This window comes from Castor canadensis, chromosome 1 (genome assembly GCF_047511655.1).
Source record: "Castor canadensis chromosome 1, mCasCan1.hap1v2, whole genome shotgun sequence".
NCBI lineage: Eukaryota > Metazoa > Chordata > Mammalia > Rodentia > Castoridae > Castor > Castor canadensis.
In genome coordinates this window covers 120,047,706-120,119,794 of record NC_133386.1, presented here as the reverse complement: position 1 = coordinate 120,119,794, position 72,089 = coordinate 120,047,706, and the positions used below count along the sequence as shown (strand labels likewise).

The 72,089-nt window shown below is 37.8% G+C and overlaps 1 protein-coding gene across 1 annotated transcript; it reads right to left on the bottom strand.

Annotated features, from left to right (window-relative positions):
* Positions 1-13,505: 13,505 nt before the first annotated feature.
* Positions 13,506-69,088, bottom strand: Rab38 (RAB38, member RAS oncogene family). The gene is made up of 3 exons (XM_020187128.2): positions 68,772-69,088; positions 50,164-50,444; positions 13,506-15,221 (listed from the first exon to the last, which is right to left on the bottom strand). Exons 1-3 carry the CDS (start codon positions 68,971-68,973, stop codon positions 15,069-15,071), a joined length of 636 nt encoding a protein of 211 aa, XP_020042717.1. The 5' UTR covers positions 68,974-69,088; the 3' UTR covers positions 13,506-15,068.
* Positions 69,089-72,089: the final 3,001 nt, after the last annotated feature.

The window sequence follows — 72,089 nt, the reverse complement described above, 5'->3', positions numbered from 1 at the left end:
TTGATATACAAAATGTGATGACATGTCTATTACACTTTGCTCTATTTTACAATGTCATTTATTCTCAAAACTATTTGTGTGCTTTGTTTTTATTCTACAGGTCACTATTTAATACACCCTTATTTATTTTTGCAATCTTGACCATTTAATATATGTTAGCATAAAGCACCTATTCTTCTGTCAAGAATATTTTTATATACTTTCTTACTAACAGAATATTTGAAGAAAAGATTTCAATAATAAAATTAAAAGTTGCCCACTTATGTGGGAGCTACTATGTTACTATTATGGTCAAGAAAATGGGCCTTGTGAACAGTGGACACAGATTAACTGGATGCAAGTCTAACTCCACTCTTGATGGCTACTTGGGTGTGCTAGTTAAGAGCATTTTATTTGTAAGTTGTAGAAAATAAACTCAACCTGCCCTGAACAAAGAAACCAAAGAGGAATGTATTGCTTCTTGCAACAAGGAAGGAACTGATTCACACTTAGTTGGACCAAGAGATTCAAACGGGGTCTTCCTTCTCCGCCCTCCTCTTTCCTACCACTTAACTTTTCATCTCTTTATTCATTGGTTATAAGATTGCTGCATAAGGTAAGAAAATTAAAGCCAAAGTTTCAAGCCTTATATGAAGGTCCTTGATCATCCACTTTGAGTTGATTTTGGTATAGGGAAAGACAGAGATCTAGTTTCAGTCTTCTGCATGTGGATATCCAGTTTTCCCAGTAGCATTTGTTAAAGAGGCTGTCTTTTCTCCATCACGTGTTTTGGACTCCTTTGAAAAGGTTAGCTGGTTATAGATACTTGGGTTTATGTCTGGATTCTCTATTCTGATTGATTGGTCTTCCTGTCTGTTTTTGTGCAAATACCATGCTGCTTGTATTGTTATAGCTCTGTAGTATAGTTTGAGGTCAGGTATTGTGATGCCTCCAGCATTGGACTTTTGATCAGAACTGCTTTGGCTATTCAAGGTCCTTTGTGTTTCCATATGTAGTTCACAATTGCTTTTTCTAGTTCTGTGCAGAATGTCATTGGAACTCTGATAGGGATTGCACTGAACATGTAGATTGCTTGTGGTAGTATGGCCATTTTCACAATGTTGATTCTACCCATCCATGAGCATGAAAGGTCTTTCCATCTTCTGAAGTCTTCTTCTGTTTCTCTCTTCAGTGGTTTATAGTTTTCATTAAAAGGGTCTTTGGTTTCTTTTATTAAATTTATTCTGAGGACTTTGTTGTTTTTGAGATAAATGGGATTGTTTCCCTGATTTCTTTCTCAGTCTGTGCATTGTTGGTCTATAGCAAATCTACTGATTTCTGTATGTTAATGTTGTATTCTGCTACTTTGCTGAAAGAGTTTATGATTTCTGCTAGTTTTTTGGTAGAGTTTTTGGGTTCTCTTAGGTATAGGATCATGTCATCTGCAAATAAGAATAGTTTGACTTCTTTCTTCCCTATTTGAATCCTTTTTATTTCTTGCTCTTGTTTTATTGCTCTGTCTAGGAATTCCAAAACTATATTGAATAGGAGTAGAGAAAGCAGACAGCCCTGTCTCATTCCTGACTTTGTTTTTACTATTATTCGTTTATTCACATGTGCATACATTGTTTGGGTCATTTCTCCTCCCTGCCCCCCTCCCTTATTCTCTCCCCCCTCCCCCCTCAGTTCCAGGCAGGTATCATTCTGCCCTTATCACTGATTTTGTTGAAGAAAAGACATAAGCATAATAAGGAAGACAAAGCATTTTTGCTAGTTGAGTTAAGGATAGCTATCCAGAAATATTCCTAGCATTGCTTTGTGTACACATGTTATGACCCATGTTGATTAATCTCTAACTGATCTTTACACTGGTTACTGATCCCCTTCTCATGATAACCTCTGTTGCTTTAAGGTTTCTGTATTAGTTCCTCTGGAGTGGGGACATCAAACACTTTCATGTTTTGGGTTTTAAACCTATTACTATATCGTCCAAATGTACTCTCCCCTTCTCATGTGATCTCAGTCCAACCACACTGCTGCATTTACCCTAGATCTAAAATCTGCATATGAGGGAGAACATATGATTTTTGGTCTTCTGAGCTTGGCTGACCTCGCTCAGAATGATGTTCTCCAGTTCCATCCATTTACCTGCAAATTACAAGATTTCATTCTTCTTCATGGGTGAGTAAAATTCCATTGTGTACATGTACCACATTTCCTTGATCCATTCATCAATAGTGGGGCATCTTGGTTGTTTCCATAACTTGGCTATTGTGAACAGTGCTGCAATAAACATGGGTGTGCAGGAGCCTCTGGAGTAACCTGTGTCTCATTCCTTTGGGTATATCCCTAGGAGTGAGATTTTTAAGAAGACTTCATATTGTTTTCCAGAGGGTTGCATTTGCTTGTATTTCTACCAGCAGTGTACAAGAGTTCCTTTTCCTCCACATCCTCACCAACATCTGTTGTTGGTGGTTTTTGATGATGGCTGTTCTAACAGGGGTGAGGTGGAATCTTAGTGTGCTTTTGATTTGCATTTCCTTTATGTCTAGAGATGGTGAACATTTTTTCATGTGCTTTTTTGCCATTTGAATTTCTTCTTTTGAGAAAGTTCTGTTTAGTTCAGTTGCCCATTTTTTAATTGGTTCATTGATTTTATGAGAGTTTAGTTTCTTAAGTTCCCTGTATATTGGATGCAATATTCTGTGTACATCAGCTAGGTCCATTTGATCTATGATGTGATTTAGTTCTAGGATTTATTGATTTTTTTTTTGTTTGGATGACCTATCTATTGGTGATATCAGAGTATTAAGGTCTCTCAGTATCACTGTGTTGGAGTTTATATATGTTTTTAGGTCCTTCAGAGTATGTTTGATGAAATTGGGTGCATTGATGTTGGGTGCATATAGGTTGATAATTGTTATTTCCTTTTGGTGTATTTCCCCTTTTATTAGTATGGAGTGTCCTTCTTTATCTCATTTGATCAATGTAGGTTTGAAGTCTACTTTGTCCGAGGTAAGTATTTCTACCTCTACCTGTTTTCGGGGACCATTGTCTTGGTAAATCTTCTTACAGCCTTTCACTCTCAGCCAGTGCTTATTTCTGTTGATGAGGTGGGTCTCATGTAGGAAGCAGACTGTTGGATATTCCTTTTTAATCCAGTTTGCCAGTTGTTGTCTTTTGATGGGGGAATTTAGTCCATTAACATTCAGTGTCAGTATTGATAAATACATGGTGATCCCTGTCATGTAGTTGTCTTTGTTGATTAAGGATTTGATTGTGTGCAGCTGATTCAATGTTACTCTTTACTTTCTTGCCTTTTCTTCTCCTGTGGTTTGGTATAGCCTGCCCTTTCCTGGTTTTGTTTGCTTTCATTTTCTGTGTGCAGAATTCCTTGGAGAATTTTTTGAAGTGGTGGCTTGATGGTCATATATTGTTTTAGTTTCTGCGTATCATGGAAGACTTTTATGATAGTTTTGCTGGGTAAAGTATCCTAATATTTAAGTTATTTTCATTCAGTGCTTGGAATACCTCACTTCATGCTCTTGCTTTTATTGTTTCTGTTGAGAAGTCTGCTGTGATTTTGATGGGTTTACCTTTGTATGTTATTTGTTTTTTCTCTCTTACAGACTTCAATATTCTTTCTCTAATCTCTGTACTTATTGTTTTAATGATAATATGTCGTGGGGTAGTTCTATTTTGGTCAGGTCTGTTCAGTGTTCTGGAGGCCTCCCATACCTGAAAGGGCATAGTTTTCTCTAGATTTGGGAAATTTTCTGTTATTATTTTGTTGACTATATTATGCATTCTTTTTGCTTGCACCTCTTCTCCTTCTTCAATGCCCATGATTCTCAATTTTGGTCTTTTGATGGAGTCAGTGAGTTCTTGCATTCTCTTTTCACAGGTCTTCAGTTTTTTAACTAATAGTTCTTCAGTTTTTCCTTTAATTGCCATTTCATCTTCCAGTTCTGAGATTCTGTCTTCTATTTGTTCTATTCTGCTGGAATGGCCTTCCATTTTATTTTGTGTTTCTGTTTCATTCTTTTTTCTGAGGTTTTCCATATTGTGGGTTACTTCCTCTTTAATATTGTCAATTTTTGCTCTTAATTCATTCATTTCTGTGTTTATGGTGATCTCTGTTTCAGTTTTGTGTTCATTTAGGGCTCCTATGATTTCATTTATTTGTTCTGTGTTTTCTCATATTCTTTAGTTTCATTGTCTTGGAATTTCTTGAGTGCCTCCTATACATTTTGGTTGACCATGTCTAGTAGCATCTCTATGAAATTCTTATTAGTCACTCATAGAATTTCTTCTTTCAGAGTGTTCTTGTGGGCTTCGTTGGGTTCCTTAGTATAGTTTATCTTTGTTTTGTTAGAGTTTGGATCTGGGTATCCGTTTTCCTAATTTTGCTCTAAATCCTGTACTACTTTATTTTTGGAGGGAGAATGGTTTCCATCCCTTTTTCTTCTTTCCATATTTCCACTAGGTACTGTTTCTGTCCCTGGACTATGTGTAATTTAGTATTAGCTGGTTTGCAATATTAATACTCAGCCAAGTGTGTCTCCAGCTTCTCAGCAGGGTCTCTGGTTCAGGAGCTCATGAGGTTTGCAGCTCTGTCTCCCTCGCCATCTTGGATCTCCTCATTCTTGACTTTAAGGGGACCAGTTTCAGTTGTTCTCCATTTAGCATAATGCTGGCTCTAAGTTTGTCATATATAACCTTTATTGTGTTGAGGAACATTCCTATTATTTCTAGTTTCCTCAGAGCTTTTATCCATGAAAGGGTGCTGGATTTGTCAAGGGCTTTTTCTGCATCTATTGAGAGAATCATGTGGTTTTTGTCCTTGCATCTGTTTATGTACTGTTGAAACTTTGAAACAACCCCAAGAAGCAGTAGGAAATACACTGGAACAGATAGGTATATGGAATGACTTCCTAAACAGAACACCAAAGGCTTAGCATCTAATAGAAACAGTGAACAAATGGGACTGCATCAAACTTAAGAGCTTCTGCACAGCAAAGGAAACAGTCAACAGACTCAAGAGACAGCCCACAGAATGGGAGAAAATCTTTACCAACTACTTACCCAACAAGGGTCTAATATCCAGAATCTACAGGGAACTCAAAAAACTCAGACCCCAAAGAATCAACACCCCATGAAGAAATAGATGCATGAATTAAACTGGGAATTCTCAAAGGAAGAGGTACAAATGGCCAGTAAATACATGAAAAAGCATTCAACTTCCCAGTTATGAAAGAGATGCAAATCAAAACAACACTTAGATTTCATCTCACCCCAGTTAGAATGGCCAGAATCAAGGGTAATAACAACAACAAACTCCTGTGAGGATGTGGTAAAACAGGAACTCTTATACATTGCTGGTGGAAATGCAAATTAGTACAACCATTAGGAAAAACAGCATGGAGATTCTTCAAAAAACTAGAGATAGAATTGCCATATGATCCAGTGATACCACTCTTGAATATCCACCCAGAAGAATGTAAAACAGGATACAGTGGAGATATCTGTACACTGATGTTCATTGCAGCACTAGGTACAATAGCTAAGCTCTGGAAGCAACTCAGATGCCCTACAACTGATGAATGGATCATGAAATTATGGTATATATACACAATGAGAATTACTCAGCCACAAGGAATAATGACATGGGGTTTGAAGGTAAATGGATGCAACATCACGTTAAGTGAAGTTAGTCAGGATCAGAAACAGAAAAGATGCATGTTTTCTCTCATACATAGAAGGTATATCCAAAGATAAACATATGCACAAAAACAAACATGATCACATAAAAACTCAGTTGTAGAACATGTTTGTAACAAGCTAACTACCCTATTGAACTATGGGAAAGAGAGAAAGGAAAAGATAATGATAGAGCAACAGTAATATTTCATACCACAAGATGTGAAGGTAGAGGATATAAGAATATGTGTTGAAAGATGTTGAAAAACAAGGGGTGGAAGGTAAAGGGGTAAGGGATAGTATGCTAAAGGATTGAACAGACCAAAGTAAAGCACACCCACAGTGGGCATACATTGAGGCGCCCCTTTGAATGTCAACTCAAATATTAATTATAAAAACCAGGACTGTAAAATAGGCACAGTTTAAGTGGGGGTGGGAGGAGGGTCATAATGGGAGGGGGAGGGTGAAGTAAGATGACAGTATATGGTAGATGGAGCTCATATACCTATAAGAAACAGAACTAGAAAACCTCTTACAATTGCTGTAAGTGGGGTGAGGAGCAGACTGAGCAGGAGGGACGATGGGGGCAATGTAACTAATGAACAACATAAGTGTAATTGGAATTGTCACTATGAACCCTCCCCATCGTGAATATATCCTAATAAAAACTTGTATAACAAAGGAAGAAAATTAAGACTGTTCTCTATAGACTCTTAGGATTTTCTGGGGAAAGGCACAGAAGACTGCATGATAGAGTTTGGTTCACAAGTACATTTCTATATCTGACACATCAGCCAGGAGCAAAAAAAGTATTCAGGTTGACCAGGGAGGCAGACATACTGACGGCAAGTACTACCAGAGTCATATGGTACACGTGGACATGTTCTTTCTACAAGCCTGTTTTCTCATCTATAAAATCAGAAAACCTTCTCCCAGTGGGGGATATTTAATGATTAAATTATGTTATATTTGGAGAAGATGAAATTATGTTTGGGAAAGCCACAATATAGGATCTAGTAACAAATAATAGCTACTAACACTTATGTAAGGACAAAAATGAAGAATGCCATATAATAGAAACAGAAACAGTCTTCTTTTGGGGGCGGAGGTCCTCAATTGTATCTTTTGGCTATCTTATTAAGTCACTCTCTCTTCCTCCCAGGAAATTCCACACTTAAAGAGCAGGGAACCATGACTTTTATTCATGTTTCCCTGACAACTATCATAGAAAAAAGCTAACATATTAAGCTCTATGTATTCTGTTACAGACCTTGACACAGGACCTATTTAATGCAAATACAGAAACTTGCTGGGAGCTGCGACTTGATAGCTATTTGATTAAGGAGTTCAATGAATACAAATTGATTGATGTTACACATCTTGCATAAGCTAACTTCTTAAGAGTTCAGTTCAAGATGAAACCAGAAAACATTGTATTCTATGACAACTAACAGCAATTCTTTGGTATTTGACATATAAAACCACTTTCATAAGGTTCTTTAAGTTCTTTTGAAAGTAATTTTGTTCTAATGGGCAGCATAATCTAGGCCTTCTGAAATTTTAAATTCCGGAGTCTTATGTTTAACATTACAGTTTCAGAGCGTACATTGCATTTAGGAATATACTGCCTGTGCCTGCAGATTAATATTCTGAAACACCAATCAAATTGAAGAAAGTAAGTTGATTTGTTGAAACGGAAAATTTTAGACTTACCAGTGCAGTGAAATTGTTGTGGACACACTTCCCAGAGGCATTTGATTCTCATGTTTGAGACTTTTGCTTTAGTCCATCAGCATTTCTGACCTTTTTTATTGGAATTTTTCATGATCTTTTTCCTCCACATTTGGAAATTTCTATTGTTTGAGGAGCCCAGAAAGCAAAAGATTTCTTTGGAAAGAAACAGCTCAGATACAACTGAATTTAAACCCATGCTTAATGCTAGTTCCAACATCAGAAAGTAAGTCATGAATTCAGAAATGATGACTAATGAAGCAGATGACAGTGGTGGCAATGGGGACCTCTTAAAGAGTCCTTCCTGTGGAGTAACACCAGGACAATATTCCCTAGTGAGGCTAAGTTAATGCACTAGGGAAATCAATCATTTCATACTGCTTTTTCCTCTGACTGCATTTGTTTCCTGTCACAGCTTTACAATTTATTTGCATACCACATATTCCATCTATTTAAAGTACACCACTCAGTGGATTTTAGTATATTCACAAGGTTGTGTGACTACCTCTATAATTAATTTTACAATATTTTTATTATCCCCCCCAAAGAAAATTGGTACTTTCAACTGTCACCTACCAACCCTCCCATACCTAAACAATCACTAATTTGTATCACTGGATTAGTCCTAGGGCTCCACTTTTGACACCTCCAAAAATATATGCCATTTTTATTTTATTTATATATTTATTTTGGCAGTACTGGGGTTTGAACTCAAGGCCTTGCAAGGCAGTGCTCTACCACTTGAGCTACATCCTCAGTCCACCATCTTTGTTAAATAGTTTTACTTGTACTGCTCCAACTTAATTAATTAGGTAAACAGAATAATATAATAACTACATTTATTGATTACTTGACATGTTTTAGACACTATGCTGAGTATTCTACAGGTATTATCTCTCATTGTTCTAAGGAGGAATGCATACTTGGTATGACTACCAGGTGGTAACTATATTATCATTTCCCAGGCTGAGGGCTGGTGGAGTGGCTCAAGTGGTAGAGCTCCTGCCTAGCAAGTGTAAGGCCCTAAGTTTAAATCCCAGTAGCAAAAAAAAAAAAAAACAAAAAAAATTCCCAAGCTGAGCATTGTGCTCTCTGCTGTCCTCTTCAGAAATTTAAGAAGAGATGTCATGCTTAGGAGCATGGTCATTGGAATTAGGTTTCCCAGGTTTGAATACTTGCATTATCCATTGGTAGCTATCTGAGCTTTTTCAAGTTGTGACTCTCTATAGTGAGTCTGTTGAGCTGTGCTATTGTGCTCATCCTTAAGGATGGGTAGGATTTGCAGTCCAAAAAAGTATAATAAAAAGGAAGGAAGGAAGATCCCTAACAGCAGGAAGAGCTACCTAAACAAAATTTCTTAGTGTGGCTAGATCCTAGTGCTCTAGAAAGAGAATGGAAGGAACATACACAAGCATGATGAAAGTAGTAGCTGCTGCATTTAGAAAGTATGTTTTCAGAAGAAATATCTTGAGTTGGAGATTTGACATCTCTCTTAAAACAGGACAAATTGCTTACATGTTTGAGCCTCTTACCTAACTATAATATATTAAGATTTAGAGCCATTTCTTAATCATTTGTATCTGTACAACAGTGCCAGCTCCAGTGTTGGGAACATTGTAGTTGTTTAATAATGATTTAGGGAGTGAGAGGAACAATGAATAATTAATATTCATTTTGAGACTGTATACATAATATTTTTCTGTGGTGATCAAAGGTGACAAGACAGCTCTCATCAAGTACACATATCTCAGACACTACATTTCAGGGGATATCTACAAAGAAAAGCTTTGTATCAGAGATGGGTGTGGCAATCCCAAGCTACTCAGGAGACTGAGGCAAAAATCACCTTGGAGGCTACCCTAGGCAACAAGTTGAGACACCATCTCAAGAAACAAGAAAATAAACAAAAAACAGTGGTTTGAGATTCCATAGTTACTGTCCTGGATGTTCTAATATTGTAAGAGCCGCTAGCAATTAAAACTCAACCAGACATGAACATTGCTTAACTAGGAAGTTATCCTAGGAGGCACTAGAAGGAAATAGAGAAGTGAGGCAGAGAAGGAAACCAAACGGTTGTAATAGTAAGGTTTCCACTATGTGAAACTTTGCCTTAGTCTCATTGGAGACCTCTGAGGGAGAGCATAGAGGAAGCCTGAAGTTTATCCTATCCAAGGGGTGAGGAAACTGGAGTACTTATTTACTAATTGATATCAGACTTACATGAGGCTACTCCAGGAGGTATTAACTCTGCAGCACTCTGGCCTGTTCAGGGTACAGGACAAACATGTCTCAGGCATCCAGAGAAAACTTTTAGACAGAGTTTCAAGGTAGCTGAAGAGGAAGCCTATGCTGAGTGCAACTGTGTATTCCTCAGTTCTTGTTGCCACCATCCTCACATTCACTTGTGCAACATCTTAAGTCCACCCTGTCCTTTGCATGAATTTTCAAAGAAGTTGCTGGTCTTAATAACAAGGAGAGAAAGAGACAGACAGACAGACAGAGAGAAAGAAGGAGGAAAAGGAGGACGAGGAGGAAGAGAAAAGACTTACAGGAGGGTTAGTGGAACAAGCTATATTTTCCCCTGTTAATACTGAGATCATTGTGTGGTACAATAACTCAGACTTTTATCCCTGAGAATATGAGTCCTTGGTCACTTACATCATTAACACGTTGTTGAAATTGCCCTTTCAGTTGACACCAGGCATCAAAGCATTGGGAGGAACAAAAGGGAATGCAAAGTTCCAGAGATACTCCTGTCTGCTCAATAATTTAGCACATACCTGTTATCCTAGCAACTGAGGAGGCTGGGGTTGATCATCAGGATGAAGTTGTAACTACCTCCTCTAGCTGCTAGTCTATGAGCATAAGTAGCCAAAAGTAATTGGGCAGCTGCTGAAGGTATTGATTAAGTAGAACTCTTACTGTGTGCCCTGGGAGTGGTGTCTGCAGAGTGTGGAGGTGTGGCAAGAAACACATTTTTAATGGATTATTAAAAGTGACAGTGAATGGCTCTAATTCAACTACTACCTTTTGGTCCTAGTTGTCCAGGACAGAGATTCAAATATATTAATATCATTACATCTTGACCCTTAACCATGAAGGGGGTCACTCCAATAGGAACACAGCAACATCTCTATAATTTCAAGCTTGGTCTATAGAAAACAACTACCACTCAGTTTCTCATTGATACTGTATCCCTCTTTTTTGGAAGACTCCTTGTTGCTTTCCTGAAAAGTGTATTCTAGACTCAGCTAGGAAACACAAACAGCTGGTAGGATCTCTGGCCTTTCAAAATAAATACCTTCCAATGTTTCCACTTCTGTAAGACCTTGGATTGCTTCTTCAGTACATTGTGAAGGTAGTCTTTCATCTCAACATCATTTATTTGAGGCTAACATCATTTGGAAGCTTCAAGTAGAAATTCAGTAGCATATTAAAATCAACTGTAGGTAGACATCCCAGAATGTGAAAAGTTAACTCAAAGATTGCCCTCATAGATAGTTTACCTGCTATCTGATTTTAGAGCCTGTCCTCTGTAATCCAATATCTCACTATGTCAAGATTAATTCTTTGGAATGTTCTCCAGATTACTCTTGGAATTTATTAGCCAGATTCTTTAGTGCATTTGATGAATGATACATTTCATCCTGTAACAAAAATTATCCTTTTCCATTCAGGTTCTGCCAAGACTCTAATTATTTATCTACAAGCAGTGATGGGAAATGAGGGCAGAACTTGACAAGGTTAAGAACCAACTTAACAATATCTTGAGCTGAGGCTTTCATAGGGCAAGTAGCCATTCTCCACTGGAAAGGACAGAGACCTTGTTTCCTTGGTCAGTAAGAATCTAGGGGTTCAAGACCTTTAAGGATATCTACTCGAATATTATCTTATCCTAAATTTCAGTAAGGCTCCTGACTTCAGTGGAGGGAACTTGGTAGCTCTTTAAATTGGGCCTCCATTATAATTCCACTTCTAAAATAACATCTTAGCTCCGATTTGTAGCAAGGTCTGTGCTGTAACTAAAGGAAATGAGAGTCACTTTGATTGTTGCTTGGAGGTCTTCAGTTAACTTAAGTATTGACTGACCTGAGTCCATATTTTCTATTTCTTCCTTTAGTGTTCTTTGTCATTTTGAAAATGTTTTAGCTTTTCTTTTTAATTAACACATAGTAATTGTATGGATTTGTGGGTTACAGTATATATATATATATATATATATATATATATATATATATATATATGCATATATATGTGCAATATTCAGGATAATTGGCATTTTATCTCCTTATTATGTTTGAGTCATTAAAGCTCCTCTCTTCTAGTTTTTGATAAAAATGTAATAAGTTATTGGGAACTATAAAAACCTAGTGCGCTGTAGAGCACCAGAAGTTAGTATTCTTCTTTGAGTGCATTTTGGCACTTAGTATCCACCCTCCCTCTGTCTCCATGGCTCCTACCTAGCCTCTAGTAATTACAACTCTACTCTCTTCTAGTAATTACTATTCTACTCTCTCAAAATTCAAGCTTCCATTTATGAGAGAGAACATGTGTTCCATGTCTGTATTACTTCACTTAACATAATGTTCTCTAGTTCTATCCATTATCCTACAAATGACAGGTTTCAGTTTCATTCTTTTTATGGCTAAATGACATTCCATTGTTTCTGTATACAACATTTCCTTTATCCATCATTTGTTGATGGACACATAGGTCAATTCAACATCTTGACTATAGTAAATAGTAATAAACATAGATGAGTGGGTATCACTTTAGTATTCTGGTTTCATTTCCTTTGGGTATACACTTAAAATTGGGATAGCTGGATCATATAATAGATGTATTTTTAAGTTTTTTAAGTAACTCCATACTGTTCTCCAGAGTGACTGATCTAATTTACATTCCCACAACAGTGTTTAAGAGTTCCATTTCCAGTGTACCCCAGCACAACAATAAAAACAAATAAATTAAAAAGTCTTTCTTAAAAAACAGTTTCATTTCTACCCATCCTCACCAATATTTGTAATTTTTTGCTTCTTTGATATTAGCTGTTTTGACTGGGGCAAAACAACATGACTTTGTGGTTTTAATTTGCATTTTGCTGAGGGCTAATGATGTTGAACATTTTTTCATATACTTGTTAAACATTTGCATTTCTTCTTTGGAGAAACGTCCCTTCAGATCACTTACCCATTTTTATTTGGATTTTTTATTTTGTTGTTACTGTTGAATTACTCGGGATGCTCATATATCCTTGGTTTTTTTTTTTTCTTTTCTTTTTTTTTTTTTGGTAGCACTGGGAGTTGAACACAATTTCCTTGCACTTGCTAGCGAATCACGATACCACGAGTCCCACCACAGCCATTTTTACTTTTTTTAAAGATAGAGTCTCACTTTATGCCCAGTTAGCCTGAACCAAAATCTTATTTTTGTCTCCCAGTGTAGCTGGGATGGCAGGTGTGTGCCCATGCTCAGTCATTGGGTTAATTGGGGTCTCATAAGCTTTTTGCCCAGGTGGCCTGACTGAAATCCTCACAATCTTCATCTCCAGAGTAGCTAGGATTACAGGCTTGAACCTCTCTGTCCCAACTCCTTATATACACTCGATATTAATCTTTTATTAGATGAATAGTTTGAAAATATTTTTTCCATTCTGTAGGTTATGTCTTCACTGTCAATTATTTTCTTTGCTGTGCAAAAAATCCTTAATTTGATATAATCACATTTGTTTATTTTTTCATGTGCTGTCTGTGCATTTGGGGTTTTGTCAACAAAACAAAACACTGCCTATACTGTTGCCATGAAGTATTTTTCCTATTCCTTTAGGTTTTTTATAGCAATTAACTAACTCCACAATATCTTATCTTTCAATGTGAGAGTACTAGCATTCTTTTCCATCTATATTCTACACTCCTGATGAGAGTCATAGTAATTGTGGTCCTATAATTCTACTGCGCTATCCACCAGCAAGGGATTCATTCACCTTGGTGGTGATTGATTCAATTCAGGAATCTGACACTAAATATCTGCTTCCTAGGACCACCTCTGTCTTAACTTAGGTTAGGGTTACCCATAAGAAGACGCAGAGTCAAGGGTTTGAGTAAATTTAGTTTATTTGGAAGGTAAACCCAAGAAGCACCAAGAGAAGAGTCAAGAGATGAGAAAGAAAGGAAATCCATTTAGGGTGAACCAAATGGAAAGATTACCTTGTGGGAATGAGAGACTTACTCCTTCGGAGACCTCTGACAGTCCAAAGACCGTGCCTCAGAACTGTCCTTCCTGAAGGACAATGAACCTGGGGTATTTATCCCTTAATTCCCACTATCATTGTTGAGAGTCTCTCCTGAAGACATTAACTCCCTGGTACTTCTGGTTGGCCTGCTTCATGGGCGACTTGCTCTAGAAACTAGAGAACGCCTTATAGGGAAGAGTTACAGACACAACAGGAAGCCATGTGGCTGGTACTTACAGAAACACTGCACCAAGAGTAAATAAATAAGACATTGTCAAATATTTGTTACAAAAGATAAATCTCCTGTAAATGTATCATGATTATTAATGGAAAATAATGCCATTAAAAACCACAATTTTTTTAAATGCTAGCTAACTGCAGCCTATCAGTAGCATAGCTATTGTGTAAAGCTAGTCATCAACATGAATATTTTGGTTGTTTCTTTTCATGTTGATTGGTCTGATACCTTCTTGGTCAGAATATATGAAGATATATTCCTCTGATTAAGCAAAAAGAATATTATACTGCTTACTTTCTTGGCCTAAATATTGATATGAAGAGTACATGCAGATAGAATAGACCCATCTCAACTTCTTATACCCTTTCTGAAATAAAATTTAGATATGGATTTTGAGAAGCATGATTGCATTGCCCCAAAAAAATTCACAACACTAAAGAATTTAAAACATTTTTAGAAGTAGGGAAACAGCAACCTTTAATGTTTTATTTTTCACTTGTGAAAATATATATATAATATATCTTACATGTATAGAAGAGTCCCACAGCTCAAGTCAGAAAAAGTAAAGAGAAAATCTCATTCAAGGGATGAGTCTTTTCAGATGGTTTTAAGTTAAGACAACATTCAGAGCATGGCAATGACAATGAGGGCAGCAAAAGCACAGGGAGCCTGCGTATCTGGCTCTGAAGAGCTGAATCACAGACGACTCTTAGGTCTGTCAAGAATGGAGGTCATCTCTGGAGAAAATACCGTTTCTATTTAATAGGCCTGTCAGACTATCAGAGAACGTAAGGAAAGCTGAACAAAGACACAACAGGGCAAGGCAACTGCCAGTGCTTAACTTGACAGCTGGTTTGCTTTTATGCCCCTTCTCCTTAAGTCCCTATACCTTTGCTGATTTAAAGGAGCAAATTTCAGGACTGCCTCTGCTCCTGCAAAATTTTGCTCAGCAACACAACAAAATTTTGTAACAGACCAGGTATTCAAAAAGCTTGTAAACACTGTGCTGATGGTGGGAAAAACATAAAGAACATTTGCTATTTCTCTCTTACAGGAAAGATACAGGCTTGGGTCTTTAGGTCGTCACATGTGTTTCCCTATCCCGATGTTTACCCAAAATGGTAAAAATTGAGGCACAATTCATGAGATCATGGGATTATGTCTATCATATGTCAGCAAAGTTGCCTACTAGGATTTGGCACAGCCAGAGCAGTTGACAACTTTGGGTGATGCGAGATGGGGCTTCACGATGTCCGGCTCTATGGACTCCATTAAGTCACACTCGTTTGCAAGTATGTGCTTCACCAGGCATCTGGAGGCTTCATCAATGTTTATATTTTCCTAAGGAGAAAAAAAAAACCAGCATCTCTTATTCAGTATTCCACAGTACATCAGAGAAGAGTCTCATATATGACAAAATGTCAGTATTTTTTGTTTGCCCTGATCTCTATTATTTCTTTCCATCTTCTGCTTTTCGGTTTGACTTGTTCTTGTTTTTTTAATAACTTGGGGTGTGTCATTAGGCTTTTTATTTGAGATCACTCTGATTTTTTAATGAAAGCATTAATGGCTATGAATTCCCTCTTAGCACTGTCTTTGCCATGTTCCAAAGATTCTAGTTAGTTGTGTTTTCATGTTCGTTTGATTCCAGAAATTTTTTTTATTTCTACCCCCAGAAAGCAGTATTTTTAATGATTCACTTAAACATCTCTTTCTATATAGTAATCCATGCATCCTCTTATTTCCCCTTCCTCTTATTTTCTTTCAGATACTCTATTTTTTAGCACCTCACAGAAGTAAAAATATGTATTTCAGTGAATTAAATCTATGAGAGGGCAATTTCTGACTTTCACATACTTTTTTTTTTTTAGTACTGAAGTTTGAACTCAGGGCCTACACCTTGAGCCACTCCACCAGCCCTTTTTTGTGATGGGGTTTTTGAGATAAGGTCTTGAGAGCCTCCTGATCTCTGCCTCCTGAACAGCTAGTATTACAGGCATGAGTCACAAGTGCCCAGCTATTTTTACATACTCTTGTAGCATAATATTATAGAAGAAGTGTTTTTAGTCTTAGATTTATATTTGCCTTATGATACATACTACTTTTGTGATCTTGATGTGAAATAGAAATATTAGAACGCCTTTTGCAGCCATTGTTAGTAGTTAAATAAATACTTTTGGCTCTCTGCCTTCCAATCAAATGATAGAAGTGCACTGCTTCTGACCTCCTGGAAACTAGGCATGGACACATGACTTTCGATGGTCAATGACATGTGAGAAGTTATGTGTCTCACTTTCATGTAGAAGCCGTGTGAACCAGTGCTCAATTCCTCGTACTCTTTTCTCTGTTCTGCAATCACGGCAATACCAAGGTGAGGATTCTATTGTCTGTGGTTTAGGAGTAAGGATCAAGTAGAGATAAATATCCCAACCAGCTCATGATAATACATGCAACATCAGTGAGAATTATGATTTTGCTGTTCTAAGTCGCTGAGATTCTGGATGGATACAACCTTTTAAAGGAAAATGTGAAATCAGAAATAGTCTAATTTTAATAATGAAATAAGACTTAATTTGGACAAAATATAGAGCAAGCATTTAAATCTGAAATATGCTAATTATTTAATTACTATAGAATAAATTGCCTGTTTTCTATTACACAGAAATCAGAAACATGTACTATTTAATACTAATATGCTAAAATAAAAATAATTTTATTCAGGTTAAATATAGTAAAGATCTCCATCAAAGTTAAATTTCATTTTTAATCACCATTTAGAGAAATTCTTTGACATATTCCCATATATTCAAAATGAGGAGAAAAGGACATTCTTGTCCAATTGTTTCATGTTTGTACCTTGCTGTCTAATCTGAAGTGGAACAATTTAGTTGTAATTTTTGAATGTATGTCAAAATGTTGGTATTTTTAAAGACCATTGCATGAAGTCATGTTACGTGAAAAATCTAAGAGGTAGAGATGCTTTCCAAATACAACGATGGCTAATGGCATTAGCTGAAAATACTTAGTGTGTCCTCATTCTTCATTCCCGACCTTACTTTACCCACTATGAAAGCATAGGATAACTGTGGAGTCCCAGACAACAGCTGATTATTTTTCTCCCTGGTTAAGAGTTATCATGAAAGTGTTTCGAGAGTGTCTAAATCTAAAACACAAGGTAAAAGTCTGACTGCATTTTTAACTTGTTGCTCTGTTACTGAGTTTTATACCTGAACAGGGTCTGTGTCTTTGAGCCTCTATTTCTTCAATTATAAAATAGTATTGTTGATATGACTCACCTAAAACTTGCTTCCCTTGACAGGGTGTAGGGGTCCCATTCGTGCTTTCTTTTTTTTTTTATTATTCATATGTGCATACAATGCTTGGGTCATTTCTCCCCCTGCCCCCACACCCTCCCTTACCACCCACTTCACCCCCTCACATCCCCTCAATACCCAGCAGAAACTATTTTGCCCTTATCTCTAATTTTGTTAAAGAGAGAGTATAAGCAATAATAAGAAGGAACAAGGGTTTTTGCTAGTTGAGATAAGGATAGCTATACAGGGAGTTGACTTGCATTGCTTTCCTGTGCATGTGTGCTATCTTTTAAGTTAATTCTTCTTGATCTAACCTTTTCTCTAGTTCCTGGTCCCCTTCTCCTTTTGGCCTCAGTTGCTTTAAAGTATCTGCTTTAGTTTCTCTGCGTTGAGGGCAACAAATGCTATCTAGTTTTTTAGGTGTCTTACCTATCTTCATATATCCCTTGTGTGCTCTCGCTTTTATCATGTGATCAAAGTCCAATCCCCTTGGATCTAATGTCTGCATATGAGGGAGAACATATGATTTTTGGTCTTTTGGGACAGGCTAACCTCACTCAGAATGATGTTCTCCAATTCCATCCATTTACCAGCGAAAGATAACATTTCGTTCTTCTTCATGGCTACATAAAATTCCATTGTGTATAGATAGCACATTTTCTTAATCCATTCATCAGTGGAGGTGCATCTTGGCTGTTTCCATAACTTGGCTATTGTGAATAGTGCTGCAATAAACATGGGTGTGCAGGTGCCTCTGGAGTAACCTGTGTCACAGTCTTTTGGGTCTATCTCCAAGAATGGTATTGCTGGATCAAATGGTAGATCAATGTTTAGCTTTTTAAATAGCCTCCAAATTTTTTTCTAGAGTGGTTGTACTAGTTTACATTCCCACCAACAGTGTAAGAGGGTTCCTTTTTCCCGAATCCTCGCCAACACCTGTTGTTGTTGGTGTTCCTAATGATGGCTATGCTAACTGGGGTAAGGTGGAATCTTAGTGTGGTTTTAATTTGCATTTCCTTTATTGCTAGAGATGGTGAGCATTTTTTCATGTGTTTTTTGGCCATTTGAATTTCTTCTTTTGAGAAAGTTCTGTGTAGTTTACTTGCCCATTTCTTTATTGGTTCATTAGTTTTGGGAGAATTTAGTTTTTTAAGTTCCCTATATATTCTGGTTATCAGCCCTTTGTCTGATGTGTAGCTGGCAAATATTTTCTCCCACTCTGTGGGTGTTCTCTTCAGTTTGGAGACTGTTTCTTTTGATGAGCAGAAGCTTTTTAGTTTTATGAAGTACCATTTATCTACGCTATCTCTTAGTTGCTGTGCTGCTGGGGTTCCATTGAGAAAGTTCTTACCTATACCTACTAACTCCAGAGTATTTCCTACTCTTTCCTGTATAAACTTTAGAGTTTGTGGTCTGATATTAAGATCCTTGATCCATTTTGAGTTAATATTGGTATAGGGTGATATACATGGATCTAGTTTCAGTTTTTTGCAGACTGCTAACCAGTTTTCCCAGCAGTTTTTGTTGAAGAGGCTGCTATTTCTCCATCGTATATTTTTAGCGCCTTTGTCAAAGACAAGTTGGTTATAGTTGTGTGGCTTCATATCTGGGTCCTCTATTCTGTTCCACTAGTCTTCATGTCTGTTTTTGTGCCAGTACCATGCTGTTTTTATTGTTATTGCTTTGCAGTATAGTTTGAAGTCAGGTATTGTGATACCTCCAGCATTGTTCTTTTGACTGAGTATTGCCTTGGCTATTCGTGGCCTCTTGTGTTTCCATATAAATTTAACGGTAGATTTTTCAATGTATTTAATGAATGTCATTGGTATTTTGATGGGAATTGCATTAAACATGCAGATTACTTTGGGATTATAGACATTTTTACTATGTTGATTCTACTAATCCATGAGCATGGGAGATCTCTCCACTTTCTATAGTCTTCCTCAATCTCTTTCTTCAGAAGTTTATAGTTTTCCTTGTAGAGGTCATTTACATCTTTTGTTAGGTTTACACCTAGGTGTTTGATTTTTTTTTTTTGAGGCTATTGTAAATGGAATTGTTTTCATATATTCTTTTTCAGTTTGTTTATTATTAGTATATAGAAATACTGATGATTTTTCTATGTTGATTTTATATCCTGCTACCTTGCTGTAGCTATTGATGGTGTCTAGGAGCTTCTGAGTAGAGTTTTTTGGGTCTTTAAGGTATAGGAGCATGTCATCTGCAAATAGGGACCATTGGTGCTTTCATAAGAAGAACATGCTAGGCACTTTTTACACTTGATCTTTAATCCCACTTAAAACACTACATGATAAGGATTACTTTTTTTTCTCATTCATTTGTTATTGTTGGGTGGTGGTGGGGTGACAATTCTCCTTTCATTTCAAGTATGTGCCTCACTGCAGGGAAGCCACAGAGAATAGCTGTACTTGTGCCCCTGCCCCCTGCTGGGAAGACTCCTGAGCCCTAACGTCATTGCCCCTGCTTGGCATACCTGTCACTCTTCCTGTTCCTACTATTATGCCCACAGGTCATACTTGAACTTCCTGCTCCTGGGCAGTAATAAGGCATAGGCAGGGTTGGCTCTTTGGGCAGATCCAGCTCAGGACTTTGCTTTTGAGCCCAGCCACCCGTTTATGTGACAGAATAGAAGCCTGCTCAATGGTCCTCTTCTATCTCACATTCAGGATAGTGGGGATGAGTAACCTCACTTCGCCTTCCAGACCTCAACCCCATGAACCAACATCTCTCAGTAAAGAAGGCCTTAACAGAGGTGACTTTAAGGTAACGCTCAGCAGTTAATAAACTAATACTTTGATTTCCTTTGGCTGTGTCTTGTGTTGGGAAAGGAGGTAATAAAATCCTACCCAAGACCAACATGAAATATTATTATACATGCTTTCAGATAAGAAATCTTATGTGTAGAGAGATGAGAGATTTCCCCATAATCACACAGCAAGTAGGTCAGAGGGCCAGACTTCACATGCAGGTCCTTCTGTGGTTGTCTTATTTATTTTCGGTGGCACTGGGGTTTGAACTCAGGGCCCCATACTTGCTAGACAAATGCTCTCACCACTTGAGTCACACCCCCAGCTCTACCCAGGTCCTTCTGATGGGTATCAAAGACTGTCTTTTTCCAAGCTGTGTTCCCTTTCAAGATTGTTTTGAAGGTCAAATGCAATGGCAAATAAAAGTTCTTTCCCTAGCATTAGTACCAAGAGGTACTAAATAAATCTCAGTTCTTTTCTGCTTCATATGTTATAAATAAAAACACGTTTGTATGGCAAAAAAGTTTTAACATTAAACTTCCTTCACACAAAATATGTTAGATTTGTCAACAGTCATTTTAAACCTTCACTCATATATTAACATACCATTAAACCGAATTTTCTTTCATTAGTATACAAATAAGGTAAAATCTGCTGCTGAGTAGAGTTAAATGCTAATATGGGCAAACCAGTGAGAAACCATTGTCAGTATGTGAAGAACAACAAAAATCTATGCCCAATTAGTGGCAGTCTAGCAAGATCACTTTGGTGAAGGATAAGATGGTGCTGGTAAATGTAGGTTGGTGTTAGGACTAAGACCTGAGGGCAGGGAGATAGGGCTCCTGATGAAGGAAACAGCAGGATCTTCATTGAGATGGCAGCTCTGAATAAAGTAGTAATAATTCATGGGGACTAAGACACACTCACTGTTTGAACCAATATTATTTAGATTTTTGATAAGTGCTAGGCATACAAAGAAAAAGATGCTGAGCTCACACACAAGAAAAGTTTGTATGAACGGCAAAGGCATATAAAGATTGGAAGGGACATCTGGTGGACAAATCGTCACAGAGCCTTCTGAACAGTAATGAGTTGGTGAAGTGAAATCACTGTCGTGTGTTTGCAGGCGAAGTGTCAGTAAACACAACATTCTACAAATCCATCAGTAAGCAAGACTATTCAGCTGCTTAGCACTGTCTTAACACTCTATCAGCAAGCTTTTAGTGAATACTTATCACATGTGCATGGTGTTAGTTGCCATGGCAGCAAACCTATTTCTGATTAGAAATTTTAAGAGGTCAGGGAGAAAAAATGCTATCATTTACCACTATTTTTGTCACATGCATACTATAAAAAGGGCTAAGGATGTAATGTCCTGAGTACAGGCCTGGAGTCAAACCCTTAACTCAGCTCCCAACTTTCTGATGTATGACCTTGGAATAGTTATTCTAACCACTCCATGCCTCAGTTTCCTCATAGTCAAAGAGGGATCAAAAAAATCTACCTTAAAGGTGATTGCATGTGAATCCATGTTATCACCTAGTACAGGGACAGGCACAGAGTACACATTCAATAAATGTTATCACTTGACTCTTCTCATGTAATCATCAGGATAGTAATGGGTGTACTCTATTCCTTCATCTTGCAGCTGAGGAAACTGAGATTGGACTAAGGAAGGATAATATAGGCACAGACAACAGTTTTCTGAGTAGAACTCCAGTTGCTCAGGAAATAAGAACAAGAATTCACATATGAGATTGTGTCAAATTAAAAAGCTTCTGCACATCAGAGGAAATAATTACCAGAATGAAAAGAAAACCTTCAGAATGGGAGAAAATCTTTCATCAGATAAAAAGTTAGTACCAAAAATACACAGAGCTCAAAAAATTAAACATCAAAAGAATAAACAATCCAATTAAAAATAGGCAAATAAATTCAATAGGCAGTTCTCAAAAGAAGTACAAATAGCAAATAAATACATGAAGAAATGTTTAACACCCTTAGCCCTAAAGGAAATACAAATCCAAACAATATTGAGATTCCCTCTTACCCCAATCTGAATGGCTGTCCTCGAAAAAGCAAACAACAAATGTTGGTGAGAATGCAGGGGGAAAAGGAACCCTATACGCTATTGGTGGGAATGTAAAATTAGTCTAGCCACTATGGAAATCAGAATGGCGGTTCCTTTAAAAATTAAAAATGGAAATACTATATAATTCTGCTATACCACTCCTGGGCATATATCAGAAGGAATGTAAGTCAGCATGCAATAAAGATACCTGCACACTGATGTTTATAGCAGCACTATTTACAATAACCAAACTATGGAATTGGCCTAAGGGTCCATAAATTGATTAATGAATCAAGAAAATGGAGTACTATGCATCCATAAAGAAGAATGAAATTATGTCATTTGCAGGAAAATGGATGAAAATGGAAACCATCATGTAAGGTGAAATAATCCAGACTGACAAAGACAAATATCACATGTTCTCTCTCATATGGGGAATCCAGATGTAAAAAAAAAAGTCTATAAAACCAGGGGACTGTCTGTGGGTGACAATGACAGGTGGGTAGAGGGTGAAAGAAAGAAGAGAGTAGGGGGGGATGAATGTGACCAAAGTGTTTCATGCACATGTATGAAGACAGAGTAGTGAAACTTGTCCAAATTGTTTTACAAGGGTGAGGGGAGGAGAAAGAGTAACAGAGTGGGTGAATTTGATCAAAGTACCTTATCTGCATACATGGAAATACTGCAAACAAACCCCTCACTTTGTGCAATTAATATACACTAATAAAAAAGAAAGAAAAAGTAAAGACAAATCTCTCATTAAAAAAATGATAGAATGAAAAGGTCAGTGGCTGGGGCAGGTCACACAATAGTGAGTGGTAGGACCAGGGAGAACAGTAAACACTACATTGACCACGAACTTACTACAAAAAAGAAAGGAAGTATATAGTGTATAAAGCACAAGTTTGAAGCTGGCCCTCACTTCAGCCCCCCCCCCGCCACCAAATATTTCCCAAAATAAATAAGAGGAGAACGGACAGGGCACTGGGTGCCAGCATGGAGAGGGGAGGATCTGGCAATCAGAATTCAGGCAAGGCTGACTTGCACTGCAGACACACTTCCAACACTTGCAAATAGATCTGCTTGGGGCTTTTCTTTATTCTTTCTGCAGTGCTGGGGATTGAACCCAGCGCTTGGCAAGTGCTCTACACTTGAGCTATGATCCCAGCTCTTTTGCTTTTATTTTGCTTTTGAGACAGTATCTCCCTACTTTACAAGGGCTAGCCTCAAACTGGGGTTCCTCCTGCATCTTCCTGAATAGCTGAGAATACAAGCATTTACCACCACTCCCAGCATTTCTTTTTTTATATACCACCAAAGTCATAGCAAAAGGGCCTAAACTGGAAGAGAAAATAGCACTATAGATCAGACTTCTCTCTAACCTGCTGTGCCAAGGCCAGCACAGATAATCAAATCCTGCCTGATGAAACTGCAGATTCAGACCCTTTGGTCAACTAGATTGCAAGATGATTGACCTACTTGGCTCACACTTCTGAGTGACTGTGGAGAAACACAGCTGCTGGCTGAAGTGTCAAATACTACCTGGGAATTTGTAGTTGGATTTATTATGGAAAGTAGTAATAGCATTCCCAGGAGCAGCCTTTGCTAGAAAGGTAATTTACACATTCTATAACTTCCAAGTCACGTCCACTCAGACTGAATCTGACTGTGATTTACTCACATATCTGCAAGACGACAAGACGGTCTATTGTGCTGACTGCCTGAGGTTGCTGTGTGCTCACGTTGGAGCCGCTGCTGAGGATCTTTTCATCTATATCAATAGATAAGCCTGAGAAAAGGCTTACCATTCTTAACAAAGCATTACTAAAAACAAATGGAAGTAACTACTGGAGTTAAGCAGGTGCTCTATTTATGAAATAATGTTCACATGCACTCCTTAGAGAAGTCTATTAGAAGAGTTAAACGTAAGGAAGCTATGAGGTTATGCAGCTCATCCCGAGCACAACATGGTCTTGGCTAATCTGTCATTTCAACCAAGAGGGCTGCAATTCAAGCTACTATCTTGTCCCTGTGCAGTACATTGCAATGTCTCCCAGGATTGTAACAGACATTAAAATAGTTTTATTTATAAATCAGTAGCTGTTACTCTTTACTGCCTATTCATATCATTGGAGAACTTACAGATGTACATTTCCAGAGTCCCCCCCCTCCCAGACACTGATCTAACTTGCCTGGCATGATGCCCCAGCATGGGCACTTCTTAAAGATTTTCCACTCATTTAAAATGTACAGCCAGATCTGAGGTACACTTACATAATTAAGTGACTTTAAAGACACAGTCCTTTTTACTTCCACTGTGGAGTTTCTGGAAATATAATACAACAGTTCTAAATTGTAATGATTCTGATCTTCCCATGGAAGAAGGGATATAAATCTAGCCATCTGAGGTCATGAGTACTTGTCAATTTTTAATTAGTTCTTCAGAACATATGTCAGGTGGCAAATTATTTCAACTTTGACCCTCAGTGCCACAGAGGGAAAAACACTAGTAGAAAACCCTTACATCTGCCTAGTTAGAAGATCGCAAAAAAAATTCTTCCTCCCATATTCTTTCCAAAGCAAAATACCAAATGTACCACAGGCTTCAGGAGTAGGACAGTAAATTCCTCAGTCCTGTGAAATTTTAATTAGAGCAGATGGCTGCAGGATAAAACCACCAGTATAGGAAGTCTTGCACAGAGCAGGGTTTATTGGGCGCAAAAGTGCCAAACATTTTTTAGCTTTCTGTGTACTCTGATAATATACAACATGGGTGCCAGGGCAGTGGACAACTGCACTTTTGTCTGCTAAGCACTTCTGTCCCTTCTCTTTCCTTCTACTCCCTCCATTTCATTTGGGAATTTGCTGCCTCTCACTGCAATTCTGAGCTTCTATTTGGGACTCCCCTTAACTGAGCCTTATATCTCAGTCACTGTCCCCTGAATGTGGCATTTCACTCAATCTCTGCAATAATGCCAAGGTGGGAGTAATTTTCCTCTTTTGGAAGAGTGATGTACACAAGTCTTTAGGGTAGTAAGGGCCAGAACATGGGTTCAAACTTCCATCCTTCCAGTACTATGTTTTCCAGTTTCTTCTCCTTGCCATCTTGTAATTGTCCATGGCTAACTTTGTGTTTATGCCCTAGCTGATGCCACCTGGAACCACAACTCGTGATGTCGCACTCTGCCATGCTTTCCCTACAATATAACTGAAGACAGAGATGTGGAGAAACCAAGTCTTAATGATGACTTATGGTCTGAAAGCTACCAGACTTTAGTCTAACAGACACTGGGAAGAACAGATTGAACCACTGTGTCACTGATTTAATGTAGCCACATTGGCAACATGGGATATAGAAAAGTTCCCAAATACAGTCAACTGTAAAAATTGTATCCCTAATTGCAGCCCTATTTTTTATTTTTAATTTAACATTTTTTTTGTGGTGCTGGGGATTGAGCCTGGGACCTTGGGCATGCTAAGCAAGAACTTTCCCACTGAGCTATATGTCTCCAGTACCATGTCCTTTGTTTTTTGGATGTCCAAGTCCATTTCAAGCCTTCTTTCATTCCTCTTTTCTGCAGCTTCAAGTCCACATACCTCTGGCTCTCTTCCTGTATCTATCTGCCAAGGGATTCCTTCCATTACCAAGGCAGCCTCTAGTGCCCCACTTCAGCCATGAAACCTCCCCAAGCTTATGGAGAAGCACCAAACATTAAAGAGGAGGGGAAATTTCAACCTGCTTTGTTTTGACATTCCAAATATTTTAGGCAAACAGAGGGAAAATGACTTGCTTGGAAGGCTACTGAATCAAACAGGGGAAGATGCTACAATGTACCTCCCCTCTTAGTTCTTGGTGCTACACACCTCCTTGCTCCTGGAAATACCGTCTATTTGGGGTAGCCTTCTCTCAGTACTATGAAATGCATCTTCAGAGTTCTCTGGCCTTTATACTCTTCTCAGCTGGCACTGATTACTGTGTCCTTCCTGCCTCCTGTTTTTGTCTTATGTTTATGTTCCTAGCACCAACATGGTGAGAACTTTCTAAATTACAGTATTACCAAAACAGCTAATACCTATAGGAAATTTATTATAAACCAGATTATCATTAAGTATTTCACCTGTGTCACCTGGGTTAACCCCAGTCAAAAATCCCAGTCAAGAAACAGGTTAATCTAGGTGGCTGCGGCAGCCACTGTTTATTCTGTAAAGCAAGGCATCAAAACTCTGTTTCATTGGGTTCTTGTTGGAGTTAAAGTAATCTACACAAAGAAAGCACTCAGATATTACATAGTTGGCCCTCCATTGATATAACCTCCCACTCCTGTCTCCTCTTTGCTTTCTTCCTTTGGCTTTTTTTTCAGTAACTGTAGCCACTATGGGACATCTCCTTAGACGTGCCCCCCACTCCCAGGTTAGAACAGGCACCTTTCTATTTTGGCACCTATTCCTGGTCACCACGTAATGGTTTGTCTGTGTATGCTCCCCAGGGACTGGGAGCTACTGATGGCAGTCTATTGTTCTACCCTAGTGTCTTGCACAGAGCTGACAGACAGCCAATGAGTAAAAAAGATTGACCAACTGAATGACTAAGGTGCCTCCAAGAGTGAGAAGTTCAGTTTTTAATCTGAAAATAATTTTAGGTGTGGGTGATTTCTGGCAAGAATGGAAAAGGAAACCTGTTCATAATAGAATTTACTTCACAAGTCAAACTGCCTGTTCTCGTTTTGTTTTCTGGTTATGATCTGACACCCTTCTTATCAGGTGAAATGGAAGGCAGACTGACTGAACTGGTTTATAAATATTGAGCTGAACTCAGCTGGGCAATTAGACTTAATAGCAAAGCCAACATAGGCTAGAGTCCTGATTTTCCTCTTTCAAAAATAATTCTTTCTACCTCATTCCAAAACTATTTCCAGTGACTTCTACTATTTAAAAACTATATTTACATGGGCAAAATATTTAATTTTCTTGAACCTTACCTTTATATGATAGAGATAATAATACCAACTTTATCAAATTATGGGGATTATAAATATTATACTTGGGCCAAAAGTAGAATGTTGGTAAATATATATTTTATGACTGTATATGAACATTGTGTATATTACTCTATATGATTATTTTAATATCATGTTCTTCCCTTTAGAACTTTTATGAAATTGAATGTGAATGGCTAGTGTGTTATTTGGCTTTTTGTCACAAAAACATAAACTTAAGAGCTCATGGTTTCCAAGGTTTCAGTCCATGATTGCTTAGTTCCATTGTTTCTGGGCAACTGGTGAGGCAGAATCCTCATGGCGGAGAACACATGGCAGAGAAGTGCTGCTCCCCTCATGGCAGCCAGGAAGCAGAGTCAGAAAGAGAGATTGAAGGAGTCCTGGGAAAAGGTATACTTTCCAAGGCTGCTCTCAGTGACCTGCTTCCTCCAAGTAGGGCTTGCCTCTTAATTTTCACCACTTCACAATAATGCCATCATCTTACAACTCTACTTGAGGATTAATTCATTGATTAGGTCAGAGCCTTCAGAATCCAATCATTTCTCCAATACCTGTCACATAGTAACCATAACACATAAGCCTTCAGACAACATTTAAGATTCAAACTATAACAGGCAGCTTCAAGTTTAACAATTTCCCTTCTGGCGTCTATTTATTTATTTTTTATTATTGTGCTGGGTAGGGGTACATTGTGGCACTTACAAAGGTTCTTACAATATATCAAATATATCATGCTTGCATTCACTCTTTCCACCATTCTCCTTTATCCCCCCTCCCCATTCCTGGAGTAGTTTCAACAGATACATTTTTCCATTTACATACATGTGTACACAGTATTTGCACCATACTCACCCTCCTACACCCTTTCCCCACCTCCTTCCCCCTCCCATTGGTATCAACCTCCCTAGGCAGGACCCATTCTACCCTCCCATTCTCCGAGTTTTCAAAAGAGAGGAAAAAAAAGAAATGACAACAGGGAGTTTCCTTGTGGTACTTCCATGTGTATATATATATATAAAATATAGTTTCCTTGTGGTACTTCCATGTGTATATATATATATATATATACACATATATATTCGTATATATTATATAATATATAATATATATTATAGCCTAATTTGGTTCATCTCCTCCATTTTTCTTCTTTCTACTTTAGTCCCTGCCTAATGATTGTTTCAACCCATTTAAAAATTATATATTCATTCTTATATAGAGAATAATTTTTCCTTTATATACTGCTCTTTGTCCAGTTCTCAACTGACTCTGTAGTAGAGACTTTGAAGCTCTCACTTTTCCAGATAGCATAAGTGAAACAATTTCAACCACCATTGTTAGAATAATGTTAACTTGGGTGAAAATACATAAGAACAAGAATTGTGTGTAAAAACAAATGTGTTGAAGAAGCTAAAGAAACTCATCTTTAATCACCTTTTCATATGTGGAATGTCAGTGGTACTAGCTAAGTACCAGAATTGTGGTCTCCACCCTAGGATCTAAGTCTACTCCACCCTCTGAAACTTCTGATGTCTAACTCCCAAATTCAACAGTAAGGCAACAAGTAGTTCTTAGTCTGGGAAGTATCCAGGTGCACTTAGCATGGGCTACTAATTTTCTTTTTTCTAATATGGAATGACATGTTCTTTTTCTTTATTCCACAAATTTGTAATAAGAAAAAAGCAATTTTTTTTCAATTTAAATCCTAGTCATGCAATATTTGAAATATCATGTAACTATATGAAATAATTTATTATACAACTAGTAATCATTGAGCACCTTCTATGGACCAGACACTAGTCATCAAAAACTTCATAGTCTGTGCTTTAATACACTGGGGCCAGCCATTGTGATTGTCTTGTTAGCCCAGGGTTCTTTTGCTTCTGCTTGGAGATGAAGATGCACATGATGTGCTATCCTGTCACAATCACTGTGACATTTTCCTCAAGTTCATCTTTTCTGGCTAAATACATTCAGGTTTTTCCCACTGCAATCATCCTTTGTATCGCTGCCAAACCGCCTGTTGATTGCTTTAATTAAAGTGTAGCTAATGTTCATACCTCAACCTCAATTATCAGCTTCACAAAACTTTATTGGCTCAGAATAAGGACAGTCCACTAATCTTCAGACCAACCAACATGGCTACAACTTAACTCTCTGACTTTTCCCTTACTTAGTTAGCTTCCAATAGAGCTACACTTACAAGCCCTTGCCTCACTGTGTCTTTTGCAAAACTTTTCTTGGTTTATTCTTATTCCAGTTGTATCCGCAGAGCTCCTGCCCATTCAGAACAAAACTATCTCATTCAGAAATATTTAGCTATTGATATCTTATTCACAGAGATTTAATTTTATTCTCCTTTGAACTTTTGGATGAAATTCAGGTACATTCTCCAGCTTCAAAATCTGGCATCTTTAATTTTTATTATGTGTGTATTTATTTACTATTAAGGGAAATAGGCCACACAAGGAGTCAGAACTATCTCAGATATGCCGATTACTAGCTGAGGTTAGAGAAGTCACTATAACCTCTTTCTGATAATTTATTTATTTATTATCTATCATAAAAATAATGACAATCTTAAAAAATTACTGAAAATGTGTATAAAATAAGATATGTATAAGAACTCAATAACAGAGTGTACAATAGATACTGAAAGTAAAACACTAGGAACCAATGTAACATTGAATAAATATTACTAGGTAATATGAGAATGTTTGGAGAAGCCCAAACACTTCTTTGTTGAAATAAGCTATTCCAAAGTGAGTTCTGAAGTTTAATAAGATAATATAAGGAAAAATGTATCTTAGGGTTAAATGACTTTAGGAAATGTTAAGTTAAAAATAATTCAAAATGGTTCTTAATGACAGAACATCTTAGTCCTAGAAGGTCACACAGTATGGCATGTGATTAAACTTTTGAATGAAATGGAAAAGCATTATTGTTGGGATGACATGAGGGGAACCAGAGCAACACAGCAGAACTATAATTTGAATCTATAATATATGAAATGAGAAAAGGCATATTCTAGTTGGGATGGGAGGGTTTAGAGTAAAACAAGCAGTGCCTCCTTCTCTCTCCTATTCCATTCAGGGAAGCAGTGTCAAGTAGTCATAAACTTGCCTGACTACAGAACTCATGTTAAATGGTGTATCTCTTAGGGCTTGTGGTTCTCTTTACACAACTTGGCAATTCTAGCTCAGGAGTAGTGGTGGTATGTGTGGAGTAGTTTTGCATAGAGGATTGAGCAGATGCAAACATTTAATAACTGGTTTTATATTAAACTTTGTGGGTTCTTTATCTTTTCCAAAGTAGTCTGACCTCCATTTTTACTTTTCTTGATTTTTCTGACCCTAGCCAAAGATGAAATTTTTTAATCTGACTTAAACAAAGTAGAGTCACATAATGCAAAGTTGGATACAATGTGCCTAATTAGTAAGGAGAAAGCATTGCCCACTCAAGGCAGGATTGTTGCCCTCCTAAGTGGTTCCTAGGTGTCCTCTGGTAGCTATTATATGTGTAAGCAATTTATTTCAGAAATTTACCTTTCTGCTAGATAACAACTTGAGATCAGAAGTGGCACTTATACGTTAAGAATGTTACAAGCAGCTAATACGGGGTCTTTGGGCATAAAAGTGCCCAAAATATAACTTATGAATGAACTGTGAAAGGAGAAAAACAAACTAATCTAAATAGAATTGGGAAAAAATATTATTATTGTTTAATAATAGTAGCATTCATTACACACTGAAATTCCTCTAAATTCAGGACAATTTAGGACAGGGAATTCCTAGACCTCAGCCTTAGTCCAGATGTTGCTGCAAACTGTCTTTGTCATTATAAGCAGATCAAGTCCTCTCTCTGGTGTCAACTTCATCAGCCATAAAGGAACAGAATTTATATTCTGCCTTTTTCCAAATAGGGTTGAAGATGATCCTTGAGATTATCACCACCTTGTGACTAATGTACTTCAACTTGTGGAAGATCTGAGAAAAATGCTCCCTTAATGGGAAAGATTTCTGAAACTCAGAGTTTAAGTATAAGACATTTGTTCAAGAGATCACTTACTGAAGCAAGTGCACTCTATCAACTTGATTAGCATAAGTTTTTGGTTGCAAAAACTAGAAACCAATTGAATTGTCCAGGCCATTTGGAAGGTAGTTCCCAGGAGTGACAGAACTGCTAAAAGACTGAGGTTACTCTATGAACCTTAGAAAATAAAATTAGTCAGCTTCATTTTCTCCATTTGCCTGCAACTTTTTGCATATAGAGAGGCGTGCAGTCTCTGAACTCACATGTTCACAGTTTGCCACCAAAGAGAAAAGGTTTCCTACCCTCAACCTCAGTTGCAGAAACCTTGAAGATGGACTCCAAAGAATTTAGCTGCAGTCACATGTTTACATCAAAGACGACAACAATCCCATATCCAAGAGACAGTGGGGCCAGAACATGTAGACAGTATTGGTCAATTATTATAACTTGATAGACAACATATAGGAGTAGCAACTTCCTTTTGGATGACATACTGGAAGAGAGAAAAAGGCTGAGTCCTTTTGAACATGAAAAATATCAGTTGTGTTTGCTATCTCACTTTTCAGACATTAATATAATCTACACCAAAGCAGATGTGTTTATATTTTCAATACACATAAGTAATGCATCATTTTTGAAAAGAATTAGAAAACTAATTTTCTTTAAAAGTGTGCATTATCCACCAGAAACAAATCTAGTGCCATTTGATAATTTATTCGGGATACAAAGGCTAATTGGGGCTATCAACATGAACATGCAAAGAAGGGAAGACGAGGGGAGTTGAAACATAAGTGACTTGAAAAGAACTACCTGGATCAGAAAGTCATAAAGTAATTATGCAATAAGTTTTCCTGAGAAAAAAATTAAAGATTATGAAAAGACTTACTGAACCTTAAGAACTAACTTTGGTTTCTATTTTCTGGTTTTTTACAGAATAGAATTCTACAAAAAGGACAATACCTTTGTCAGATTAAAGATGGTTCTGCTTCAGATGTGAACTTCTAAGGTTATTAAGCCTCATAAGAGGTATTACATACTTCTTTACATTAGAAAACATTTTTCAGAAGATTTGCTCTTGTTACTGATTCTGTGTACCTTTTACCTCTTCTCTCCCTCCTGTAGTTGTTTTGTGTGAATGTAACTATAAGTCTGCACATGAGTCAATTCCATGAGATGAAACTTTAAGAATAAATTCAGCTTAAAAGGAATAGGATGAAGTTGTTTTTAAACATATTCCTTATCAATAGGAAACAAAACAAAATATTAACAGGTAAATCAGTTAGTTTGATTATAGACAATGTTAGTCTTTTATTTTATAATTCTGGTTATTTCAAAGTGCTCCACAAGACACATATATTATTTCAATTTTCATATTTAAAGGTATATAGAAGAAAAGAGAATGCCAAATTTTGAACCATGAATAGTATAAGAAGTCTTAAAATATTTATTTTATCCCTGAAGTCCAGACAAAATGAAGGAAACAGCACATTAATAAATATTCCATGAGCTGAAAATATAAATATATAAGGATGAATGAAAAAATATGTAAGTTCTACTCACAGATGGAAAATAGTTCATAAGATTGAATCTGAATAAAAATAATGATAGGAAACTCAAAAACAGAAATTATAACAATATAATTATGGGTAATCCAGGGAAGAAAAAAAGAGGAAAGAAATATAAAAGAAACTATCTGATCTCTTCCAGCTGTTCATCCAATAAGGGACTACTAATATCCAGAATCTACAGGGAACTCAAAAAACTCAAAAAAAAAAAAAATCAACATCCCTATGAAGAAATGGGCACATGAATTAAACAGGAAATTCTCAAAGGAAGAGATACAAGTGGCCAGTAAATACATGAAGATGAATTTAATTTCCCTGATTATAAAAGATATGCAAATCACAACTACACTAAGATTTAATCTCACCCCAGTTACAATGGCCATATTCAAGGGCAAAAACAACAAATGAGGATGTGGCAAAGCAGGAACCTTTAAACACTATTGGTGGGAATGCAAACTAGTACAGACATTATGGAAATCAATGTGGAGATTTCCCCAAAAAGCTAAAGGTAGAACTGCCATATGATCTAGTGATACCACTCCTGGGCATCTACCCAAGGAATATTAGACAGGAAACAGTAGAGACACCTGTACACCGATGTTCACTGCAGCTCTATTCACAATAGCCAAGCTATGGAAACAATCCTGATGCCCTTCAAGTGATGAATGGATCAAGAAAATGTGGTATTTATACACAATGGATTATTACTCAGCCGTAAGGAATAATCACAACATGTGGTTTGAAGGTAAATGGATGTAATTGGAGGACATCAGGTTAAGTAAAGTAAGCCAGGCTCAGAAACACAAAGGCCACATAATTTCTCTAATATGTGGAAGATAGATCCAAAGATAAACATATATACAACAACAAGCATGATCACATACAAACTCAGTTGTAGAACATGTTTGTAACAGTGAAACTACTCTATGGCACTCAGGGAAGAAGGGAAAGGAAAAAAGAATGATAGAGTGTCAACAATATCGCAAAACATAGCATCTGTGAAGGTAGAGGATATAAGAATGTGTACTGAAAGCTGGTGAAAAACAAAGGGTGGGAGGTAAAGGGGTAAGAGAGAGTAATGGAAGTGGTTGAAGGGACCAAAGTAAAGTATACCCACAGTAGGAGTACATTGAGAAACCCCTTTGAACATCAACTTAGATATTAATAATGAAAGACAGGACTGTAAAAGAGGTACAGTGTGTGGTGGGGGAAGTCTTGTGGGAGGAGGAGAAGGTCAATGAAGAAGATTAAGGTGAGGGAATATGCTTGACGGACATCATAAACTTGTATGAAATAGAATAAAAAAACCTCTTGCAATAGTTTTAAGTGTGGCAGAGGAGCGGTTGAGGGCGAGAGACATGGGGGTGATCTAACCAATGTATGATATAAGCCTATATGTAATTGTCACAATGAACCCCTCCTGTACAATGAACATATTCAAATAAAAATTAATGGAAAAAAGAAATCATTTGACTACAGGAACATCCCAGATAAAATAAAGTTTAGGAATAACATATATAAAAGACAGAAGGAGAAGGGATATGAACTCAAAACAGACTCAAAAGTAGTCTGAACTCATCCATATAGGGTCAAGAAGTTCAAACCAACTATAAGGACACACTTAAAGAAAATTCTAAAGGCAAAAAATGACAGTATAGGGTTTAGTCAGTGCAAAAGCATTTATACTGAAGGGATGGACTCAGTGCACACTTAATAGAATATGAGAAGGCACCCATAAACACAATAAACTGACTTCATTTTATTCCCTAACAAAATTCAGCGTAAGCTATTAGGAAGCCATTTATCTTTACAATAACACCCTTCATAATGTTCCTGTAGACAAGGCAATTACGTGTTGGCTCCACAGAATGGCAGGTAGATTTGTATAGGTTGAAACTGAGAGCTACTTACCATTTAATTATATTAATGGAGACCAGAACTATTCTCATTTTTGTCAGAACATTGAATGAAGTCATAAAAGGTGTACTTATCGAATTTCTGTTAGCTAGAATTGACATGGTAGACAAATTCAGATTTCAGGATGTTCTCAGAGAGACATGGACACTTCTGTTCAAGTATAAAGTTCTGGCAAGTATAAAATAATTTGTGTTTTCCAATGTTTAACAAAGTAAAGTAATATACATTCAACTATTCCATGCCTTTTACCCTTAACCTTTCCAAAACTCTTGATCCTGCTCAGAAACAAGTATAGCAGGTAGAATTTTAAAATGTTCCCAGAATTTCCACTTCTTGGGGTACATGCCCACGGAGTTAAGTGAACCCATGAATATGTTGGGATACTCACCCCTTGATTAGGTTACCTTCTATACAACTCCCTTATAGCTGACTGGAGAGAATCGTCTTTTGATCTTGAGAAATAAGATGCCATGTGGTGGGAAGACCACAGGGCTAGGAACTAAAGTCAACTTCTAGATCCTGAGAGCAATCCTCAGGTAATAGCACAAAAACAGAACCTCAGTCATACACCACAGGGAACTGAGTTCTGCACATCACTGAATGAGCATGAAAGAAGATTCCAGGCTTCAGATGGGAACATAGTCATGGCTGACATCTTGATTTTAGCCAGACGAGATCCCAGGAAAAGTACTCAGTCAATGATCTGTGCCAGGACTGCAGTCCCACAGAAAATGAAATCATAAAGGTGAGTGTGCTGTTGTAAGTTGTCACAGCTGTGGTAATTTTTCACATAGGAAAAAAAACCAAAAAACAAATACAAATAGCCGTCTATGCCCAGGAGGAAGAAAGAGGCTAATGAAGCAGGAAGTTGAATCCTTCATGAAGTCCTTGAGTCCTGGACACAGGCTTTGAGGCATGTTGCTTGTTAAAGGTGAACTTCTCTTTTATGAAGTCACTATTTTAGGGTTGCTTTTAAATGTATATGAGTACAACTCCAGCTGAAATGGATATTTTACTTTCATTAGCAAAAATAATAGATTACAAAATGAAAATGGAATAATAGATTAAAATCACAGAATAAATGTGAATAGGTACTAACCCAAAGTAGTAGGAAGACCTCAGTTGATAGCATACTATTTGCAAAAATTTTAGATGATCCTAAGTGCAGCATGTCCATAGTTTGATATAACTCTTCAAAAGAAATTAATATTGTGCAATTCTATAAAATAGAAATATTGTCACCTACACAAAGTACGTTTGAACAATACTATGCCCCACTCTGTTTGGTCTATACCTGGTCAACAGTTCTGATCACTTCCCTTAAAAGAACATATTGAGTAATTAAGAGTGGCCAGGTGAGCAATCAAGAATGGTTATGGTTTATTTGACATGAACAACAGCAAGAATTCTCAACACAGATAAGTCTTATAAAAAAGCAAATAAATCACTCTGTGCTGGGGATTGTGAATACCAAATATGCAAATAGATATTAGAAACTTTTTTAAGTTCTATGCAAATGTCATATATTACCATTTTGAACATTGTTGGCAAGTAAAAAAAGTGACTTGCCAAACTGAATGAAGAGCTCATTTGCGACATTTCTGAATATTTTGGCTCTTTTATAAATCTGAAGTTTACATTTGTATATTAAACTCTCTGAGTTAGACTTAAATATTTCTAACTGACCAGGACATAGTGGGTGACTCACACCTGCAATCCTAGTTACTTGGGAGACTGATATTGGGAGGATTGCAGTTCAAGATCCACCCAAAACAACCAGACCAAAATGGACTGGAGGTGTGACTCAAGCAGTAGAGCAAGTGTGAAGCCCTGAGTTCAAACTTCAGTCCTACTAATCAATATATACATATACATATATATACATGCACACACATACACACACACACATGCACACACATATATATGCATATGTATATACATGTATATATATATAAACAGTTCTAAAAGTTGGTCAAAGTCTTGATCCTATCATACCCTAAACATCTATGACCTATGTTAGAAATGTTAGGGATTTAAAAGACAACACATTGTTGATACCTTAGGGAGAGACAATCATTTAATTCCCTTATTTTTCCTACTTTGATTATGAGAGCTATTAACTAGCAGAAACTCAGTAAATAAATCCAAATTTTGATGAGCTAGAGAATCAATACTGTGTAATCTTATCCAATATCTTCCCAGTTTTACTACCCAGAAGAATAGCACACTAAAGATGGTGAAAACTGATGATTCTCAAAAGTTATTACAGTGTAGTACAGCAAGCTCCAACCCTAACTCTTTTGCAAAACTCTATTACCTCTTCTTCTTCCTTTCTCCCAAACCTCATTTTCCTATCTATTCATGGGAGTTCCCAAGAAATTAATCTTTTGATAATCACTCCCAAAGCAATCTGCATAGAAGTTGAAATACCACCCAAACATGTTGATGTGTTCATAACACCCCAAAATGTATCTGCAGCATGGACTTCTGATTCACCAATCATGTTGCCTTCACTAGGAAATTCAAAGTGACAAAGAATTATAAGTTTCAAGAGAGAGCTTCTTTTTTCAGGAGCAAAATTATTCTCGTAAAATGACTTCATTTGGCTCAAGGAAATGGATTTGCAATTCTTGATTGTTCTGTCATTGGCTTTTCTCAATTACCCTTCAGACAATGTAATCATTTCAGAACATCTCTGGGCACAGCAGGCTAACCTGGTCTTTGAGCACTGAGCAGCATGTTCTGTCAGGGGACAGACAGCTGAAGAGCTGCTACTGCTTCTCTCTGATGTCTAATGGGATATTGATTTCCTCAATCTCACTAGGATCTCCCAAGAAATCAATACCTCACTAGCACCGAACCAGACAGAGATGAAATGGAATACCTTGGGATGATAAGGCTGTCACCCACAAATCAAGAATGCTTCAAAGATGGCAAACAAGACACATCAAAGAAGGTAAAGCACCACAAAATAGGGAACAAACAAAATCAATACAGAAAACAATGAAGTAACACAAGGAGAAAGAGAGCAAACATGTCTTAATAATGAAACTATTCCTGAAATAAGGAAGTGACACTTCCCAGGGTGAGAAAGAAGGGAAGTTGACACTGGTTCTGACAGAGGATAAAGGACCTTTGTCTTTTTTTTTTTAAGTAGAACATTGGGACAGAAAGGGCCAACATGAATCAATCAGGCACAAGTTTAAATCCCAGCTTCAATATTCACTAGCTGGGTTCCTATGAGTAAAGTACTTATGGCATACTGTACTTTACTTTCCACAATATAACATGGGCATAAAAACAACATTAATTTGAAAATACACTGTAATAATTAAATTGTAAATTAATGAGGGTTGAGTCAGAAGTAAAGCAGACAACAAATACAAATGGACAAAGGACATGGACACATTGCAGTTACAGATGGCAAGGAAATGTATTCATATTCTTCCCTTACCAAAACTCTGCAAAAGTTATTTCAAAGCAATAAAGTATTTCCAAATGCATTTCAAGGCTAAGAGAATGAGAAAGCATGCATCAGCATTTGATTTCAACACACGTTTAGAAATGTGAAAGTAATGGACAAATAGTAACAGGTCTACTAGTGTGTAGACAGAATGATCCAAAAGTTGTGCGGAGGGAGATACGAACAATCAGAGAAGTAATCCATGCTCCAGAACCCATAAGAATCACATATTAAGGGTGGCCAAAATCAGGGGAACTGGTCAAAAGTCAGAACTGGAATACAATCCTCATTCTTTCTTCCTTCTTTTACATAGAATAAAATCAGCTAGACAACTGTACCCAAGTTAAATAGTCCTTTATCCTCTGAATAAAGTATTAAATGTTTCTTTAACTCTTATGTAGAATCTAGAACTAAAAAAACAAGTCAAGAATGTAAAAGGGAGACTGTGTGCGAGAGTCAGCAGGAGAGGCAAGGATGAAAGTAGAGGACGATGAGCATGAATATGATTTAAGTACATTTTATGTGTGGAAATAGAATAAGGAAATCTATTAAAATTATAAAAAGGGGGTAAGAAAGGGAGCAGAGTGGGGAATATGATCAAAGTACATTACATGCATATATGGAAATATCACAATTAAACCTCTTTATTCAATTAATATGCACTAACAAAATTTTTTGCAAGAAAGGTTAAAAAAGGTGAAGTTGGAGAGGAGAATAAAAAGAGGAATGGAGGAGGTGTACATGATCAAAGTATATTATAAGCACATGTGGAAATATCACAATGCAACTCCTTACCTTTTACAATTAATACATGCAAATAAAAGTATTTCATTTTTTAAAATGAAAAGAGACATGAGACTCAAAAGATACCAACTAATATGCCTCTGTAGGTGGTATGCGGCTGAAAAAATTCAACTAAAAGTCTTCCAGCTTCCCCCACCCCCCACTCTCCCCCAAGAACTCTAGCAAGAGAGATTTCTGAGGACAAAAGCACTCCAACAACTGACATTTGGAAACCTGCAGTGATTACCAACCTAAAGTGAAACCCACTTATCAACCTAATCACTAATCAGCAAGTCCACCTACACACACAAGGGTTTACTCCCTGCTTTAAAAGCCTTGCTCTTATACATACATGCTCTGCCAAAGATCCATCATCAGAAGTGTAAAAGAAAGAATCAAAATAAAATAGGACAAGAATGACTCTAATGAAATAGACTATGCTAGAAGCAGAAATAGCTTTAGAAAACAAATTACAATCCTCACAATTACTATTACATTCTTAACTGAGAACAGTATGGTATGAAAAAAGAAAAACTAATGAAGAGAAAAAGGCTCTTCAAAATTAAAACTAAGATTGCTGAAATTAAAAATAAATAAGAGTAGCAAATCAAAGTAAAGAAATGTACAGAATGAAACAAAAATTACAAAGTGCTGAAAATATGTGGGAAAAAGGGTGGGTTAACAGACCTAGTTCAGGATGTTACACTGAATCAGAAGGTTCACAAAGAAAGAACAAAAAACAAAGGATGGAAAATTATTGAAGAAATATTATTTTTCAGAACACAAGTTTCTATGTTGAAAGAACCCACAGTGTCCAGAAAAATAAATGGGATGGTTCACATGGAACATAGGTTGTAGAATTGCAGATTACCAGAAGTAGAGATGGGCAAAGGCAAATCCTAGGATTATTCAGTGTGTGTTAGGTCTACAGGGCATTCAAAACATACTGGTTTTAAGGAACAGAGGACTCTGAGCCATCAGGAAAAAACTATTCTCAAGGGAATGAATAAGTTGATGAAGAATTTTTTAACATTAAAGGAATCAAATTTCATTGAGGATAAGCACGAATGGCAAATTATTTGCTCAAATAATAATGTTTTTGCATCAAATGATATAAATCACAATTTTTATTATGATTCAACTAGCAACAGTGATAGAACTCTACTGGCAAGATTTGGGGTGGATATGTAGTGATCATATTAGGAAAGGTAAATCCTCATGATGTGTAGTAGGTTATCAATGGGTATGTCTAAAGCCCATAAATCAAGATGAAATAATATAACACTAGTATTTAGACACATGTAATAAGGGGAAAAAATAAAGAAGGGATTTGAATACAGTGATCTGGGTTCTAATTCTAACACTGCTACTTGCTAACCATATGATCTTGGATAAATCACTTCACTTCTCTAAGCCTTAGCATCTTATGTAAAATTGGCCTAATAATAATACCCTTCATAAGGGTTTGTGAGAAGTAAGTGAAATAAATAAATAAACCACTTAGGGAAAGGTCAAGTTAAGAGTAAGCATGCATTGTTAGGTTTGATGGCACACATCTACAATGCCAGCACTTTGGAAGCTCAAGAAGGAGGATTATGAGTTCGCTAGTGTGGCTACATAGAAGTTTTAGGCCAATTTGTCCTACGTAGCAAGACCCTGTCTCAAGAAACCAACCGACCAAACAAACAAACAAAAAAGAATAAGCATTTTATGTACCAGTGTGCAAATCAAAATCACTAAAGAAGTATTTTCCAAAACATTCCTTCTGATCCCTTCCAGCCATCTGTGAGTGCTAAAGGAAGACATCTACAATTTTCACAAGACCCTTACACATAAGCCTGTTCAAGACCATTCTCACCAGTTAGAGCACGAAAATCATTGAAAAGCCTCCTTGGAGCACTGTCTCTTTGTTAGTAAAAAAGACAAATATGATAACCATTGTGCACAGCTCAAATGACAGTAAAAGAAACAAATGAGAGGCACATGTAAAACTAGATTCTGAGACTTTCAGTAAGAAAGTCTCAGACTTTCTGTATTGATTCTGATTCTGTATTGTGAAAGAGGAATAAGTTGGATAATCAGATCTTCAGACTAATGTTAGATTCTTATGGGGTGCTGTGTGGCCTTACAGGAAAAGAATTTGCAGTTCCCAGTCTCAGACTGAGGGCATTAAGTGGGGATGGACGTCTCCCTCACCTTCATTTTTCTTCTCTATTTCCCCATCCACACAGCAGGGCACTGCAAGCTCCTTGCTGTGTGAAGTGTCTAGAGAGCTTTCTGGATGAAAGGAGTTACATAATGGGGAGTCCTTCTGGGAAATACAGCAGTAATTTAATTTTTCTGCTTCTGCAGGGTTCTCTCAGGACAGAAACACCCACAAAGGGCAGGGGAGAAAATAATACAGTAAAAGAATCTTCGGAACGAGTCCTTGAAAGTCAGTGCTGCAAACCATCCTCTTCCATCCAATAAACCCTGATGAGGTGATTGCTCTCTCTGTGCCAGCCATTGTGCTGGGTGACGACCAAAAGTGCTCAAATGAGGAGCAAGGGCCAGGCCTATAAAGAAATAGCTTTAACACAAAGTTATATGGAAGAGAATCAATTATCTGAGAGTGAGTAGCGGATGATACTCAAGCAAGGTCTTGAAGGAAGCATGAGAGACAGATGCATAAAGGTAGGAAGCATGTCCCAGGCAGGAGGAACACAAAGGTCAGGACAGGACTTTGTGCAGTTTTGCATAATCCTGGAATAAACAAAGGGATGAAGTAGAAGTAGCTCTGCAGAGGCAGAGAAGAGCCTCACCATGGGAGTTTTCTATGCTCAGGGAAGATGGATTTCTGAAGGACGAGTAATCTGGTTATATGGTGTCTGACTTCGGTGTGTGCATGTATGTGAGGACTCAAACCAGATGACCATTTTGCAGAGAAGCTAGTATGTTGTAGGCTTGCTCCCCAGTGCACTAGTATCTAGAGGTGGGCTTTTCACAGGTGACTTGGATCATGAAGGCTCTGACCTCAATGGATTTATAATTGGATGGCATTATTGGGAAATGCTAGACATTTTTGGAGGTAGTGTCTAGTAGCTCACTAGGGGCATGCCCTAGAAGAGTGTATCTTGTCCTCTGTCCCTTCCTCCTCCTTGTTTCCTCCTCCTCTTCCTCTTCTTCCTCTTCCTTTTTCCTCTCTCTCTCTCTCTGTCTCTCTCCTCTCACTTTCTCCTCTCTCTGTCTCTCTTATGCCCTTTGCTTCCTTACCGCCATAAGGCCAGCGTCTTTATTCCACCGTGTATTCCCCACCATGAAGTTAGGTCTCACCTCAGGCCCAAAGCAATGGGGACAAGGGACCATAGACTAAAACCTTAGAAATCATGAGCCAAAATAAATCTTTTTTCCTTCTAAGTTGCTTCTCATGAATATTTTGTTACAGGAATGGAAACCTGGCTGACACAAAGACCTATTCACACCTCTGTATCTTAAGCTTCTAGAGACCATGGTCACATTTTACTTATCTGTCTCTTCCAGTGCCTGGTCTACCATGCGGCAATTGCTCAATACGTAGTTATTTTATAATGTTAAATAGCTACAAGGTATTAAAATGTGGTGACTGGGTGGCTAAGCTGTACTATTAGCACATTTGTAAAGAAATCTACTTTTTTTTATTTGTAAAGAAACTCTACTGTATAATAACCTGAGCTAACCATTTATACCTTCTAATTTAAATTTTAATTTCCTCATCTGTAAAGAGGAAAGTTAATAGCATCTACCTTACAAGCTTGTTTCAAGGATGAACCAATGCATATAAAGCCACTAGCATAGTACCCAACTAAGAAGAACCTATTCTTATTCTAAGACATCATTTGCAAACTTTAAAGAATAAAGGGTCTGATGGTAAATAGTTCAGGCTTCCCAGGCTACAGGCCTGTTATAATTGCTCACCTTTGTAGTTGAAGCAGAAAAGCAGCTGTTAGTAACACATAAACTAATAAGCATAGCTATGTTATAACAAAAATTTATGTACAGTACAAGAGGCAGGCCATGCTTGACCAAAAGGCCATAGTTTATTAATAATTATTCTAAGTTGTCCAAATTTTAATCATTATGAAGTGGAGCTGGTGGAAAATTGTTAAACTAGGCAGTGAAAAAAATCAAAATTATCCCTTGGCAAATTGAGTTTTTAGCAGCATATAGGACAGACTCCTGTGAACAAAGTCTAAAAACCAGCTACTACGATTTCCTAAGTATGAGGTAGAAAGGATATGAGTTCTAAGTTATGAAAACATGAAGCATGCAGGACAGAAGCTATGGTTACATCCTCTGATGGTCCATTGCTATTCTCCTACAATGTCTTAGTCATAGCTGGATCTCAAATTATGTAGCAAATTACAAGCAGAGAGCTAAAGAATCTTTAGAGAACTAATTAGCTTAAGATAAAAATTTTAAAGTTTATTATTAATTTGTACTAGTTTTTAAGCAGATGAGTAGCTTGAGTTTGAGATTCTCATGTTAAATTATGCTCATATTCAAGAAAAGAGTTTCATTTTCTAGGTATGGCATTAAGAACCTGTCAGAAGTAAAAATTCAAATAGTTTTAGTACAGACTGGTGGTCATTATGTGAACTGATCACAGCTGTTAAACAAAGCCATAATTTCCTTTAAATTATATCTTCTAACTTTGCTCTAACCAGATTAGCTAAAAATATAGGATTAATTGTACTGTGGCCAATTAAGTCAATAGAGATACATTCTACAATGCCATCAGACTTCTTTGGAAATGGATGCCTAAAATCTTTGTATCTGTTTTCATTGGACTATGTTAAGAAAAAGAACAAGTACCTTTCTTTGAGCACAATATGGCTTATACACATCATTCTCAGTCCAGACCCAGAAACAAAAGTCATTCAATACAGATTGTGTTAATTGATAATGCGCAAGTGACGATCCAGAATTTTTTTCATTTTGACATTTGAAAATGAAAATAATCAAAAGTGGCCTACTATTCATTTTAAACACAAAAAGATTTAAAAGTAATGTGCTCTACTAAATCCATTAAAAAGGAATCAGAATAGCTATGTACCCAAACCCAAGTGCAATTATCTATGCATTTCCAGTTTGTCTAAATGTGTTGTTTTATAACTGTATACTTTCCAAAAGCCTATAACAAAATAAATAATGTGTGATACCACCCTTCAAGCAGCTTTTAGAAAACTAGCCAATTTTAACTGTTGTATATTTCAGCTTGCAGAGCAATTTAAAGAATAATAATAAAAGAGCTCACTAAATTTAATGAAACACAGAAAAATGAAAGAATTCTAGGCCAGCAATCCACTATTCTGTTAAGACTTCAACATGACCCAAAACATTTAGGAACTGCTGTGTGATGTAGTCCTCATTTAGAGGAGATGATTAAAAAACAAAACAAAAATAATTATTTGTAAGACACTCCATCATTTTAGAATACACACCAACTACAGAGCACATCTTGATTTTGAAATATTAACAGCAAAAGGGAATAAAAATATGTATGTCAGAATCAAAGAAATAAGGTAGTAGCTACATAGCTTTAAGATCCACTTAAGCCTCAGCTTTTTCTTTCTTTAAAGTGATAACTGTGAGGTTTACTCTATGTTTGAATGAGTTCGTCTCATAAAAATATTTCCACAACGCTAACAGCAAAGAGCAAGAAACACTACATTCTATTGCTGGCGATTAAGAACATACATTTGAATGCTAAATTCCTAAGAAGTCCTGCAATAAGGACAACACTTGTTTAACATAGTTTTTCATGTGTATTGGACCATGTATTACGATATGCACATTCTCATTTACAGGATACAAATGCTAATGCTGGCTGGTTAAATATGAGTTTACTTAGTGGATGCTGGCAATTCAGAAGTCTAGAGAAACTGTTTCAGCTTAATCTTCCAGAAAGAAACCTGAACCCTTAGGTGAGGGCATGGTGCACACTTGTGTCCCAGCTAAGTAGGAGGCAGAGATAGGAGGATCATGGTCCAAGGCTAGTCTCAGGAAAAAGTGCCAGACTCTATCTGGAAAATAAACTAGGGCTGGTGGAGTGGCTCAAGTGGTAGAGTACCTGCTTAAAAAGTGCAAGGCCCTGAATTCAATCCCCAGTACTGAGAAGAAAGCAGGGAGAGCAGAGAGGAAGGAAGGGAGGGAGGGAAGGAGGGAGGCAGGGAGGAAGGGAGGAAGGAAGGAAGGAAGGAGAGAGAAGCTAAAGCAAAGAGTGCTGGGGTATGGCTAAATTGGTAGAGTGCCTGCTGAGCAATTATGAGGCTGTAAGTTCAAACCCCAGTAGTGCCAGAGAAAGAAAGAAGAAAGAAGAAGAAAGAAAGAAAGAAAGAAAGAAAGAAAGAAAGAAAGAAAGAAAGAAATCCAAATCTCACAGAGAAATATCCTAAAGAATGAAATTGTTCCTATCTACCAGAGCAGTAGGTCCTGTTTGACACTCAAGGAATTCACCTTAACTGCTCATGGACCCAGCAGTGATTCTGCTTCTTTGTGAAGCACAGAACCCTGTAAGCCCTGCTGTCTCTCAAAACTAGAGGACTTCTCTGCTACCCTCCCCAGAAAAAAATGGATTCTGCATTTTCTCTTTTTCATCCATCTGCTTACTTCCAAGTCCATATAATTGGTGGAAGCTAGTTCATATGCCTGTGCCTTAGCTCCAAAGGAGGCAAAAGAACAAAGTTTTGTGATTTCCTCCTGTGCCAATGAGCTAGAAATTCCCTAAAGACAGTAAATGTATTTAACAGTTGATAGAAGTCCAAAAAATACTGCAGTGTGAAATGTTCACTCCTCCTCTTTTAAAAAAAAAAATCTAATACTGTCACAGAGAGACCAAAATTGGTTATGCTCATCTCAGCAGAAGGACACATATCAACATCTTTTTTTTAGCTTCAGGGTAGAGACCAAAATTGGGTTCAATATAAGTAAGCTTCTTCTTAGGACACCCATTACTCTTAAAACACTCTTAAAGACAAGATGGGTGTAAAATGTTATTGTAAATAGGACAGAAACACCTAAGAAATCTGTCAGGATAGGACTTGAGGTAGAGGGAAGCAAGAACAGAGGGCATTGAAGGTTTTTCCTGTGAATTTGATTCTTAGCCCCACTCTTACATGGATACAACTTGCTCCATTATTTCCCAATCACACTGGCACTTCCCTAGTGTCCTATTCATGAACACAGCCACACCTGAAGCACTACACTATAAGAGCAGGATTTGACAGACTGAAAAAGGCTAAGACACAGAAGCAGACTCTTCCACTGGAGTGCAGCTGTTGTATGCATCAGAACCAGGCACAGATGTTGAAACCCAGACGTGAAGGTGGTCTTATGAGTACAGACAGAAGGACAGTGAATGAGTGAGTAAATAAGTATGTGTGTGTGCGGGTGTGTGTGTGTGTGTGTGTGTGTGTGTGTGTGTGTGTGTATGTGTAGTGGAATCAGACATAATGGATCTGGGACTCCATATACAGTCCCTTAATGAGTACAATAACTCTAGAAGGTGGGTAAGTGTGGTTAGAAGCAAATCAAAATCTGTATGTGGTGGGCATCAAAAATGCACCAGTTAAATTGGTTAGTAGGTAACAGAGCCCAGTCAGTCATTGAGATGGGCCCAGGTGATAGGACTCCAAAATATGAGAATGCATTAATAGAAACAGGGCAGAATTTTCAACCTAAAGTGACAAGTCTACCAGAGCATATTATGAGACTAGAATTGGCCATAGGATTACACAAAATATTCACTCTTAGATTAAAGGTATGATAAAGAAAATAAAATAGTTTGTGACCTTATAAATGTGAATTACAAATCTGGAATGGAGTGTTATTAATAATCATGCTAGGACAGCATGTATAAACTAGGAATGTTTTGGGCAAATTGAGACATAGAATGACTCCAATTATACACTACCTAGAGAATTCACAGATAAAGTTCAAGGAAACACAGCTGAGAAAGGTAAAAAGTGGAAAGTTGAACAATGAAAGAAAATCTGATTTAGGAAAGACTTTTTATTTTCTTTCATTTGGTTTTAATATTGGAAGAGATGAAGTAAAAAATCAAATACATCAGAATATGTTTGATTTTTATTTTTTCTTTCTTCATTCACTGCCATGATCATTCTACCAACAAGAATAAACATGAAAAGTCTCATGGAAAGTTACTCTAGATAATAGAAGAACAAGAGTAAATTTTCCTCAGCAGTGGGGTCCCTGGCAGCATGAAGGCTGGTTTCAATGACAAGCTCTTCTAACACTCTACTAGTTTAAGTTCCAGAAAGGACTGTGCTGTGATAATACCCAAAGGATTTCTACAGAGTGTGCCCATGGGAACAAAGCCAGTGGTTCTGGTCTTGGCTCATTAGAAGTTTTAGAGATATAAAAAGTGAAAATCAGATGTTTCCTACTGGTTCAATTATGATGTCACTCAAGAGCTTTCTAATTGTTCATAGATTTACATTCTGGGAGAAAGTTCTCTTTGGGAAATGTTTCCTAATCCCAAAGAAGGAACTGGTAGTTGTCCCCAAATACTGTCATTTTAGTAGTAGGCAGATAGGTTGATACGGGCCTCAATTTTATAAATGTTCTATTGCTGTTCACAGAAAGCTAGCAGAACTCTATGAAAGACCTTTTGAAAAGATGTTTTTAGCAATTTGACACTCTACTCTGTCCGTGTTGTAGTATTATTCCTGAGCTTCCAGATAACTGACTCTGAATACAACCCTGGCACCAGAAAGCCACTTTCACTGAACCATTCAGAAGGACAACCTTAATTGCAGTACATTTGAAAAGAAGAAATGTTGGGTGGGGATTCTATCTTTTACAATGAGGTGTTATGCTTTCTTGGTCATGTTAGCTTGTGAAATCCCGTGCCCCCTTTCCCACACTGCACAAAGCTTCTCTTCAAAGTGACATGAGTGGGGATTTGGAGGATTAGAAATTCAGTTTCCAAGTGTGAGGGTCAGTAAGGCCTTAAGTTAATGAAATCATGTTCTTAAGCAAATAGACTCTGACACTGCGAGGGTGGAACAAAGAATGCCAGAGTGAAGCGAAAAAAAAGTGTTGGGAAGGGTCTTTGACTCAAAAGAAATTTCAACCTTCCCCACAATTCATAAACCTCTTCCTTTCTCCTTTTCTTAATTGCTTAATCACTACCCAACACACTAGTTTGTGTTATTGTTTTCCATGAGGACACAATTCTATTTTGTAAATGCCTACTTTCTCAATACATAGAATTGAATATCTTACCAGATATTCAATGACATTTGTTGAATGAATGAGTGAATAATGAAAGATCCCTCTTCCCATATAAATCATTCAGTCTAATTTTCCTTTAAAGTGCAAAATAATCAATGAAGAAAAAAGTTCTCCAAAATCATCCTCTTTCTCTCCTGTGCCTGGAGGCTTCTGGGCTGGGGAGTTACTTTTTTTTTTGAAAGAAAGATATTTGAATAAAAATGAAGGCCCTGTGAAGTTGAGTGTGTGGCCAAGGGAAAAAGGAGAACAGGTGAGTCAAACCACATCTTGGAATAAAACAAGAAAAATCCAAGCTAACATCTCGGGAAGAGAATCAGATAATATAAAATTTGTTACATTTCTATAGCTTAATCATATCTGAGTTTTGCTCTTCCTGTCTAACTTTACAGCAGTAAATCCTTCAAACAGAGGAACTAAAAAAGTGAAGAAATAGAGAATGTTAGCTACAATGTCCTGAACCAAGGTAAGAATACTAACAAATAGGATAAAGGACTTAAATGGGAAAAGAGAGCAAAAATTGTGCTGGAACACTAGTGCCTCATAAAGACAAAAGTACTAGTTGCTGAAGAATAACAACTTTCCAAAGATAGAGCAGTTTAGTGACTAGGCACAAACTGCACAAAAGAGTGTCCCAACTCTGACCAAAACCTGGCACCACCACCCTCTTCTCCCAGGCCATCATCTCTTAGTTCAAACAGTTGTAAATCCTGTGGTTTTACACTTCAGTGATATTCCCAAATATGGTATTTCCTCTCAATCCCTGTCACCACTAACAATGGTGAGGACAAGGCCTCAACATTTTCATATAGTAATACATCTAATGTTTAAATCTGGATAAACAGATCAATGTCTTGCAATATTTCTAATTTCTTTGTTGGGAAAACATTCAGAAATCTTTTTTTTTCTAGCTTTTTGGAAATGGAATGGAACACTCCAGCCTACTTTGAATGATGCCTATTTAGACCAATCTCTAATGATGTATCCAAAGATTCACAATAAGGACTGACTGTCAGCTCCATAAGTAAAAAAAAAAACACAACGCTGTTGTATTTACAGCTGAATCCCAAACAAGTAGCGACAGAGTTTATACTTCATAAATATGTAAATATTGGTATTTCACAAGTTAATAAAAGTAAAACAACCATGCTTTAAACTTATGCATATTTTACTCCTAATGATGTCAAGCATGTATTTATATGTACACTGAAAATATCAGAAAAATACAGCATGAGGTGAGAAATATGCTAATTACCCAGAATGATCACTATCCAATGTATACATGAATCAAAGCGTCACATTGTACCTCATAAAGATGCACAAGTATTACCTGTCAATCAAAAAATAAAAACAATTAATTTTAAAAATTTACCCCAGAAGGTTTTTTCACTTTGATGCTGAGATTTAAAAATATAAGCAAAAACAAAAAGGAGTAGAACAAAAACCAGGACTGAATAAGCCAGATAAGAGTGTGAGGCTTGGATCCTGGGTCTCCAGCCCTGCTGCTGCTCCCAACTCCTGCTATTCTCTGCCTCCAGAAGAGTCAGCAATACAAAGCTGTGCTATGTACCCCACAGCTGCACTTCCCTGTCACCCCTACTCCAGTATTCCCAATTCAGTAGCTCTATATTGCAATCATCTCTTCATTTAGAAGGAAAAGTATAATTCTTGCCATACAGGTGAATGCTTTAGATGTCCATGGTGCAAATTCATGAATAAGGCAAAGACACTGAATGTGAACCCCATTTTTTTTTCATTTACTATGAAATCCTACTTATCTACTAGGTTTGTTGTGAAGACTAAAAGGAAAAATGTATATAAAACATGCCTGTTACATAGTAAGCACTGAAAAAAATACACAGTTATTAACTATGATGAGTATGACCATGTAAAAAGTGGCTTTGCTTCCTTACACAATCATTTGAGATTGTGAATAATAATTCCTAACCTGCCCATTCATTGTCTTGAGATGAGAAAGAACTTGAAGCAATTTGAGAATGATAAATCACTCAGCAGACTATTACTATCAGTATAATGATGATGATGATAGGCCATTTTCTTTGTGACTCTTGCCTACAATAAGCTTATCCATTAATGTCACATTACCTTTGCTGATGTTTCAAACCATCCTACGAAACCATGCTCCTTGCAGAACTGGTCCATCTTGAGGCCATTGTTCATGAGCACATCCTTTCCCTGGTCACATTTGTTGGCCAATAAAACAACTGAAACTGGTTTGCCATTAGGAAGAGTTAACTTTGAGTCCAAATCATTTTTCCATTTTGCCACTGCTTCAAATGTAGCTGGCCTGGTGACATCAAAGACAATAAATGCACCCATAGCTTCCCGGTAATACACTCTTGTCATGTTTCCAAATCTTTCTTGACCTATAACCAAAAAGAAATAGTAGTTAAAACTTATTACAATTAGAGACTGAATCATATATTAGAAGTTCATGGGCCCTCCAGTATAAGCAGTAAAGAATTTTATTGGTAGTTTTTAAAGAGTGAGTGAAATACCCAATCATGTAGTCTTGCTCTTAACCTTGGAGTATAAAAGGAAATTATTTCACTTAACAAATATTTACTGAGAAAGTACCATGTAGATGTAATGTTCTAAAATGTTCTAATATAGTACCCTACTAGGCACATGTAAGTATTTACATTTAAATTAATTAAAAGAAAATAAAACTTGAAACTCAGTTCCTTAGCAACACTAGCTAGTTACATTTCAAGTATTTAGTTATCACATGACTAGTGGCTGCTGAACTAGATGATGTAATACAAAATACTGGAATTAACACAGAACATGGTATTGGGCAACACTGTTCTGAACACCTAGGATATAATGATTAAAACAGGAAAATTGCTGCAGTCATTTTAGTGAGAAGACAGATGAATAACTAAATTATGTAGCATGTGACGAGGCACCCCAAATCTACCTAGACTAAAGGTAAGAATACAAACTAGCATCCATCATACGTTTATTAACCACCACACATGGTTAGTTACGTAAATAATTATGAAGATACAATTATTATCCCCATTTTATTTATTTAATTTTTTGTGGTGCTGGGATCAAACTCAGGGCTCTGTGTGTGATATGCAAGTGTTATACAACTGAGCTACACCCCTAGCCATTATCTCCATTTTATAAAGTGAGAAAGTTGAGTCTTAGAAAGTCTAAGTAACTTTTTCAAATTAAACAGGTGGTAAGCTTGCAAAATCAGAACACCAACTCCAGATCCTCTAGCCATTTTCTAACACTGAGTACTTTCAGCTACTAAACCATAGTCTTGAACTATCTCTCCTCCAGGTTGCAGCATATTCAATCTTCTCTATCCACGCCAGTCTCTTGTCTACAAGCTCAGAATAAAACAGTAAACTGGAAGGTTTCTACCTTGAGTAGTTTACAATCTATTGGATAAAGAAATCCCTCTGATATTAAAAAATAAATAATTTTTCTTTTATAGAATGATGATTGGTTTTGGAATTAATTGCAATCTGTTGGAATCAATTTTACTCTGATGCTTAACTTTTTAGCTAAGTATTAGCAAGTTTCTTAAACACTCAAAATTAAGCCTTCCTCACCTGCAAAATGTCTAAAACACGCGTACCTCAGGTTTTCACGTGGTTGACATGAATTAACATATAAAGCATCCAACATAGTACTTTAAAACTAGTCAAGGTTTGAGTTTTCCTTCCCTTTCATCAGGGTGTTAAAAGTATAATAGAAATATGATAGGTTCTGAAATCAGATTTCCAGACTACAGTTCATGACCAAAAAATTACAAGTATTTCAGTTGAGTAACAAATGTGAACAAAATCATATTACTTTGAGCTCTTTTCACTAGATATTGCTGAAGACAAGAACTAATGAAAACTGGGTTCACATTTTCTGAATCCAAAGCCACAAAACTGCATGACCACACAAACCCTTTTTTTTCTGATTTGGAAACTTACTTATGTTAAAATAAAGTTAAGTGTATTACTTTTCTAGGAAAGAAATGCTGAAAGCGGTGAATCTAAGAAAATACAGGTCAACATAACCTCTAAGAATACTTTACACAAATTTTGAGTACAAGGTTTCATGCTGGTGAATTTTAATATAAATTAACAAGTTTTTTAGATTATGTTCCCATTGGCATTCACATTGTGATTAAAGAGGTGAAAGATACCCAGCTACTTACGACAAGGAATGGAGTATACAGTTCCAGTCCTGGGGTACAAGGCTATGTGCTTAAGCACTTATCACTGAACAGAAGAGCTTTTTGTCAGGACTCGCAAATGACTGTTCTAAGATATTTCTCACACAGGTTACATCCCATACTACTTTTTAAAAATTTCCCACAGTCATATAGTCAATGAAGGAAAGGGTAAAACATTCTTCATATGACACACAACTCACAGATGAAATTTCACTTTACCCAAATGAGTTTTAATGTATTTTTTAATGCCTGATGCAAAAGTGATCTCCTTTGATTCTGTTCAGGGTGGGCCATGACATTTCAGGAAACTAGGGGGAAGAAAGCCCTCTGTGATCATTCAGAATTCCAAAGGCTCTAGGTTTTTTAAAGATGTCTTATGATCTCTTTCACAAATCTAATCAGATGAAGGACAAAGTCATGAGTTATTCAATAATCCTGCTTGTCCAGTGGTTTCTCAGGCAGCTCCTGAGAAATATTTTACATTTCAATATACAACAAAGGGTCATTTTAAGACTATGCCAAAAGCATGTAGTCTTATACCTTTATAGAGATTCCAAAAGGAAAATGTATGTTTGTGTGAGAGAAAGTTTTTGAATGTATGTGTGTCAGATCAGAAGCCAAGAGAAGATAGCTTGTTTCTAGAAAGAAAAGACCTTTGTATATGAAGGTCACTGGGCCAGCCCACTTCGAAAGTTTGTATTTTTGGCATTCCAGCCAGGGGTCACATTCAGATCAGAGCATTTGTAGCACTCACATTTTATCCTTCCTTTGTCAGCTGACAGCCCTCTCTGCTACTTCTTATTAAAAGAGTACAAACCATGTGACTCTTAGTGAGTGCCTACTTACAGGCAGATTAGAGACCTGACTGATTTATCCTGGGTAAATTTACTTTTTAAAAAATAACTGTAATTCAAAAACTACCTTTGGCATTAGATTACTCATTCAACATACATTTCCTGAATAACTAATGAGGTCCAGGCTCTGTGCTTTGTGCAAAAAACCTAGGTGTTTTTTTTTTTCCTTTGGTCTATAAGGAACTTCTAAACTATGGAGAGTAACACTGGATGCCTGCATTGCAATTGATATGATTCACCATATGAGGCCCCATTTTGCTTTGCCTCTAAACATACTCCATAGCAGCATGGATGTGTCTTATGATTCAGCTTCCAGCTTTGACGGATATAAATGACAAAGGAATCAATTAGATCACAAAAGATAATACAATGGCTGCAATAACAATTTGGATGATATCATGGCAAAATAAACTGACTTGAGAGGTCAGAAGATGTGGGTTTTAATTTTAATCACTGTCAGCCTTAAACAAATGTATTTCTCTCCCTGGGATTCAGTTTTCTCATGTGTTAAATGAAGTTGGTGTGGTTGATTTCTAAGACCTCTACTGCTCTCATTCCTTAGATTTAATTGAACTGTGACCCTGTTTTCCAACAGCCTGAAATGGTCCATTTGGTGTTAAAGACTCAGCTAAAAATACACAAAAGCATCAGCCATAATGTGTATTTAATGACATTTTCATTTCAGAATTACTACTCTGTAGATGCTCTAAGTAAGCACAACCAAGTGGCGAATCTTCTAGACAAGCAGAAAACCAACAGCAAGAAGCATAACATATTACCTATTGAACTGAGCATACTCTTTTACCACTCTGACCTAACCAACTAGCTGTGTGACCTCAGATTAGTCACTTCGCTATTATAAGCCCCTTAATAAAGGAGCTAAGTGGGGTACTCAAAAGTAAATACATTATGCTCCTGGGAATCACCTGTCTTCCATACACAGGAGTTCAGTTCCCCTTCTTACTCCTCCTAGGCCTCCAGTCTGGTTCACATCATCACCTATACAATCAATAGCAGCCAGAATGGTACCTTTGGCCTTCTTCCAACTCATTCCTCATTCCTTCATGCAGGGTTCTCTAATGGCCTACCAATACTTCTGCTTCAGAAGTGGCTCTTAACTCTCCCCTCTCCTGTCCATCCACATCGCTAGTGCTTCAGTACAGCCCCCATTGCTCCTCACCCTCTCCCAAGATAAATAAATATCAATGTAGTCTTCAGACAGCTGGAATATGGCAGCATTAAAAGCCACCTGATGTATTTGTAGTATGCCTATTGCTAGGCTAGGTAGGTTCTTATTCTGTTGGGTTTGTGTGGGGCCCAGAAATCTGAATTTTTATTCACTCTGATTGACAGCAATGTATGCCCCAGGCTTATGACTTCTCCTTTCACTATAATCCACTTTCGAAAAGTGATTCTTACCATTATTCTGTTCTATTTTAGCTATTCAATCACTCATATCTGATTAAGAAAAAAGACACTTTCATTAACATTATACATAAGATTGTATATCTTCTGGCTCTCACTTTTACAAATATCTCCTGTCACTTTCTTCAAAGTTCTCCATGGCCAAGCCACACTAGAATACTTTTTCTTCTTCCTAAAACACAGCCTACACTGCTGTCTGGTTTTTGGGTTTTGTGGTTGCTTTTCTTGCTAGTTATGTATCCGTTTCTAAATCCTGAATGCCCCTCTCACTTTTACTCGCACTCCTGTTCAGGAAAATCCTTTGTGTCTTAAATTGTACCCAAAATCTCACCGTGTTTGTGCAGCCTTCCCTTTCCTGAAAGCTGAAATCACTCACTCCCTTCATGATCCCTCCACGTTTTCTTTATCTTACACCATGAGCACTTATCATAGTGATATTCAGGCTCCAATCTCTACCGTGGCATTGAAAATCCTGGAGAACAGGTTAGTCATGTTAATGTTGTAAAACTTGAGGGTTATTTCTTCACCTTTTGGATACAGTAAGAACTCAAGATACTATGAAGGAAGTAAACTGAAACTCAGGTTCCATCTTCTGTAATACATCATCATGTTTTTGTGAACTATTGCTACATAGAATGCATTTGCTCTATATTCAGCTCACATTTTCAATAAATAATCAAATAGATGTCCATTGAAGGAGAAAATTAAGATGACTCTAACAGGATTCATTACATATATATTGCAACAAGTTTCAGACTTTTGTAATCCTTCTCATTCTTAAGAAATAATCTCTCTGAATCAGTTCACTCTACCCCAAGTAATACCTATGTTTTTGGACACATGTTAAACACTGTTTTTCCAAGTAACCTAGGCATGGATTCTGGAACTAACCTTGTATAACATTCTCCCATGAAATTGTAAGCTGCTCCATAACTGTGACCAAACTTCTGCAGCCCCTGTGACAAGTACTGCACTTTGTATAGTGAGAGTTCACTAAGGTCCTGTGCTGAGGGAAGGAATAGCCCCTTGTTGTGGTTTGGATCTGAAGTGTCCGCTCAAAGACCTCACGGATTGAAGGTTTGGTCCTCAGCTAGTGGCAATATTGAGAGATGACTGGATCATGTTGGTGCTCATCATTGATGAGTTCATCCTATACAGACTATTAAGAGGTAGGGCCTCAACCCAGTCCCACCAAAAAAGAAAGAGGTAGGGCTTGGTTGGAGGAGATAGGCCACTGATAGAAAACCTTTGAGGGGTATATCTCTCTCTGCTTCCCAGCTGCCATGAGGTGAACAGTTTTCCTCACCTAAGACCTATGCCATGATGTTTCTGCCTTGCCACAGGCCTAAAAGTAATGGAGCCAGTTAGCTATGGACTGAAACCTCTGAAACTATGATGAAAAACAAATCTGTTCTTCTCAAATTGTTTTTCTCAGACATTTTGTCACAGAAATGTAAAAACTGACTAGCAAAACTCTAATTCCTCAGCCTTCTTCCCTTGCCAGCTTGTCCTTGCAGGCCTACCAAATTAAATTGTCTGTCCTGTTTTTTGTATTCATCACTTTCTTTCCACCTTGCTCATCTCACCTCATCTCAAAAACAAAAAAATTCAGTCCCTAAAATTTTCCATGAAACTATTCTGGCAACTAGAATAAAAAAAATTATTGCTTTTATGAAGATTTTAGTGAACTGGAAAGAGATAAACAGTAAACAAAAAGTCAGTAAAATGTAAAACATACAATGTTAGCTGGTAAAAATGTATATGGATATAAATAAGACAAGAGGGATAAAAGGGTATGTTTGGGTAGGGGCAGAATAAACAGGTTGGATAGTGAAGCCTCCACTAAGAGGGTATCATTTGAGAAAAGGCAAAAAAGAGGTACAATGGTGTCTAAAAGGATATCTTACAGAAAAGGGTTTTAAGCTGAGGGAATGGCATATGAAAAGATCCTGAGGCACAAATGTTTCTGGAAAGTACTTGGGGAACTTCAAGAAGAATGGGTGAGACAGAAAGCACAGCACAAGGGTCAGAGTAGAGTAGGATAGGCAGTGAGAACATGTGGTCCAGATTGTAAACAGTTTCCAGCAATTATGTGGATGCTGCCTTTAATTCTGGTGGCAGAAAGCCATGAAGGATTGTGAGCAGATGCGAAACATCAACTGACAGGTGTAAATGGATAACTATGGTGGCTGCATTAAGAACCAACTTATGGTAGTAAAGGTGGAAGGTGGAGACATCAATTGGGAAGTTATTGCAATAATCTACGTGAGAGATAATAATGATTTGGGCCAAAGTGGTAGTGGTGAACACGGTTAACATAGTTGTTTTCTGCATACCTTTGGAGATAGAGATGGTAATTGGATTAATATAAAGGAATGAGATGATTCAAGCTTGACTCCTAGAGTCTGAAGACCTAAAAGTATGGAGTTGTCATTAGCAGAGGTGGAGACAGCTTGAGTAGATACAGATTTGGGATGTGGTAGGTCATGATTCTAACAGGTTAAATTTGAGATTTCTGTTAGGGTACATGTTACATAAACAGTAGGATATACAAGTCTGAGGTTGCAGTGGGAGGTCAAAACTGAAGATTTGACTTGTTCTTTCTTAATTTTTACACATTGCTCTCAGATTTACCTTCTACAGCCCTGTTTTCCCCCATCATTTCCCTAATTAGACACCTTTAGGGATCCACAGATGCCAATATAGTTGGAGGAAGGACTGATAATATGTTGCATGATCCATATCAGATTTCAAACAATTTGAATTTTTCCCTTACAGTTTTAAATTGGAAACTCTATCATAAAAATACAGATATTGGAATATTTTAAAAATTCAGCACACTTAAAAATACAGGATCCATATTACATAATAAAAGAGTTCATTTATCATTCATAGATCAGTTCATTTGAGCTGACCAATACCAAATTCTTGCACTTTAGGGAAAAAACTGTACTGAAATATTATTCCTTTCACATTATCATATAACACATAAACACTGCCTTAAATTTAAATGTATTTATATTAATTTTATAAAAATAAATATCATCTGATAACCAAAATATTTAGAAGTCAATGAAACATATCGTTTTATTTAGAAGAAATAATGGCTATTGGCCCATCTTCCTATTATAAGGGTTACCTAAGATTCAGCCTTTTTTTCTTTGAATCAAAATACTCCAAAACACTTTCTCTCACTCTAGTATGTTTAATTAGCTGCACATGGAGTTTTGTGTAGAAAAAATGGGAATCAGATGTGTGGGGACATTTGTTCCCATTTTCTAAGGAGACAGAAACAGTGGCTTGGGTAATCCAGAATTGGGAATGAAGTTTTGAGAAACACTCTCCCTTCCATGGGAGTTTTGAGGCTGCATGCTTTAATGCACAGGTGAAAGGCTAATCAAATATTCTTTGCTAGGCTCTGCTGAGGTCCTCTTGCTTTGACATCTTCACTCCATGAAAACCCCCATTTCCACTGGAACATACTCTTTTCTTTATCCTGCTCCTAACCAAACCCTACCCAGCCTTCAAGGTTGTCTTCAAGGCCAATCTTTTTAGAGAGTTTGCATGACAACTCAGCTCCACACACATCTCTTTGCTCCTGCATATTCCTATAGCACTGACTGACATATCACTCTCGTGGCCATTTAATCAGGTTCTGCCTTGTACTACTTCTCACGTGCTGCAACCTGTGTCCCCATTACATTGTAGACTCCTTAATCCCACTGTTCAAGCACTGAACTACTATGCCCATGTGTGCACAGCACACTGACTCTGAGAGGCACTTAGTCTGTGCTCATGGTGGATTTACATAATACAGTGGAACTAGCAAGACAAGTACTCTTTACATAGTGTAGTAACAATTGATACTGATTCTTGTTTGTGAAAGGAAACCCGAGCAGCAAAAAGAACAGAATGGATAAAACAAGACCCATGATCCAGTTTAGTAGATAGGTGTCCATAAACAATAGCCTCAGAGAATGAAAGGTTGGTAAGTTATCTGCTGTTAAGTTTTTAAAATATTCTTATCAAACTCTGAAATTATATTTAAGTTAAGGCAGTGTGTGTGTGTAGTTGAAAGTGAATGCTTGTACAATATCACAGTACAGTTTTTTTTTTTTAGAAATTCTTTTAATGGGGTCTGATGCTACCAGCTTAAGTGAAGTAACACATTTGGATGGAGAAATAGATTTTATAGTACTTGAAAGGTCTAATAATGGGTGGAGATTGGGGAATGAAACCAAGTCACAGATGAGAGGCTGGCATGATCAAGTTAGAAGAATCAGCAGTTCATGTTTTTAATTAAATAAATAAGCAACCTAAAATATGCATTAGATAAAAAGCTATATTTGAAGTCTTAGCAAAGACTTCAAATATATTTGAATTCTTAACTTACAAGAAACTCTGAACTCTAAAGCTGTCATTCTTAGAAAATGTCCAGATTCCTCTAGTGCTGAAATTCCCAAAACCCATGCTAAAATTCGGAGATGCCACAGTAAACTCACAGGGTTTCAACAGGACATTTTAAATTTCAAGGTAAACACAGTAATACTCAAGATCAACAGATATCTCAGGAAATATAGCTTGAGATAGTTCTCAGTCTTAACACTTCATTCCTTTTGATGTCATCACATCTGAAACTGAGGTTTGGGATGTTTCTGTGGCAAAAAGCAAGAATCATGTGAAAATCAATGTGAACAGGAAATGAGGGTGGTGATGGCCACTGTGTCTCAAAGGCTTGGGATGTTGTTCCATGGCCAAAGGCATACCCATGCCTAGAGTAAACTGTAGTTATTAAAATTAAATTAAAAATAACTTTCTTTTAATGTACGTGTCCTATTTTTTTTCACGTGGCTATTGAGTTGCTAGAACAAATACTATTCAGTTGTTTGGTGTTAACCATTAAATGAACAGTATTGTTAGGTATTTCTTTTGGCCTAGAGGAATGATGGAAAAATTTCTTTGACCATAAAGATTTGGAGAGCTTTGGGTTTGAGAACTTCTGCTATAACCTCTACAGTTTAGTCTGTTGTTTTCTTTAAATTTAAAATACATACTCACACAAACACACACACACATCACATAATACAAGCACACAGTCCCCTCTACCACTGTATATAAGAATTAATTTTTATTCTGACACCATAAAGCATTACAGCTATTCTTAGTTTTATTTCTCAAGTGAGATACTTGTGCCCCTCAGACACTATGGTTTCCCTGCCTAAAAGTAGTATGTGAAGACGGTTGTTGTTAAGCCAAACCTACCATATGGCTTCAGCAATGAAGGATGCAAAGAATTCAGCTCATCTTCAAAGTGCAATTTAAGCATCTAAGAGATGTGATAAAACCATTGCATTGTTTCTTTTTAATAGTGCATTAGGAAGTAGAAGAAAAGACTGGTTAGAAAATAGGATTTGTAGCCAGACAAATCTCAGTTCATATCCCAGCACTACTTCTTGGTGTGACTTTTGGAAAATTTTGTGTTTATTTGTTTTTTATCTGTTTTATAGCCTGAGTGTAGGTCTTTCACCTCTACATAATAACAATGTCTACCAGATATCTCATTTTGAGCAATAAATAAAATCATGCATACAAATGCATGGCAATATGCCTGACCCTCAATAAATGATGGCTTTTAATAGCACACTATATTGTAGAGGAAAGCAGTCCTCCCAACAAGTAATTTGTGTCAATTTGTTTTAAACTTCACCCTATAAGTTTGATTGGAATTTGTTTCAGTCCCCCATGCTATAGCATTGTCTTTGCGTTAGACTGAGGAGATACACACACAAAAAGCTTCATCCTTCCTGAGAGAACAATTTAATGCAAGGCTGAGAAACTAATTAAAAATTAAATCCAAATATAAATTATAAGGAACAAAGGTTATATATAATCAGGATAACAGAAGCTACAAAAAGTAGAGACATGGAAGAAAAATTAATAGACATTTGAAACTATTGACTTTTCCTCTTAAATCCAATTATCTCTTGTTTCCCAAGCAAGCCTGGGCTTGGTTCTCCTCCTACTTAGCACTTTCTCCTTCTCAACTTCTTTTCTGCCTCTACAGTCATTTCATTAAATTATGCAACAAATAACTCACGGCAAACTGCTAAAAATTGGGAAGGCTATTTAGTACAAAGCTCAATGGAAGAATGCTACAAGGGAGATAAAGAAAAGCCACACGGGATTCAAGGGAAGAAGTTACTACTGATGGAGAGAACTGGGGAGGCCTCTATAGAGGAGTCACTTTTCAGATGAGTATTAAACATCAGGAAGGATTCGGGTATGTGGAAATAAAGGGCAGGGCCCATACTCAGCAGGAACAACAGGAGCAAAGACATAGAGGCAATAAACATGGGGCCAAACAAGGAGTTCAGATGGCTGGAATGTGAGGGTCAGAATGCACAGCAGACAGAAACGATGTTAGGAACGTTATTGGGAGTGAAATTGTGGATAACTGGATATCCACAATGATAAGCCACTTGTTGCTCTTCCCTCTGCAAGAACTTCAGCTGGGTGCTGACCCAACTCAACAACCTTTGTACCTCAGTGCTGAAGTTTTAAATTCTTCACACCTCACCAGTAATAAACCAGGGAATCCTGGGTCCTAGTTCTAGTTCTACTACTAAGTTCTGTGGGTCTGAGAAACCAGTGCCACCCCCATTCCAAACCATAGCTTCCTTGTCTTCAAAGTGACGGGTGTGGTTTTGATGAGTCCTTAAGGTTTCAACACTACAAAATTACCTTTTAGGAAGCTAGCACTTCATATAATATATCCAGAAATCATAAACAATATACAGTTTTGCCGTTTGAGCTCCAAATAAATATTTCACTCCAAAATATGGACTTTGTTAATTACAGAAGTGCAGCTTTTAGGAATAATGTTTGAGGTCCTTCCCCAGTTTTTTTCTTTCTTTTCCCTTCTTTTTTTTCTTTACTTTTTTTTTTTTTTTGGTGGTGCCAGAGTTTGAACTCAAGGCCTCCTTGCTAGGCAAGCACTTTATCACTTGAGCCTCACCCCTAACCCTTTCTGCTTTAGTCACTTTTCAAATAGGGTCTCACACGTTTGCCTACGGCTGTCCTCAGACTTTGATCCTCCTACTTCTGCCTCCCATGTGACTAAGAATCCAGGCAAGCACCACCATACCCATCTTGTTCTTTGAGATAGGGTCCTACTAACTTCCTTGCTCAAGCTGGTCTTAAGCCTACATCCTCTGAGTTCTCCTCCCAAGTAGCTAGGATTATAGTCATGAGCCCCTATACCCAACCCTTTATTCCCCAGTTTTTATGGTGAAAATAAAATAGAACGCCTCCTTTAGAAATGTGGTAACCATATTTGTGAGTTCTAAAATATATATACATATATTTAATGTATTTATGAAGTCTTCAATAATGAACATAGTTTAATTAGTAAGCTTATTTTTTACTAAAGGAAAATTTAAAATCAATAATATGCCTTAGAATTAAGGCATACGATAGTTGACTAAAAATTTTCTAGTGAATAAACACTCACTGAGTATCTATGCTGCACCAACTATTTTGCTAGGACCTAGAGACACAGACTGGAAGAAAAAGACATTACAATGCAGTAGTGGAGGCTTTGTTTTCCCCTTTTCCTTTTGAGACAGTCTTATGTGTACCAGACTGGCCTCAAACTCACAGACTTCCTGCCTTAGCCTCCCGTGTTCTGGGATTATGGGTGTGTGCCAACATGCATACCCAGTAAGAGAGGTTTTTTATTCTGGAGTGAATACGAAATATTTGAGGGGCAGAAAAACAGTGTCTCCCCATGTTCTATGGAACAGTAGAAACTTTCTAGACAAGACATTCTGGATGAGGAAGTATCCATAATAGTTGTCTAAGTAAAAAAAAAGAGGAAAGTGCATTGATGCAGAAACGATTGTGTGAGCTACAGATTCATGTGGAAAGCAGGCATCAGGGATACTATCGATACTTGTAGATGCTGAAATGAAACTGCAATGAGTAACAAAGGCCTGCTCTAGAAACACCTTGCTCTTCACACTAAATAGCCTAGTCTCTAATTCTGAAGGGGATGCAGATCCACTAAGCAAGGTCGAACTTTCGAATGGTATGCTACTGAGGAGTATAACCAGATGACAAACTGACAGCAGGCAGAGGTTGCCACAGTGGTTCAGATGAATTGTGAGGAAGGCATGGCCATTTAAAAGAGGGAGAAGATAGTTATTTTACAAGTTATTTTCCTAGTAGTGGGAAACCAAGGGAAGAGGAGAATAGTGAACATTAAAAATCTGAGTTATTTTTAAGGAGCAATTTAAGAGCATGCATTTTTTTAATCAAATTCCCAAACAACGGAAAAGTGATTTCTGAAAAATCAAATTCCAAAAGAGGTGAAACAGTAATTTGAAACCCCAGGATAGAGTTTGACTTGAACTTGCCAAGTTGAAGAAGACCAGTCTAGTACATCAATCTAGAAATAAGGATCTTTCCTTTCTAATTTCCATCTTGGAAGCAGTGGGGAAACCATATCCCTGTGTAAATGTCCATCCCAGAACCAGAGAGTGAAAGAAATTAAAAGGGTTCTCATTGGATTGACAACTTTGAAAGGTCCTCCAAAATGAATTATCAGGAGTGGGAGAGAAAAGGCTGTAAGCCTAATTCGGGACAACTATTATCAAAAATTTATCAGGTGAGAGATGGTTCTAGTATTAACCCCAATGGCTACCTAACACCAAGCCAATTTTAACTGAGCAAAAGTTATATGAATATATTGCAAATAACCAGCAGGAAGATGGAATTGTAAGTTCACAAGAAGTCAAGCTTACTGGCAAAGTTTTTGAGTCATCTGTATAGACTTCAAACCACTGTCAGGGAGTTGGTAAGAACACAGAGCTAGGTACAGAGCTATGTGTGAGCACAAGAAATATCAAATACTGTTAAAGGTGATTTCCTTCCATGTCATCATTTCCACTAAACTGTGAACTTTCCAAGGACAAGAATCAAATCATAATCAATTCTCTATCATTGTTTTTCCTTCACCTAGCACAGAAGCTAACATGTATCAGGCATTTTATATACACATATTTATAGCATACACATACATAACATATATAAAATGTATTGCTAAAGAAATCGACCACACGTGTAAGAACTAGTCCTTCTTATCCTCTTTCTCTCAAATGACTCAGCATTCCTCGGTGAAGCTTCCACCTATTTTCCTGTCAAAACCAGTCCTAGATGATGGTACTGTCCCACACACTTACTGCCATGTACCTGTAATAGACGCAAATAACTGCCCTGCAAAAAGGCCCCAAGGTCTTGCCCAACTTTGAAAGTTCACCATTTCAGGGGGGAGGAATGACCCAAGCATTGTATGCACATATGAATAATAAAACAATAATAAAAAAAAAGTTCACCATTTTTGTTCACTATACACATTGTTTACCTGTAAGCGTATAGCATGTTATTCCACATAGTAATCAGAAAACTCTGTAATTAGCCAGGCTAGAAACAAGGCAAGAAACTGCCCAGTAGAGAAGGGCCAAGATTTGAGTTGCAATTTTTTAATTTGACACCCTAGGTGTGAAAGTTAGCTTTTGCTACATTTCTATACCTATTGCCTTGACATTTAAGACCACTACTATAAAGAGCATTAGAGAATTACTTTTAGACATAGGTACTGAAGAAATGCTGAAGTCCAAACCTTTCCTTCAGTTGAGTTTTACCATTTGAAAACGCTTTGAAAACTGTCAAACAATTGTGACTCAAATGATGTCACAGGTCCTCCTATTAAGAGTCAGCTAGCTGCCCAAGGACTCCTGACTCTGGGCCTAGCTCATTTGTCATGTTACTCCTGTACTTCCTTGTCACATGACTTAGGTGGAGAAAGTTAGTATAGAAACATCCTGCATAGAAATATTGTTATTGTAAGTTGGCTCTTGTTAAGAGGCATTTGTTATTCAGTAGAATCCTGCAGTGAAACTTTTACATGGTGAAGTTGCACTCTCAAAAGTATTTGCAAATGCAATTTGCTCTGCATATATTTGTTAAATTTGGAGATTTGTGTGTGTGTGTGTGTGTGTGTGTGTGTGCATGTGTGTGTGTGTGTGTGTGTGTGTGTGTGTGCATGGTACTGGGGCTTGAACTCAGGGTGTATACCTTAAGCCACTCCACCAGCCATTTTTTTGTGAAGGAGTTTCTCAAGATAGGGTCTCATGAACTATTTGCCAGGGCTGGCTTTGAACAGCAAGCCTCGTAATGTCTGCCTCCTGAGTAGCTAGGATTACAGGTGTGAGCCTCTGGTGCCAGTCATGAGCTGCTTTTTCTGATGACTGACTACAGATTTGGTTCTCTCTCTCTCTCCTCTTCTCTTCTCATCTCTTCCTGTCCCCTTCCCCTTCCTCTATCCTCCCCTTCCTCTTCTACTCCTCTCCCCTCCTGTTCTCTTCTCTCTCTCTCTCTTTGATGTACACACTTAAACAAATATACTCTTCCTATTCGTCTCCACTACTTCTCAACCTGGCAAAGTCCCTTAATTTTCTGATTCTTGATCATTTCTCATATAAAATAGATTTTACAGTATCTTATCTGTCTACACCCTCAGTGATGCTAGAAAGATCAAGCAGGAAAATGTACATTACAGTAGTTGGTAGTAACGATGATTTGCACAGCAAGAGTCATTTATTACATGTCAGGTACTAGTGTCCATGAATTAACTCATTCATTCTCATAAGAGTTCTAAGAGATGCATGTACTGTTGTGATCCCATGTTATAGATAGAAAAATGAGGCATCAAGGGGAAGTACCTTGCACATGTCACAGGGCTGGTGAATAAGGAAACTGAAATAAACTGTCATGTACCACCTCCCCCCCTCCCCCCCAGGCACAGTGAGACTATGATATCAAAGCTGATAGAGGCTGCAAGAGATAACATCTTACAAATATGTGATATCAAGGAAACTAAAATAATTGTCATTCTATAGGGGGAGCAACTGGGGTTCAGCAAGGTTTCATGGCTTGCCCAGTATCAAGTGTTTTACTTTTTTTTAGTATCTATAATTCAATGTATTTAGAATACGTCTGAAGTACTCTATTATCAAGTACTTAATAACTTGGAGAGTATTAAGAAAGGAAAGGCTCAAGTGTGAACCTTTTGCTTTCTTTTTTTCTGATTAGTCTATATTAAAAAGAGAAAACTCCCTACAAATTCACATCATATTCAAGAATTAAATTTTTGAAACAAGATTTTAATTAGTTTCTTTCCATTTTCTACATTGTGGTACTGAATAATATCCAAAAAATCAGTTAGAAATAGGAAAGACAAGGTATGGCAGGTTGACAGCTGCTAGGCAATCACAGGCCTGCAGATTTAAAGAACATGGCTTGACTCCAAGTCAGACAGAACGGGTCAAACCTGGCTCCCCACAATTAGCTGGGTGGCCTTGGGCAAAGTTACTCAGTTTCTTTGATTCCACCAAGAGCTTCTGAAGACAGAGCTGCCCAGTTGTGCTCTATGGCACACTCTCTGGGATCCAGGGTGATTGCTGTTTCTGTGGAGTTTGTGGCCCAAATCCCATCATCTTGTTGTGGATCTGTGAGTGTGTGTGTGTGTGTGTGTGTGTGTGTGTGGTTTTTTTGGTGGGACTGGGGTTTGAACTCAGGGCTTCACATCCATCATCTTGTTTCACAAGCCCCTAACGTTACTTTTGGGAGAACTGCAGAATCTGACTGGATAATCAAAGTGACTATAGACATATTTCACAGGAAGTTTTTAAACAAATAAGTCCCCACTTAACACTGAATCAAAATAATATCAAAAGAGCACCTAAGTGACACAGCAGGCACACCTGATACTAGGATGTTATCCAACTAAAGCAAGTCCCCTCACTGACAGCCCCAACACTCTCAAAACTAGGCCCACTAACCTTCACTGCCTATTCTTTGTTAGACAACACTGGACCTGAGCATAAAGGAAGAAGACAGGTTGAGACGTGAAGGTACTAGAAGGTACACTTAGCTAACTAGAGTCTGAGCAAACAGTTGAGGCTGGATTTTATACAAACTCATAACTCACAGGGCCCCTATGCATCTTGAAACATCCAACCATGGCCTCCCTTCCATCTAAACAGCATTGCATGCTGACCAACCTCTGACTCAGCCCACAGGGCTTTTGAGCTTGAGGCTGTCAAAGACAGGTTAGTGTTGAGAATTAGAACTCCCCAACTGAGAGGCTGAACACCACCGTATGTCTACAACTGACTTTCCTAAACTCTTCAGGCTTTTATTCACACAGTCTTATATGACTGCAGCCTGTGTTGCAACTTGGGTCCAGATCTATGGCTTAGGAAGCATTTCCAAGCTTGGGAGTTAAACTGTTTCTAACAGCAAGCTTGGGGGTTAAACTGCCTCATGTTGTAAAAAGGACTGGGTGTTAAAGGACAGAATATATGTGCAATATAGGAATTACAATTGATTAGGATTATAATCAATATATGTATATAATTATATCAATTGTATAAATATATCACGTTCCTCTTGCCTAGCATTTATAAATGCTCAAAAAATGTATAGTAATAATCTTTGATGAGCTCCTAGGTAGTAGGCACTCTTGCCTTTAGCTAGCTTTGTTGGGTGCTCTTTCATTTTGGGGGACAAACACCCTCCCTGTTTATAGATAATGAAACTGAAACAAAGAGATTAAGGTACCTCCCAAAGGTTGCATAGGACATATGGAGTAAAATGGGATTCCAGTGGAGGCAGTCAGCTCTGGAATCTGAGGTCATAATCACTATACCCTTCTATCACCCGTTTAGACACACAGACATACAACATGTCTCAGATTTGAAATAAAAGCACAAATTACAGTTACACCCCCTTTTAAATAGTAAGCTATTTCTAATCCCTAGTACTGGAGATTTTTTAGGCAGTCAAAAGAGTTTTCAGACACTAAACAAGTGGCAACAAATTTCACAAACTTATAGTGGTATTTTTTAAATGAAAACCCAATGAGACATTAGCTGATGACATTTCCAGACTCTGATGACCAGTGTGCTTCTAGAGTTGCCAAAGACTCCAAACGCGTGAATCTGTCCACATGCCACGGCTTTCTCCTAAGACCTGACAGCCCAAGAGGCACTAGAGTCCCCAGCCCTTTCAAAAATTTTCTACATTTGTTCTCGCTTCAAGCCATGATAAAATGTTTCCAGTTAAATGCACTAAGTTGAAATAAAAGTGGTTTCTGAAAAACCATCATCTAGCTTGGGTCCAGGAATTATCAAGAAACCTGGTGACACAGACCATGAAATAATCAAGCAATGAAGTGAGATTGAAGTGGACTTTAAAACTTCTAAGTAGGAAGTTTCCTGATTTGCTATTGCCTAACCCCTTTCGTCTTCACAGGAATGCAGTTGAATTGAAGGGACTTGTCCAACGCCACTGAGCAGGTTGGTGAGTGGTAATAAGAGGTTGGGCATGCCCTAGTTGCAAACAGCCTCAGTGTGAGGACTCAAGTCTTGGAGTACACAAGCACTTTACACTCTCATTTTTTGTTTTACTTAACTCTGGCTACAAACCCTGAGTCAAATTCTGATTTCAAACATTGTAAAAATGCTTCTAACTTTCCAGTTCTCTCAAAGAAATCTTTAGGGCTAAATCAAAAAATCTTGTGTTTAAGGTCATAGGTCTTTTCCCAAAAGTTGTCTTAAAATAAATACATAATCTCCTTTTGATAGACTACACAGAGCCAGAAAGGTAGAAAGAGGAAGAATAAAAACAGAGACAGGGATGGGGAGACAATTTTGCTTTTGATATATAAAAAGAGGGTGTTGATATTTGGAATAAAGTGAGTTGTTAAAAACAGGTATGGGCTAACTAGAGCTGGCCGGGGACTGTCCCAGGTTCCCCTGTTAAATCAGCTAGGGACTTCCCTCTGTGGCTGGGCATTCAGGGCCAAGTCACTGCACCCAGAAAAAACGAAATGAGAGGGAGAACCCTATGTAACTGCACTAGTCTCCCTCTGGGACCCCGCGGCCACCTGCTCTGGGTGGAGAGAAAGCCAGTGAGGGAGTGATAGCCACAGCCCAAAGCTCCACTTCGAGTTTCAGCCCAAGTAAGGAACTTTTTTTTTTTTTTTCCTTTGAAAACAAAGTTCCGAACCACCTCAAAAAGTGTCTTAGGCGACCTGGATCTCACGCTTGGCGGCAAGTGGTAGCCGGGGACTGGACACTGCGCGGCGCCCCTCCTCCCGCGCTCACCTGCGATGTCCCACAGCTGCAGACGCACCACGGTCTCCGGGTCCCAGTGGAGCACCTTAAGCGCGAAGTCCACGCCGATGGTGGCCCGGTAGTGCGAGGAGAAGTTCTGGTGCACGTAGCGCTTGATGATGCTGGTCTTGCCCACGCCCAGGTCGCCGATCACCAGCAGCTTGTACAGGTGCTCCTTGTGCGGGGCCTGCATCCTGCCGGCCCGCCCGCCGTGCCCTGCCTGGCCTGGCCGGGGAAGCGCACCGGGGCTGGGCGCGGGACAGAGACCCGAGCGCGAGTGCGGGCGCTGGGAGAGGCGGCGGCGGGGCGGGGGCCGGCGGAACTCCTCCTTCCCACTTCACTGGCCTGGAGATGGGTGGAGACAGGGGCCACTCCGGAGCTGGAAACGAAGGGGCTCGCGTGCCCTTGCTGCTGCAGCACTTAATTGTAGGGCACTTCACAGTTTTCACAGAGATTTATTCGCTTCTGATCCCGAGCACAAAACTGGAGGTGTGGATTTTTTTTTTCCATGTTTAGTGTGCGAGACAATTGAATAGTAAAAGGTACTACTAGGGAGAGGAGACAATGAAAAGGCCCAGCTGAACTCAGGTCTTCTGAGGCAACCACCACCCCACACTGCAGTAGTACGAGGCTCAATATCATGGATCCTCCAGGGCCCCTGTTTTTGAGTGACCTAGGGCATTCCTGTTGAGGTCCCGCCTGAAGTGTGAACATTAAGCACATTCACACCTGTTTAACTGTAAGGACCTAACACAAAAGACCCTGAGGCTAAAAACACTGAGGGCATTCCTGACTTTCAGCCTTCTCTCTGATCCTAAAAGCTCTAAACAGCACTGGAAGTTTAAATGGCTGGTAATACTGTTGTTGTAAGTAATAGTAACGACAAGTGTTTATGGACCACTTATATATGTCACTTAATCGTTCCAGCAGTCTTAAAAATAAGTACCGTTATTCTTCCCATTTGCAAATGAGGAAAATAAGGACTACAACTCTTAAGTAGTGTCCACGTGGTCAAATAGCTGGTAAAGGCTAGGGCGTGGTTCAAATAGTAAAGCACCTGCCTTGAACTCAAAGCCCTGAGTTCAAACCCCAGAACCACCAAATAGCTAATAAAGAAAAAACTACCTTCAAACCTAGGTCTTTCAGATGCTTAGGACTATTTTTTCACTCAATTAATCAAGATACCTTAAGTGTCGACCTTGTGTCATGCACAGCTCCGTGTGTTTGGGATTACACAGAAGTAATAGTAGAGATAAAGATTATTGGCCTGGACAAAGTACACATAAAGCAGGAAAGAGGGGTAATAGAGAGGTGCGGTGCCTTTAGCCAGGGTGGTCAGAGAAAGTCTCACTGAGTAGTGAGGACCTGAAGCAGTGAGAAAGTGGGCATGCAGGTTTTGGGGATGAGCATCCAAACCAAAGTGAGTTGTTTTGTACCTGAATGTGCTGGGATGGAGCTCAGTCCGCATTATCTCATTCACCTTTCCAACTGCCTTATGAAGTGAGGAATTTTGTTAAATTTACAAATGGGGAAACCAAGATAAAGACCAGCCTTCCCAAGGCCATACATAGGTAGGAAGTGTCAGACCCTGAATTTAAACTTAGGCCTGTATGAGACAGGGGATGATCTTTGTGCCTTCTTCCTCCGACATTACATACATTGACCTTCAGCCGCCAGGAGCCTCTCACAAGCAGAAAGATGACCCAAATGTGTGACCTGGACACAACACATAACATCTCTGAGCCTTGTTTTCCACATCCATTTCACAGTTGTTGAGAGGACTAGATAACATATATGGTATATATGCAACATTGTGCATAATATTATATTTATATATATTATATATATAAATAAAATGTCAGGTTCAATTAGGTGCTAATAAATGGTAACTCAATGTGAAATGAAGGACAAGGTTTATTATTATTATTATTGTTGTATTAGTGATACATTGTGACATTTGCAAAAGTTCTTAGTATATATAATCATTGATTTCACCTGCCCACATCATTCTTCTTTATCTCCCCTCCCTCCATTCCCAGAATAGTTTCACCAGGTCTCATTTTGAGGGACAAGTTTTAAATGCTATAGACTGGTATTGTCTTTTTCATCCTCTCAGAGGACAATTCAGAGGCTTTTCTCATAATGGACACTAAAGGAAAGTGTGTAGAGTGGCAACTATTCTGTTTTATTGAAGTACTTAGATAGGGAGGCTTCATTTATTACTTCCCACCCACACAGGGACACACCAGGCAGATTATATCTAGCAGGTAAGACAAATATTTTATCTGCCTAAGGAATTAGCCAACACTGTATCTTCAGAGAGGAGCATTCAGGAATTGGAGGTACTTAAGCCCTTCTGAGTACCTGAAAAATTAAGGGATGGTGACAAAATAGGACATTTACCAGGTCTTAAAATCCCAGTTCTGTAGATCTAAAAAACAATTTGGTTTAGGCAAGAAGTGAATGGTGTAGAAACTAGAAGAAGGGGAGAAATTTGAGCTGGCCGTCAATGTTACACCTACCCCAACTTCTTTGCAGGCCCCAGCCTGTTTTCCCAAGCTGGGTGCAAGCTGAGTCATGTTTACCCTTACCTGGTCTTCCCTTCTGATCAGGAGCACAATTAGAACACCAAGTCTTTAGATTTATGACGTGGGATAGACAAGGAAAGAATCAGGATTTCTGGGACCCCAAGCTTATATAACTGGGAGAAGTGGGCTCTTTAAGCAAAAGAATACAAAATTTGGAGGTCTAGGTCCATGGAAGGGGTTCTGAAGCTGCAGCTTCATTGCCTTTCTGGGCAGATCAGTCTTAGAGACAGTGGCCAAGCATGGCGAATAGGCTCTGTGACTAAGTAGGAAGTATGTGCAATTTGTTTCCAAAGGCATTCACTCCGGTCTCATGATAATTCTTCACAGTGGGAAAAAATTACTCTCAGTTTACATTTTTAAATCCTTTAGACTAAAGTGGCATGGTGAGCACTCCAAGACCAGCAGTTCAGTAAAACCTACATCTCTGAACCTGAAATTTGCTCCTCCTTCCCATGTCTACACTGCACCACGTAAACCTGTGCTCCACAGTAATCCTTCATGTATCTCTGTCAATATTTTTATACTCTCACTATCCTCATTTTGTTAACTCACAATACACCCTCTCCTTAAGAACAGAAAGGCAGGTGACTCAAGTCTGCCAAAAGCATGTGAGATGTGAGACCACATTAATGTGCTCCACATTAATGCCTGGAGTGTTATCCCAGAAAGCACAGCAGCAGGCTTCTCCTAGTCTTGATTCCCTTGTTGGCCAATGGAAGTA

Bases quoted from the DNA above. Each gene is read 5' to 3' on its own strand.
- Rab38 (XM_020187128.2), bottom strand. From the start codon at position 68,973: ATGCAGGCCCCGCACAAGGAGCACCTGTACAAGCTGCTGGTGATCGGC. The intron at 50,445-68,771 runs GTGAGCGCGGGA...TTTTGGTTATAG, and splicing joins GCAGCTGTGGGACATCGCAG to GTCAAGAAAGATTTGGAAAC. The intron at 15,222-50,163 runs GTAATGTGACAT...TTTTCTCCTTAG, and splicing joins GGTTTGAAACATCAGCAAAG to GAAAATATAAACATTGATGA.